At 51.7% G+C, this 63,518-nt stretch overlaps 3 protein-coding genes and 1 long non-coding RNA gene across 5 annotated transcripts; 1 reads left to right on the top strand and 3 right to left on the bottom strand.

The window, feature by feature from the left end:
* Positions 1–11,293: 11,293 nt before the first annotated feature.
* LOC121170756 lies at positions 11,294–13,229 on the bottom strand. The gene is made up of 3 exons (XR_005886049.1): positions 13,160–13,229; positions 12,149–12,203; positions 11,294–11,354 (listed from the first exon to the last, which is right to left on the bottom strand). It is a non-coding gene; the product is annotated as an uncharacterized LOC121170756 (long non-coding RNA).
* A 2,892-nt stretch (positions 13,230–16,121) lies between these two features.
* Positions 16,122–21,220, bottom strand: LOC121170713. Its single transcript, XM_041001953.1, has 6 exons — positions 21,121–21,220; positions 20,109–20,163; positions 19,130–19,311; positions 18,118–18,172; positions 17,141–17,322; positions 16,122–16,180 (listed from the first exon to the last, which is right to left on the bottom strand). Exons 1-6 carry the CDS (start codon positions 21,218–21,220, stop codon positions 16,122–16,124), a joined length of 633 nt encoding a protein of 210 aa, XP_040857887.1.
* An 18,090-nt stretch (positions 21,221–39,310) lies between these two features.
* On the bottom strand, positions 39,311–42,807 carry ZNF425 (zinc finger protein 425). The gene is given in 5 exon segments (XM_041001952.1): positions 39,311–39,367; positions 39,369–39,674; positions 39,676–40,568; positions 40,571–41,260; positions 42,801–42,807. Coding segments are annotated over 5 exon segments (1,953 nt in total).
* Positions 42,808–45,531: 2,724 nt separating this feature from the next.
* On the top strand, positions 45,532–62,670 carry ZNF398 (zinc finger protein 398). Of its 2 annotated transcripts, XM_041002450.1 has the most exons (6): positions 45,532–45,631; positions 49,741–50,136; positions 53,961–54,087; positions 54,557–54,670; positions 58,145–58,258; positions 59,802–62,670. In XM_041002450.1, the coding sequence occupies exons 1-6, from the start codon at positions 45,608–45,610 to the stop codon at positions 60,938–60,940; spliced, it is 1,914 nt and encodes a 637-aa protein (XP_040858384.1). In that variant the 5' UTR covers positions 45,532–45,607; the 3' UTR covers positions 60,941–62,670. The 2 variants fall into 2 exon arrangements, with proteins under 2 accessions (XP_040858384.1, XP_040858385.1); XM_041002451.1 differs by lacking the exon at positions 49,741–50,136.
* The last annotated feature ends 848 nt before the right edge of the window (positions 62,671–63,518 follow it).

Here is a 63,518-nt window from a genome sequence, read left to right as displayed (position 1 = left end):
TCTTCTGGGTCTGCCACGTGGTTGCAGGGTCCCAAGGCTTTGGGCTGTCCTCCACTGCTTTCCCAGGTCACAATCAGGGAGCTGGACGGAAAGTGGAACAGCAGGGACAGGAACCAGTTTCCACAGGGATGTTGGCAGTTGGAGGTGAAGGGGCATGAAGGCCTCTGAAAATGTTAATTTTGACAGCAGACTCCAGGTAAAAGCCTAAGGACCTCTGCTTCTAAAACTCTTTGTTGCTTAAAATGTAACTGAAAGGGCTTAAAAAAAAAAAGATTTATTTATTTTTATTGGAAAGTCAGATACACAGAGAGGAGGAGAGACAGAGAGAAAGATCTCCCGTCCAATGATTCACTCCCCAAGTGACTGCAACAGCCGGTGGTGCTGCGCCAATGCGAAGCCAGGGGCCAGGAACTTCCGCCAAGTCTCCCACACAGGTGCAGGGACCCAAGGCCTTAGGCCATCCTCAAATGCTTTCCCAGGCCACAAGCAGGGAGCTGGATGGGAAGTGGAGCTGCCGGGATTAGAATTGACACCAATATGGGATCACCAGGATGTTAGATTGGAAGTGGAGCAGCCAGGATTTGAACTGGTACCCATATGGGATGCCTGTGTCAGAGGCAGTGGCTTCACGTGCTACACCTCCATGCCTGCCCCCAAGTGCCTTCTTTTCCACATTCATTTATCTGACCACCAATATATGTATTTCACCTGGCAGGCATGTAAATGTACCTTTGGGAAACATGTGAAGTTAATTATCCTATTGATCACATATTCGTTGATACCATTCGTGAAGAAGCAGCTGTACCTAAGACTCTCATTTTTCTCCTATGCATTTTGTACCTTCAAAGATAAATTTTTTTTTTCTAAAAACTCTCTTATTAAAAAGCAAGCACAACAAGCCTGGGGTGTATTTGAATAACACAGAAAATAGTTGACACTTATATTTCAGATTGCTTAAAAAGCACTGACATTCGTATGATGGCAAAACTGCAAAGCTGTGGTAGCTCCTGGTTTCGTTATGACGCTCTGAGTAAATACCCTTAAAAGGTGGAAACTTTAGCATCCTTGTATCTGAACCATTAGACTACTGGGAATTCTATTTCTTGGAAAATCAATTAGCCCGTGGCCCTTATTGAAGGGAACTCAGCTTGGCAACAGATACCAAGTTGCCCCAGACCTTGTTTGATCTACTCTGTCCTAAAGAGGGGCAAGAGAGACCTCATTATTGGACGGAAGTGACACTTTTAAGGAGCTGGAAAAATCCGAGCTCAGGTGCAGCTTTATCCCTTCATACAATCATGGCTGCCCTGTTGAAGTCCAGAGATGTCCCTGCTGCAGCCCAGTGACACTGTTAGCGTCCTGGAAGCTCACACACATTAAAAACCTTCATCGCTGGGATGTTCATGCACACTGCCCCCCAGGAGCTGAGGCTGCCACACCTGTGCCCCAGCTGCTCTACTTCCTCTGGGAAAATCAGCAGAAGAGGACCTCAAGTGCTTGGGGCCCTGCCACCCACAGGGGAGCCCCCCGAAGAAGCTCCTGGCTCCCAGCTTTGGTCTGGCCCAGTCCTAGCCGTATTGGTCAGCTAGAGGGTGAATCAGCAGATGGACAATCACTCTCTCTTGAACTCTGCATTTCAAATAAAGTAAGTCCTTAAGAAAACAGCAAACACCACAACAAAACAGAGACCCACACAGTGCAGTTAACAGCCCCCTCACAGCAGACTTCAGAAAAAAATGGTTTATGTGGTGGATGGGAAAAATGCTGTTCAACTGGAAACTACAGGCAATACAGTAAGACCCAGTGTTTAGACAAATGCCTCCGTCACCCCGTGAAAGCTTGATATCATCCTATGAGAGCTGGACTCTGCATCTCCAGATATGACTTAAAAAAAAAAAAAGATTCATTCTGGCAAATGTCTTCAGGAGTTGAGCCATATGAACACAGGGTTCAGGCAGGAATGCCCAACATCTGATGGGATGCTGATGGATTGTGAATAAGGCTGAGAGATGCTGGTTAGGAGAGCAGGTGCACCTCCGGTTCCTACTCTAAGGCCTGGGCTCACGGAAAGCCCAGAGATCTGGGTTAGATGGGAACTGCTGTGCCTGTGGCTCATAGATGAAGGAACTCACAGCACCCAACACAGACACCCTACATGATGTGTATTCTTGCTGCCCTGGAAACTACAGCCTGGAATCTTCTCCAGTGTCTTCCTGCACCAGTGCTTGAAGACACGGAACCCAAAAATGTTGTGGAGAAGTCCTCGGCTACCACGATGTGACACCAAGCCAGCAGAAGTGTCTGTACGGGACACACGTGCAGGCCTGTGCTTAGTTCATGCTCAGCTGGAGATGTTCATTTCCATCAGACATTTATCAGAAGAATGACAGCATTCACCTCCCTATAGAAAGGAACACAGGTCAATCCCAATCTTAACTCCCCGCTGAGGCTGTGAGGAGGTGGGGTCATTGGTGGGTTGATCAGCTCGTAAGGACAGAGCCCTCAGGAGGACAGGCTTGGTGTCCTTAGAACGACAAGGCTCTGCTTGCTGCCCTGACCTTCCATCAAGGGAAGCAGCACACAGAAGAGACCATCGGCCCGTGAGGAATGGGGTGCTCACCAGACACCCCAGCTTCTGGCAGCTTCAGCATGGGCCTCCCAGCCCAAGGAATTGTGACAAATATGCATCTGACTTTTATGGGCTGAGCGGGGCTGTGGTTCGGTTACAGCAGCTGGAATGTGCTAGGAGAGGGACTTTAGATCTGGAAACTAGGCTCACACGTATACATCGGCTCACTTGGACACTTGGCAGCTTAAGTGTCTTACCAAAGAACATTTAAGGATTACACTAAAGTCTCACTGTTTTAAGCATAGATCACAATGGGGGGAGTGTATAATAGCCGGAAAATGGGGAAATGAGAATATTTCATTTTGTTTATATCTACATTCTGATGGTAATAATGAATTGATTGTAACACTGAATAAAACATATGAATAGCACAATAATAATAAAACACAATCTTTAATATATTTGAGAAGGAATATTCCTTTCTACAAGGGAATAATACCAGAGTTAAAAATACATAAGGAGAACTGAAAGCATAAATTTCCAAAGTACACAGATGAGTCTAAAAGTTTACCATAGATACATCAGGAGTGGATTGCAAAATTTGGAGCTCATGCCAGTGTAGGAAAATATGTTGGTTATAAGAATTAATTTTGGTAATGAAAATTGAGAAGTGCAAATTAGAGATTCAGGAGTTGGTATCAGAGGTAGTTACTCCAAAAGGAGTCAAAATTGCTGCTGCATAACCCCCATGTACAGCTTGTTGGGTAAGAAACGATAGAGTGGAGAGTGGGGTTAGAATTCAGTCTTCTGGAAAGACTCTTGAATCATTACAATAAAGACATTGAATTGAAACAGCTATTCAGAAGTTTTCATAGGAAGTATCTTGCTTCTCCTAACAGCTTACATTTAACCACCATAGTTCACCATGATTCTAGTGGCTCTTGGTATCTGGAAGAAGAAAGAGAAAGAAACCAAATGAGAATCGTGGTCACATCCTGATGATAAATGAGTCTATGGGGATGCTCAGAAGTGACAGGCCAGAGCCAGAGATCCTGTGGAGCTGCCCTGCTGAGGCACGGCGTCAGAGAGAGAATACAGAGAAGGCAGAAGCAGAAAGCAGAAAGTAGAAAAACCACAAAGGGTGGAGCCCCTCTTTGAGCTGAAGGTCTGCCCTGTGGTGCAAGATGTGGGCACTCTGCCCTCCCTAAACAGCAGCTGTGGTGTCACCATTCCCCTCCGCATCCCCCGCCCTTGGTCGTCAGAAAGTCAGTGTTTTCTCCCATTTTTGAGGGGTGAGTGTTCCTCACAGTAAATCATGCACATACATTCAGATTTCCCAATCAGTAGAGGGGCTCCATAAAGGGAGAGATACAAAATGGCAAGTAGAAATATATCTCCCTCTGTCACACTGTCCGTGGAACCCTGAAACATGAGTGCCCACACCATGTGAAGACTTACACAGGCTCAGCTGCATTAGAACATCACTGTAACCCGTAGAGGCCGGCAGGGAGCCTGCAAATCACATCACACAAGGGAAGGGCACCGTGAGAGCTAAGCACAGGGGGATCGCCCACAGGGGGGTCTACCTCTCTGGCTGAGCAAGGAGGAAACTCCTGGCTCGGGCCCATCTCATAGCCAGCAGGGCAAGGTCCAAGGACACTGATCAGGACTGTCCTTTCCCACGGGAGCCAGGGGAACCTCAGTAACCCACTAGGTCAGTGTCAGACACACATCGCCCAAATCCGGAAGCTGTGTGTCCCAACTTCAGGCCTCCTTTGCACCCCTACTCTCAGCACCAGACAAAACCCCAATCGCCTCCTTGAGAGACAAGGCTCTGAATTCCAGCTGTCTGCCATTCCATGGGAATGTGGCAGGGTTGAGCCTGCTCACACACACTGCGCTGAGGATAAGAGGAGCAGAGCTTTGGGGGCTCTTCGGTAACCCAGACCACATGAAGGTCTCGCATGTGCACGGACAGTGTGAGACAGAGGCCCCAGCTCCAAGGGCCGGCATTGGAACCCTGAGGCAGAACCTGGAAGAGCCTTCTGGACTGGCTGAATCCAGTCAACTCGTCTCACAAGGGAGGCTAGTTGGCTCACGAGAGACACACGAGCCCCACAGCTGGTTGCTGGACATGGATGCAAATGCTGAGGGCCTTGGGCACAGGGGGCTCTCACCAGCTCATCAGTGTCAGGGAGAGGATGGTGTGAGCCTAACAACATTGTGTGTCCACCCTGGATGGGTGCTGGCTGCAAAGACCTACGAGCTATAAGCACAGAGACCAATGTGTTGGATCCAGTGTCACAGGGAAGGTGCAGGGAGCATGGCATGAATGACCTAGCATGAGAGCCGGGGCTGAGCCTCAGCATGGCTGTTCCTGGGCCTCCACACTCTACATTCACAAAGGAATCACATTTGTGGCATCTGGGACTTTCCAGGGGAGCCTAGGCATAGCCCAATGGGGGGAAGTTATAAGAAACAACAAGTATTGCGAGACAGTGTGCCCACAAGCAGACTCACCATATGCACGCAGGAGCCGGGCCAGGGGACCGTCTTGCATGTGTCCATTCTTTTTCTCGAAATGCTCCTGTGCACTGACTTCTCCTCGGGGCTTCACTGATGCAGTACCCTGGTATTGGCAGGGTGTCCCAGGGCACATTTTGGGGCCGTCCAGACACGGTGGCTCATGCCGGGGGCTGTTGGGGTATGAGGCAGGGGATGGTCATGACTCTGGCTGACTCCTTCTACCATCCCATGTGGGCATCAGCCTCTGTGGCCACAGCAATAGGGCACAAGCAGCCGTTTCCCTCAGGGGCCAGAGGGTAGCTGCACTAGGCTCGGGGGAGCTAGACACAGACATAGATACGGAGGCGGAAAGGAGAGCAGGGGAGTGGGGCACAAGCCTGCCTCAGGCAACGGCGAAGTCAATCAAGGGCTCTGGTGACCTATGGGACTGCCCGCCCCAGGCTCCACTGGGAAGGCTCACTCCAGCTCCTGGGCACTCCTGAAAGCAAATGTCTGTCCCTTCAAGGCCGCATGCCGGGCCACAGCCAAGTGCACCTGCTGAGCAGCTTGAGCACACCACCTCTCGGGCTCCCCACCCCTGACCAGCACAGGCCCCAGGACATCTCTCCAGCCCCTGCTTGCTGGCTCAAGACTCTCCTCATGCCACCCACACAGGATCCTGACACAGGCAAGGGAAATCACCACAGGGCAGAGAGGGACAGGCCTCCCCTCACAGAGGCACAGGAGCCATAAGGGCTCAAGAATCACTTGCTAGGACCACAGGGACACAACCAACCCTGACAATGTCTCTAAAGCAAAGTGTAGGCCTGTCAGAGTTGGAACGCCCGGGATGGGTGGCAGTGCTGGTCTCAGACACAACAGAGCATGAGCCAGCATGGGTGCCATGGGACCCTGGGGCCCATCGGGTGTCTCCCTCTCCCACGACTGCACGTGGAACCCTGAAACGTGAGTGCCCACACCGTCTGGAGACTTACACGTCCTCGGGTGCAGTCGAGGCGTCATCCTCATCCACAGAGGCCCGCATTGAGGCTGCAAATCACATCACACAAGGGAAGGGCACCGTGAGTGGAGCTAAGCACAGGGGGATCACCCACAGGGGGGTCTACCTCTCTGGCTGAGCAAGGAGGAAACTCCTGGCTCGGGCCCATCTCATAGCCAGCAGGGCAAGGTCCAAGGACACTGATCAGGACTGTCCTTTCCCACGGGAGCCAGGGGAACCTCAGTAACCCACTAGGTCAGTGTCAGACACACATCGCCCAAATCCCGAAGCTGTGTGACCCAACTTCAGGCCTCCTTTGCACCCTGACTCTGAACACCACACAAAAACTGAATTGGCCTCTTGAGAGACATGGCTCTGAATTCCAGCTGTCTGCCATTCCATGGGAATGTGGCAGGGTTGAGCCTGCTCACACACTCTGCACTGAGGATAAGAGGAGCAGAGCTTTGGAGGCTCTTCGGTAACCCAGACCACATGAAGGTCTCGCATGTGCACGGACAGTGTGAGACAGAGGCCCCAGCTCCAAGGGCCGGCATTGGAACCCTGAGGCAGAACCTGGAAGAGCCTTCTGGACTGGCTGAATCCAGTCAACTCGTCTCACAAGGGAGAGGCTAGTTGGCTCACGAGAGACACACGAGCCCCACAGCTGGTTGCTGGACGTGGATGCAAATGCTGAGGGCCTTGGGCACCAGGGGCTGTCACCAGCCCATGAGTGTCAGGGAGAGGATGGTGTGAGCCTAACAACATTGTGTGTCCACCCTGGATGGGTGCTGGCTGCAAAGACCTACGAGCTATAAGCACAGAGGCCAATGTGTTGGATCCAGTGTCACAGGGAAGGTGCAGGGAGCATGGTGTGAATGACCTAGCATGAGAGCCGGGGCTGAGCCTCAGCATGGCTGCTCTTGGGCCTCCACACTCTACATTCACAAAGGAATCACATTTGTGGCATCTGGGACTTTCCAGGGGAGCCTAGGCATAGCCCAATGGGAGTAAGTTATAAAAAACAACAAGTATTGCGGGACAGTGTGCCCACAAGCAGACTCACCATATGCACGCAGGAGCCGGGCCAGGGGACCGTCTTGCATGTGTCCATTCTTTTTCTCGAAATGCTCCCGTGCACTGACTTCTCCTCGGGGCTTCACTGATGCAGTACCCTGGTATTTGCAGGGTGTCCCAGGGCACATTTTGGGGCCGTCCAGACACGGTGGCTCACGCCAGGGGCTGTTGGGGTATGAGGCAGGGGATGGTCATGACTCTGGCTGACTCCTTCTACCATCCCATGTGGGCATCAGCCTCTGTGGCCACAGCAATAGGGCACAAGCAGCCGTTTCCCTCAGGGGCCAGAGGGTAGCTGCACTAGGCTCCGGGGAGCTAGACACAGACTTAGATACGGAGGTGAAAGGATAGCAGGGGAGTGGTGCACAACCCTCGCAGCAGGGCAACCGGCCTGACAAGTCAATCAAGGGCTCTGGTGACCTATGGGACTGCCCTCCCCAGACCCCACAGCGAAGGTTCACTCTAGCTCCTGGGAACTCCTCAGAGCAAATGTCCATCCATTCAGGGCCGCATGCCGGGCCACAACCAAGTGCACCTGCTGAGCAGCTTGAGCACACCACCTCTCGGGCTCCCCACCCCTGACCAGCACAGGCCCCAGGACATCTCTCCAGCCCCTGCTTGCTGGCTCAAGACTCTCCTCATGCCACCCACACAGGATCCTGACACAGGCAAGGGAAATCACCACAGGGCAGAGAGGGACAGGCCTCCCCTCACAGAGGCACAGGAGCCATAAGGGCTCAAGAATCACCTGCAAGGACCACAGGGACACAACCAACCCTGACAATGTCTCTAAAGCAAAGTGTAGGCCTGTCAGAGTTGGAATGCTCGGGATGGGTGGCAGTGCTGGTCTCAGACACAACAGAGCATGAGCCAGCATGGGTGCCATGGGACCCTGGGGCCCATCGGGTGTCTCCCTCTCCCACGACTGCACGTGGAACCCTGAAACGTGAGTGCCCACACCGTCTGGAGACTTACACGTCCTCGGGTGCAGTCGAGGCGTCATCCTCATCCACAGAGGCCCGCATTGAGGCTGCAAATCACATCACACAAGGGAAGGGCACCGTGAGTGGAGCTAAGCACAGGGGGATCACCCACAGGGGGGTCTACCTCTCTGGCTGAGCAAGGAGCAAGCTCCTGGCTCGGGCCCATCTCATAGCCAGCAGGGCAAGGTCCAAGGACACTGATCAGGACTGTCCTTTCCCACGGGAGCCAGGGGAACCTCAGTAACCCACTAGGTCAGTGTCAGACACACATCACCCAAATCCGGAAGCTGTGTGACCCAACTTCAGGCCTCCTTTGCACCCCTACTCTCAGCACCAGACAAAACCCCAATCGCCTCCTTGAGAGACAAGGCTCTGAATTCCAGCTGTCTGCCATTCCATGGGAATGTGGCAGGGTTGTGCCTGCTCACACACTCTGCACTGAGGCATAAGAGGAGCAGAGCTTTGGAGGCTCTTCGGTAACCCAGACCACATGAAGGTCTCGCATGTGCACGGACAGTGTGAGACAGAGGCCCCAGCTCCAAGGGCCGGCATTGGAACCCTGAGGCAGAACCTGGAAGAGCCTTCTGGACTGGCTGAATCCAGTCAACTCGTCTCACAAGGGAGAGGCTAGTCGGCTCACGAGAGACACACGAGCCCCACAGCTGGTTGCTGGACATGGATGCAAATGCTGAGGGCCTTGGGCACCGGAGGCTCTCACCAGCTCATCAGTGTCGGGAGAGGATGGTGTGAGCCTAACAACATTGTGTGTCCACCCTGGATGGGTGCTGGCTGCAAAGATCTACGAGCTATAAGCACAGAGACCAATGTGTTGGAACTAGTGTCACAGGGAAGGTGCAGGGAACATGGCATGAATGACCTAGCATGAGAGCCGGGGCTGAGCCTCAGCATGGCTGCTCTTGTGCCTCCACACTCTACATTCACAAAGGAATCACATTTGTGGCATCTGGAACTTTCCAGGGGAGCCTAGGCATAGCCCAAAGGGGGGAAGTTATAAAAAACAACAAGTATTGCGGGACAGTGTGCCCACAAGCAGACTCACCATATGCACGCAGGAGCCGGGCCAGGGGACCGTCTTGCATGTGTCCATTCTTTTTCTCGAAATGCTCCTGTGCACTGACTTCTCCTCGGGGCTTCACTGATGCAGTACCCTGGTATTTGCAGGGTGTCCCAGGGCACATTTTGGGGCCGTCCAGACACGGTGGCTCACGCCAGGGGCTGTTGGGGTATGAGGCAGGGGATGGTCATGACTCTGGCTGACTCCTTCTACCATCCCATGTGGGCATCAGCCTCTGTGGCCACAGCAATAGGGCACAAGCAGCCGTTTCCCTCAGGGGCCAGAGGGTAGCTGCACTAGGCTCCGGGGAGCTAGACACAGACATAGATACGGAGGCGGAAGGAGAGCAGGGGAGAGGGGCACAAGCCTGCCTCACAACGGAATCAAGGGCTCTGGTGACCTATGGGACTGCCCGCCCCAGGCTCCACTGGGATGGCTCACTCCAGCTCCGGGGCACCCCTGAAAGCAAATGTCTGTCCCTTCAAGGCCGCATGCCGGGCCACAGCCAAGTGCACCTGCTGAGCAGCTTGAGCACACCACCTCTCGGGCTCCCCACCCCTGACCAGCACAGGCCCCAGGACATCTCTCCAGCCCCTGCTTGCTGGCTCAAGACTCTCCTCATGCCACCCACACAGGATCCTGACACAGGCAAGGGAAATCACCACAGGGCAGAGAGGGACAGGCCTCCCCTCACAGAGGCACAGGAGCCATAAGGGCTCAAGAATCACCTGCAAGGACCACAGGGACACAACCAACCCTGACAATGTCTCTAAAGCAAAGTGTAGGCCTGTCAGAGTTGGAACGCCCGGGATGGGTGGCAGTGCTGGTCTCAGACACAACAGAGCATGAGCCAGCATGGGTGCCATGGGACCCTGGGGCCCATCGGGTGTCTCCCTCTCCCACGACTGCACGTGGAACCCTGAAACGTGAGTGCCCACACTGTCTGGAGACTTACACGTCCTCGGGTGCAGTCGGGGCGTCATCCTCATCCACAGAGGCCCGCATTGAGGCTGCAAATCACATCACACAAGGGAAGGGCACCGTGAGTGGAGCTAAGCACAGGGGGATCACCCACAGGGGGGTCTACCTCTCTGGCTGAGCAAGGAACAAGCTCCTGGCTCGGGCCCATCTCATAGCCAGCAGGGCAAGGTCCAAGGACACTGATCAGGACTGTCCTTTCCCACGGGAGCCAGGGGAACCTCAGTAACCCACTAGGTCAGTGTCAGACACACATCGCCCAAATCCGGAAGCTGTGTGACCCAACTTCAGGCCTCCTTTGCACCCCTACTCTCAGCACCAGACAAAACCCCAATCGCCTCCTTGAGAGACAAGGCTCTGAATTCCAGCTGTCTGCCTTTCCTGGGAATGTGGCAGGGTTGTGTCTGCTCACACACACTGCGCTGAGGATAAGAGGAGCAGAGCTTTGGGGGCTCTTCGGTAACCCAGACCACATGAAGGTCTCGCATGTGCACGGACAGTGTGAGACAGAGGCCCCAGCTCCAAGGGCCGGCATTGGAACCCTGAGGCAGAACCTGGAAGAGCCTTCTGGACTGGCTGAATCCAATCAACTCGTCTCACAAGGGAGGCTAGTCGGCTCACGAGAGACACATGAGCCCCACAGCTGGTTGCTGGACGTGGATGCAAATGCTGAGGGCCTTGGGCACCAGGGGCTGTCACCAGCCCATGAGTGTCAGAGAGAGGATGGTGTGAGGCCAGAACGCCTGTGTCTGGGGGAACAGCGTCACTGGGGAGGTGCAGGGAGCCAGGCATGACCCAACACGAGGGGCTGGGCTGTGCTGGGCTTTAGCAGGGCTGTGCTTTTGGCCCTGACAGCCTGCACTCACCCAGGACTGACACATGCGCCATCTGGCACTCACACAGGGCAGCAGGAGGCAGCCCAGCCGGGTGGGCATTTGCTGAAGAGATGGCAAGTGTCAAGGGAGACTGTGTCCACGGGGAGACTCACCGTCAACGCTGAGGGCACGGGCCAGGCCACCCTCTCGCACGCGGTCACCACTGTTCTTCAAGCGCAGCTGCAGCAGCCACTCACGTGGCACTTCCGGCATTGTGGGCTCAGTCCCACGGGCTTCCCAGGGAGTCCCAGGGCACATTTTGGGGCCGTCCAGACACGGTGGCTCACGCCAGGGGCTGTTGGGGTATGAGGCAGGGGATGGTCATGACTCTGGCTGACTCCTTCTACCATCCCATGTGGGCATCAGCCTCTGTGGCCACAGCAATAGGGCACAAGCAGCCGTTTCCCTCAGGGGCCAGAGGGTAGCTGCACTAGGCTCCGGGGAGCTAGACACAGACATAGATACGGAGGCGGAAGGAGAGCAGGGGAGAGGGGCACAAGCCTGCCTCACAACGGAATCAAGGGCTCTGGTGACCTATGGGACTGCCCGCCCCAGGCTCCACTGGGATGGCTCACTCCAGCTCCGGGGCACCCCTGAAAGCAAATGTCTGTCCCTTCAAGGCCGCATGCCGGGCCACAGCCAAGTGCACCTGCTGAGCAGCTTGAGCACACCACCTCTCGGGCTCCCCACCCCTGACCAGCACAGGCCCCAGGACATCTCTCCAGCCCCTGCTTGCTGGCTCAAGACTCTCCTCATGCCACCCACACAGGATCCTGACACAGGCAAGGGAAATCACCACAGGGCAGAGAGGGACAGGCCTCCCCTCACAGAGGCACAGGAGCCATAAGGGCTCAAGAATCACCTGCAAGGACCACAGGGACACAACCAACCCTGACAATGTCTCTAAAGCAAAGTGTAGGCCTGTCAGAGTTGGAATGCCCAGGATGGATGGCAGTGCTGGTCTCAGACACAACAGAGCATGAGCCAGCATGGGTGCCATGGGACCCTGGGGCCCATCGGGTGTCTCCCTCTCCCACGACTGCACGTGGAACCCTGAAACGTGAGTGCCCACACTGTCTGGAGACTTACACGTCCTCGGGTGCAGTCGGGGCGTCATCCTCATCCACAGAGGCCCGCATTGAGGCTGCAAATCACATCACACAAGGGAAGGGCACCGTGAGTGGAGCTAAGCACAGGGGGATCACCCACAGGGGGGTCTACCTCTCTGGCTGAGCAAGGAACAAGCTCCTGGCTCGGGCCCATCTCATAGCCAGCAGGGCAAGGTCCAAGGACACTGATCAGGACTGTCCTTTCCCACGGGAGCCAGGGGAACCTCAGTAACCCACTAGGTCAGTGTCAGACACACATCGCCCAAATCCGGAAGCTGTGTGACCCAACTTCAGGCCTCCTTTGCACCCCTACTCTCAGCACCAGACAAAACCCCAATCGCCTCCTTGAGAGACAAGGCTCTGAATTCCAGCTGTCTGCCTTTCCTGGGAATGTGGCAGGGTTGTGTCTGCTCACACACACTGCGCTGAGGATAAGAGGAGCAGAGCTTTGGGGGCTCTTCGGTAACCCAGACCACATGAAGGTCTCGCATGTGCACGGACAGTGTGAGACAGAGGCCCCAGCTCCAAGGGCCGGCATTGGAACCCTGAGGCAGAACCTGGAAGAGCCTTCTGGACTGGCTGAATCCAATCAACTCGTCTCACAAGGGAGGCTAGTCGGCTCACGAGAGACACATGAGCCCCACAGCTGGTTGCTGGACGTGGATGCAAATGCTGAGGGCCTTGGGCACCAGGGGCTGTCACCAGCCCATGAGTGTCAGAGAGAGGATGGTGTTAGGCCAGAACGCCTGTGTCTGGGGGAACAGCGTCACTGGGGAGGTGCAGGGAGCCAGGCATGACCCAACACGAGGGGCTGGGCTGTGCTGGGCTTTAGCAGGGCTGTGCTTTTGGCCCTGACAGCCTGCACTCACCCAGGACTGACACATGCGCCATCTGGCACTCACACAGGGCAGCAGGAGGCAGCCCAGCCGGGTGGGCATTTGCTGAAGAGATGGCAAGTGTCAAGGGAGACTGTGTCCACGGGGAGACTCACCGTCAACGCTGAGGGCACGGGCCAGGCCACCCTCTCGCACGCAGTCACCACTGTTCTTCAAGCGCAGCTGCAGCAGCCACTCACGTGGCACTTCCGGCATTGTGGGCTCAGTCCCACGGGCTTCCCAGGGAGTCCCAGGGCACATTTTGGGGCCGTCCAGACACGGTGGCTCACGCCAGGGGCTGTTGGGGTATGAGGCAGGGGATGGTCATGACTCTGGCTGACTCCTTCTACCATCCCATGTGGGCATCAGCCTCTGTGGCCACAGCAATAGGGCACAAGCAGCCGTTTCCCTCAGGGGCCAGAGGGTAGCTGCACTAGGCTCCGGGGAGCTAGACACAGACATAGATACGGAGGCGGAAGGAGAGCAGGGGAGAGGGGCACAAGCCTGCCTCACAACGGAATCAAGGGCTCTGGTGACCTATGGGACTGCCTTCCCCCGGCCCCCACTGGGATGGCTCACTCCAGCTCCGGGGCACCCCTGAAAGCAAATGTCTGTCCCTTCAAGGCCGCATGCCGGGCCACAGCCAAGTGCACCTGCTGAGCAGCTTGAGCACACCACCTCTCGGGCTCCCCACCCCTGACCAGCACAGGCCCCAGGACATCTCTCCAGCCCCTGCTTGCTGGCTCAAGACTCTCCTCATGCCACCCACACAGGATCCTGACACAGGCAAGGGAAATCACCACAGGGCAGAGAGGGACAGGCCTCCCCTCACAGAGGCACAGGAGCCATAAGGGCTCAAGAATCACCTGCAAGGACCACAGGGACACAACCAACCCTGACAATGTCTCTAAAGCAAAGTGTAGGCCTGTCAGAGTTGGAATGCCCAGGATGGATGGCAGTGCTGGTCTCAGACACAACAGAGCATGAGCCAGCATGGGTGCCATGGGACCCTGGGGCCCATTGGGTGTCTCCCTCTCCCACGACTGCACGTGGAACCCTGAAACGTGAGTGCCCACACTGTCTGGAGACTTACACGTCCTCGGGTGCAGTCGGGGCGTCATCCTCATCCACAGAGGCCCGCATTGAGGCTGCAAATCACATCACACAAGGGAAGGGCACCGTGAGTGGAGCTAAGCACAGGGGGATCACCCACAGGGGGGTCTACCTCTCTGGCTGAGCAAGGAACAAGCTCCTGGCTCGGGCCCATCTCATAGCCAGCAGGGCAAGGTCCAAGGACACTGATCAGGACTGTCCTTTCCCACGGGAGCCAGGGGAACCTCAGTAACCCACTAGGTCAGTGTCAGACACACATCGCCCAAATCCGGAAGCTGTGTGACCCAACTTCAGGCCTCCTTTGCACCCCTACTCTCAGCACCAGACAAAACCCCAATCGCCTCCTTGAGAGACATGGCTCTGAATTCCAGCTGTCTGCCATTCCTGGGAATGTGGCAGGGTTGTGCCTGCTCACACACTGCGCTGTGGCATAAGAGGGGCAGAGCTTTGGGGGCTCTTCGGTAACCCAGACCACATGAAGATCTCGCATGTGCACGGACAGTGTGAGACAGAGGCCCCAGCTCCAAGGGCCGGCATTGGAACCCTGAGGCAGAACCTGGAAGAGCCTTCTGGACTGGCTGAATCCAGTCAACTCGTCTCACAAGGGAGAGGCTAGTCGGCTCACGAGAGACACATGAGCCCCACAGCTGGTTGCTGGACGTGGATGCAAATGCTGAGGGCCTTGGGCACCAGGGGCTGTCACCAGCCCATGAGTGTCAGAGAGAGGATGGTGTGAGGCCAGAACGCCTGTGTCTGGGGGAACAGCGTCACTGGGGAGGTGCAGGGAGCCAGGCATGACCCAACACGAGGGGCTGGGCTGTGCTGGGCTTTAGCAGGGCTGTGCTTTTGGCCCTGACAGCCTGCACTCACCCAGGACTGACACATGCGCCATCTGGCACTCACACAGGGCAGCAGGAGGCAGCCCAGCCGGGTGGGCATTTGCTGAAGAGATGGCAAGTGTCAAGGGAGACTGTGTCCACGGGGAGACTCACCGTCAACGCTGAGGGCACGGGCCAGGCCACCCTCTCGCACGCAGTCACCATTGTTCTTCAAGCGCAGCTGCAGCAGCCACTCACGTGGCACTTCCGGCATTGTGGGCTCAGTCCCACGGGCTTCCCAGGGAGTCCCAGGGCACATTTTGGGGCCGTCCAGACACGGTGGCTCACGCCAGGGGCTGTTGGGATATGAAGCAGGAGATGGTCATGACTCTGGCTGACTCCTTCTACCATCCCATGTGGGCATCAGCCTCTATGGCCACAGCAATAGGGCACAAGCAGCCGTTTCCCTCAGGGGCCAGAGGGTAGCTGCACTAGGCTCCGGGGAGCTAGACACAGACATAGATACGGAGGCGGAAGGAGAGCAGGGGAGAGGGGCACAAGCCTGCCTCACAACGGAATCAAGGGCTCTGGTGACCTATGGGACTGCCCGCCCCAGACCCCTACCGGGATGGCTCACTCCAGCTCCGGGGCACCCCTGAAAGCAAATGTCTGTCCCTTCAAGGCCGCATGCCGGGCCACAGCCAAGTGCACCTGCTGAGCAGCTTGAGCACACCACCTCTCGGGCTCCCCACCCCTGACCAGCACAGGCCCCAGGACATCTCTCCAGCCCCTGCTTGCTGGCTCAAGACTCTCCTCATGCCACCCACACAGGATCCTGACACAGGCAAGGGAAATCACCACAGGGCAGAGAGGGACAGGCCTCCCCTCACAGAGGCACAGGAGCCATAAGGGCTCAAGAATCACTTGCTAGGACCACAGGGACACAACCAACCCTGACAATGTCTCTAAAGCAAAGTGTAGGCCTGTCAGAGTTGGAATGCCCAGGATGGATGGCAGTGCTGGTCTCAGACACAACAGAGCATGAGCCAGCATGGGTGCCATGGGACCCTGGGGCCCATTGGGTGTCTCCCTCTCCCACGACTGCACGTGGAACCCTGAAACGTGAGTGCCCACACTGTCTGGAGACTTACACGTCCTCGGGTGCAGTCGGGGCGTCATCCTCATCCACAGAGGCCCGCATTGAGGCTGCAAATCACATCACACAAGGGAAGGGCACCGTGAGTGGAGCTAAGCACAGGGGGATCACCCACAGGGGGGTCTACCTCTCTGGCTGAGCAAGGAACAAGCTCCTGGCTCGGGCCCATCTCATAGCCAGCAGGGCAAGGTCCAAGGACACTGATCAGGACTGTCCTTTCCCACGGGAGCCAGGGGAACCTCAGTAACCCACTAGGTCAGTGTCAGACACACATCGCCCAAATCCAGAAGCTGTGTGACCCAACTTCAGGCCTCCTTTGCACCCCTACTCTCAGCACCAGACAAAACCCCAATCGCCTCCTTGAGAGACATGGCTCTGAATTCCAGCTGTCTGCCATTCCATGGGAATGTGGCAGGGTTGTGCCTGCTCACACACACTGCGCTGAGGCATAAGAGGAGCAGAGCTTTGGGGGCTCTTCGGTAACCCAGACCACATGAAGATCTCGCATGTGCACGGACAGTGTGAGACAGAGGCCCCAGCTCCAAGGGCCGGCATTGGAACCCTGAGGCAGAACCTGGAAGAGCCTTCTGGACTGGCTGAATCCAGTCAACTCGTCTCACAAGGGAGAGGCTAGTCGGCTCACGAGAGACACATGAGCCCCACAGCTGGTTGCTGGACGTGGATGCAAATGCTGAGGGCCTTGGGCACCAGGGGCTGTCACCAGCCCATGAGTGTCAGGGAGAGGATGGTGTTAGGCCAGAACGCCTGTGTCTGGGGGAACAGCGTCACTGGGGAGGTGCAGGGAGCCAGGCATGACCCAACACGAGGGGCTGGGCTGGGCTGGGCTTTAGCAGGGCTGTGCTTTTGGCCCTGACAGCCTGCACTCACCCAGGACTGACACATGCGCCATCTGGCACTCACACAGGGCAGCAGGAGGCAGCCCAGCCGGGTGGGCATTTGCTGAAGAGATGGCAAGTGTCAAGGGAGACTGTGTCCACGGGGAGACTCACCGTCAACGCTGAGGGCACGGGCCAGGCCACCCTCTCGCACGCAGTCACCATTGTTCTTCAAGCGCAGCTGCAGCAGCCACTCACGTGGCACTTCCGGCATTGTGGGCTCAGTCCCACAGGCTTCCCAGGGAGTCCCAGGGCACATTTTGGGGCCGTCCAGACACGGTGGCTCACGCCAGGGGCTGTTGGGGTATGAGGCAGGGGATGGTCATGACTCTGGCTGACTCCTTCTACCATCCCATGTGGGCATCAGCCTCTGTGGCCACAGCAATAGGGCACAAGCAGCCGTTTCCCTCAGGGGCCAGAGGGTAGCTGCACTAGGCTCCGGGGAGCTAGACACAGACATAGATACGGAGGCGGAAGGAGAGCAGGGGAGAGGGGCACAAGCCTGCCTCACAACGGAATCAAGGGCTCTGGTGACCTATGGGACTGCCCTCCCCAGACCCCTACCGGGATGGCTCACTCCAGCTCCGGGGCACCCCTGAAAGCAAATGTCTGTCCCTTCAAGGCCGCATGCCGGGCCACAGCCAAGTGCACCTGCTGAGCAGCTTGAGCACACCACCTCTCGGGCTCCCCACCCCTGACCAGCACAGGCCCCAGGACATCTCTCCAGCCCCTGCTTGCTGGCTCAAGACTCTCCTCATGCCACCCACACAGGATCCTGACACAGGCAAGGGAAATCACCACAGGGCAGAGAGGGACAGGCCTCCCCTCACAGAGGCACAGGAGCCATAAGGGCTCAAGAATCACTTGCTAGGACCACAGGGACACAACCAACCCTGACAATGTCTCTAAAGCAAAGTGTAGGCCTGTCAGAGTTGGAATGCCCAGGATGGATGGCAGTGCTGGTCTCAGACACAACAGAGCATGAGCCAGCATGGGTGCCATGGGACCCTGGGGCCCATTGGGTGTCTCCCTCTCCCACGACTGCACGTGGAACCCTGAAACGTGAGTGCCCACACTGTCTGGAGACTTACACGTCCTCGGGTGCAGTCGGGGCGTCATCCTCATCCACAGAGGCCCGCATTGAGGCTGCAAATCACATCACACAAGGGAAGGGCACCGTGAGTGGAGCTAAGCACAGGGGGATCACCCACAGGGGGGTCTACCTCTCTGGCTGAGCAAGGAACAAGCTCCTGGCTCGGGCCCATCTCATAGCCAGCAGGGCAAGGTCCAAGGACACTGATCAGGACTGTCCTTTCCCACGGGAGCCAGGGGAACCTCAGTAACCCACTAGGTCAGTGTCAGACACACATCGCCCAAATCCGGAAGCTGTGTGACCCAACTTCAGGCCTCCTTTGCACCCCTACTCTCAGCACCAGACAAAACCCCAATCGCCTCCTTGAGAGACAAGGCTCTGAATTCCAGCTGTCTGCCTTTCCTGGGAATGTGGCAGGGTTGTGCCTGCTCACACACACTGCGCTGAGGCATAAGAGGAGCAGAGCTTTGGGGGCTCTTCGGTAACCCAGACCACATGAAGATCTCGCATGTGCACGGACAGTGTGAGACAGAGGCCCCAGCTCCAAGGGCCGGCATTGGAACCCTGAGGCAGAACCTGGAAGAGCCTTCTGGACTGGCTGAATCCAGTCAACTCGTCTCACAAGGGAGGCTAGTCGGCTCACGAGAGACACATGAGCCCCACAGCTGGTTGCTGGACGTGGATGCAAATGCTGAGGGCCTTGGGCACCAGGGGCTGTCACCAGCCCATGAGTGTCAGGGAGAGGATGGTGTGAGGCCAGAACGCCTGTGTCTGGGGGAACAGCGTCACTGGGGAGGTGCAGGGAGCCAGGCATGACCCAACACGAGGGGCTGGGCTGGGCTGGGCTTTAGCAGGGCTGTGCTTTTGGCCCTGACAGCCTGCACTCACCCAGGACTGACACATGCGCCATCTGGCACTCACACAGGGCAGCAGGAGGCAGCCCAGCCGGGTGGGCATTTGCTGAAGAGATGGCAAGTGTCAAGGGAGACTGTGTCCACGGGGAGACTCACCGTCAACGCTGAGGGCACGGGCCAGGCCACCCTCTCGCACGCAGTCACCATTGTTCTTCAAGCGCAGCTGCAGCAGCCACTCACGTGGCACTTCCGGCATTGTGGGCTCAGTCCCACGGGCTTCCCAGGGAGTCCCAGGGCACATTTTGGGGCCGTCCAGACACGGTGGCTCACGCCAGGGGCTGTTGGGGTATGAGGCAGGGGATGGTCATGACTCTGGCTGACTCCTTCTACCATCCCATGTGGGCATCAGCCTCTGTGGCCACAGCAATAGGGCACAAGCAGCCGTTTCCCTCAGGGGCCAGAGGGTAGCTGCACTAGGCTCCAGGGAGCTAGACACAGACATAGATACGGAGGCGGAAGGAGAGCAGGGGAGAGGGGCACAAGCCTGCCTCACAACGGAATCAAGGGCTCTGGTGACCTATGGGACTGCCCTCCCCAGACCCCTACCGGGATGGCTCACTCCAGCTCCGGGGCACCCCTGAAAGCAAATGTCTGTCCCTTCAAGGCCGCATGCCGGGCCACAGCCAAGTGCACCTGCTGAGCAGCTTGAGCACACCACCTCTCAGGCTCCCCACCCCTGACCAGCACAGGCCCCAGGACATCTCTCCAGCCCCTGCTTGCTGGCTCAAGACTCTCCTCATGCCACCCACACAGGATCCTGACACAGGCAAGGGAAATCACCACAGGGCAGAGAGGGACAGGCCTCCCCTCACAGAGGCACAGGAGCCATAAGGGCTCAAGAATCACTTGCAAGGACCACAGGGACACAACCAACCCTGACAATGTCTCTAAAGCAAAGTGTAGGCCTGTCAGAGTTGGAATGCCCAGGATGGGTGGCAGTGCTGGTCTCAGACACAACAGAGCATGAGCCAGCATGGGTGCCATGGGACCCTGGGGCCCATCCTGTGTGTCTCCCTCTCCCACGACTGCACGTGGAACCCTGAAACATGAGTGCCCACACCGTCTGGAGACTTACACGTCCTCGGGTGCAGTCGGGGCGTCATCCTCATCCACAGAGGCCCGCATTGAGGCTGCAAATCACATCACACAAGGGAAGGGCACCGTGAGTGGAGCTAAGCACAGGGGGATCACCCACAGGGGGGTCTACCTCTCTGGCTGAGCAAGGAGCAAGCTCCTGGCTCGGGCCCATCTCATAGCCAGCAGGGCAAGGTCCAAGGACACTGATCAGGACTGTCCTTTCCCACGGGAGCCAGGGGAACCTCAGTAACCCACTAGGTCAGTGTCAGACACACATCGCCCAAATCCGGAAGCTGTGTGACCCAACTTCAGGCCTCCTTTGCACCCCTACTCTCAGCACCAGACAAAACCCCAATCGTCCCCTTGAGAGACAAGGCTCTGAATTCCAGCTGTCTGCCTTTCCTGGGAATGTGGCAGGGTTGTGCCTGCTCACACACACTGCGCTGAGGCATAAGAGAAGCAGAGCTTTGGGGGCTCTTCGGTAACCCAGACCACATGAAGGTCTCGCATGTGCACGGACAGTGTGAGACAGAGGCCCCAGCTCCAAGGGCCGGCATTGGAACCCTGAGGCAGAACCTGGAAGAGCCTTCTGGACTGGCTGAATTCAGTCAACTCGTCTCACAAGGGAGGCTAGTCGGTTCACGAGAGACACATGAGCCCCACAGCTGGTTGCTGGACGTGGATGCAAATGCTGAGGGCCTTGGGCACCAGGGGCTGTCACCAGCCCATGAGTGTCAGAGAGAGGATGGTGTGAGGCCAGAACGCCTGTGTCTGGGGGAACAGCGTCACTGGGGAGGTGCAGGGAGCCAGGCATGACCCAACACGAGGGGCTGGGCTGGGCTGGGCTTTAGCAGGGCTGTGCTTTTGGCCCTGACAGCCTGCACTCACCCAGGACTGACACGTGCGCCATCTGGCACTCACACAGGGCAGCAGGAGGCAGCCCAGCCGGGTGGGCATTTGCTGAAGAGATGGCAAGTGTCAAGGGAGACTGTGTCCACGGGGAGACTCACCGTCAACGCTGAGGGCACGGGCCAGGCCACCCTCTCGCACGCAGTCACCATTGTTCTTCAAGCGCAGCTGCAGCGGCCACTCAAGTGGTTCTTCTAGCATCGTGGGCTCAGTCCCACGGGCTTCCCAGGGAGTCCCAGGGCACATTTTGGGGCCGTCCAGACACGGTGGCTCACGCCGGGGGCTGTTGGGATATGAAGCAGGAGATGGTCATGACTCTGGCTGACTCTTTCCTACCATCCCAAATGTGAAACATTCTCTTTGGCATTAGAGCAATAGGGCACAAGCAGCCGTTTCCCTCAGGGGCCAGAGGGCAGCTGTTCGAGGATCCTGGGAAGTAGAAAGAGACATAGAGACTGAGGTGGAGGGAGAGCAGGGAAGATGGAATAACATTGCAGGTCTGCCACCCGGCCAGCCCAACAAATGAATCAAGGGCTCCGGTGACCAATGGGACCACCTTCCCCAGGATCACAACCCAAGACCTCACTCCCACTGTGAGACACCACTGAGAGCAAATGATGTCCTGCACACCTAGCTGTAGCAACTGCACCTGCTGAATACCCTGAGCACCCCACCGCTCAGGCTCTCCACCCCTCACCACAACAGGCCCCGGGCCATCTCTCCAGCCCCTGCTTGCTGGCTCTCTCCTCATGCCACCCACTGAGCATCCTCACACACACACAGGAATGCATCATAGGGCAAAGAGGGACAGATCTTTCCGCACAAAGGCAGAAGCATCACCAAGGCCTCAAGTTTGCCTGTAAGGACTGCCCCTTGTATCTAACCCAAACAGTGTCTTTACTGCAGAAAATGCTGTTACCAGAACAGACCCTTTGGCAATGCACGGGCTGCTGGCATATTTGTCCTCAGGACATGCCAGGTCCGAGGCACCATGCATCCCATGGTGTCCGAGATTCTCCGTGCATCCCTGCCACTGAGTGGCCACATCATCTGGGTGCTTACCCGCCTTGGAACGAATCATACTGTGTGTCCATTGCCTCCACAGGTATCTCGGAAACTGCAAAGAACATTGGACAGTGATTTGGTGAGACCCTCCGTAAACCGCTTACAGACCACACAGGGACATCCTGACCATCTAGCTGATTCATCCATCTGGATGTGGGTGATGAGGTCTTTTTTGAAGACCATGGGTCCTATCATCTCCCAATGGATCCCTTAGGACCTTACACCATCCTTTTGGAGAGAACACCACATGCACCCTTCCTGGGGCTCCCGTCTTTAGAAACCAGTAGAGCATCTTGCATCCCAAGTATTACTACCAACACTGGCCAAGCTCAGGATTGCCAACACGCTGTAATCCAGCCCTTTCCCAGCCATCATCAAGGAGCAATGGAACAGTGTGCTGTGCTCAGGCATGCACAGGGATCTTGCCTCACATGATCCTCAGTGCGCCGCTGCCAGGCTTGAAAATGTGTGCTCTATATGAAGATGGGGCCCCAGACCTGATGCCCAAAAATGGAACACCGAGACCATGACAGAGCCTTCTAGAGGTCTGCTGAGCCCAGTGCATCCATTTCCTAGGACTTGGGAGGTGGTGGCACCTGACAGGCAGAAAACTCCCTTCTTCAAATGCCCAGAGATGCAATGTGAGGACAGCGAAGTGTTCAACGGGACAAATATGCTCAGTCAACTCAGCTCAGAAGCTGGAGGGCATGGGCCTTTCTGGAGGGAGTTGTGTGCCGCAGCTGAATAGTGCAGGTGGATAGGAGAGCTGAGGGGCTGTACCGTAAGGGAGTGTCCCGAGGCAATGAATGTCACACTGAGTTAGCCCATGGGCCTCCAGCATCACTTTTTCATTAGCCAGACAAGTCCTGGCTGGCACCTTACAGGTAGAAGGCACAGAGGATGAGTTGGGGTGCCACTTATCATGGGGAGAGCTTACGTAACCCCAGACATGACCCACCGCCTACAGCCTGAGAAAGCTGTAGTAGGTCCTCAATTCCTCAGCGTGTGCTTCAAAACCCACAGTCTGTGTTCTCACACCTTGGAGCCCTGAGCCAACTCACAATCCTCTAGAGCAGGGCAGGCAGGTTGGTCAGTATCTACCAGCACAGAGCCCACATCTGGAGGTGGCCATTGGTCCTGGCAGTACTCACTTGTCAGGCTGCTGGCCATGCAGTGGTGTTCATGTTGACCAATGACATAACCCTCGGTGGAAGCATGGTGGTAAGTGGCTGCCACGCTGGTGGCCGTAGTGCATGCCCAATAACTTCCTGAGGGCCCAAGTGCGGCATCACACTCATACAGCCAAGACCTGATGGGGTGTGAAGATATGGGAGTTTCACAATGGGGGGAACTGGACACCCAGGGACTTTTTCCTGCCCTTTGCGCCTGTCAGAGTGCACCTGGGGCCAAAGGACTAGGACACACGCAGCAGTCCTCTTCCTGCCAGAAGGGGGCTCTAGGAGTGCTGCTGCTGGAGACACAGCCTCAGACCCAGACAGAGAAGTCTGGAGAGAGCAGGGGTGAGGGCACAAGACTGCCTGCCCAGGCAAGGAGCTAAAAGCTCTGATGAGCAATAGCACTGCCTGCCTTGCTGACCCAACACGAGTCTGAGGGCTCTACTGTGGTGTGAGGCAAGGGATATCCATGAGTGGGGCACCATATTCTGGTTGACTCCATCCTGTCATCCCAAGTGGGCATCAGCCTCTGTGGCAATCAGAGCAACATGGCACAAGCAGCCGTTTCCCTCAGGGGTCAGAGGGCAGCTGCCCTAGGATCCTGGGAGGTAGAAAGAGACATAGAGACTGAGGTACAGGGAGAGCTGGGCAGAGAGGCACAAGCCTGCCGGCCTGCCAGCTGCCTTGCCTGCCTGGTAAGTGAGCCAAGGGCTCTGGTGACCAATGGGACCACCTTCCCCAGGATCACAACCCAAGACCTCACTCCCACTGTGAGACACCACTGAGAGCAAATGATGTCCTGCACACCTGGTTGTAGCAAATGCACCTGCTGAACATCCTGAGCACCCCACCGCTCAGGCTCTCCACCCCTCACCACAACAGGCCCCAGGCCATCTCTCCAGCCCCTGCTTGCTGGCTCAAGACTCTCCTCATGCCACCCACTGAGCATCCTCACACACACAGGAATGCATCATAGGGCAAAGAGGGACAGATCTTTCCGCACAAAGGCAGAAGCATCACCAAGGCCTCAAGTTTGCCTGTAAGGACTGCCCCTTGTATCTAACCCAAACAGTGTCTTTACTGCAGAAAATGCTGTTACCAGAACAGACCCTTTGGCAATGCACGGGCTGCTGGCATATTTGTCCTCAGGACATGCCAGGTCCGAGGCACCTTGTATCCCATGGTGTCTGAGATTCTCCGTGCATCCCTGCCTCTGAGTAGCCACATCATCTGGGTGCTTACCCGCCTTGGATCGAATCATACTGTGTGTCCATTGCCTCCACAGGTATCTCGGAAACTGCAAAGAACATTGGACAGTGATTTGGTGAGACCCTCCGTAAACCGCTTACAGACCACACAGGGACATCCTGACCATCTAGCTGATTCATCCATCTGGATGTGGGTGATGAAGCCTTTTTTGGACACCGTGGGTCCTGTCATCTCCCAATGGATCCCTTAGGACCTTACACCATCCTTTTGGAGAGAACACCACATGCACCCTTCCTGGGGCTCCCGTCTTTAGAAACCAGTAGAGCATCTTGCATCCCAAGTATTACTACCAACACTGGCCAAGCTCAGGATTGCCAACACGCTGTAATCCAGCCCTTTCCCAGCCATCATCAAGGAGCAATGGAACAGTGTGCTGTGCTCAGGCATGCACAGGGATCTTGCCTCACATGATCCTCGGTGCGCCGCTGCCAGCCTTGAAAATGTGTGCTCTATATGAAGATGAGGCCCCAGACCTGATGCCCAAAGGTGGAACACTGAGAGCATGACAGAGCCTTCTAGAGGTCTGCTGAGCCCAGTGCATCCATCTCCTAGGACTTGGGAGGTGGTGGCACCTGACAGGCAGAAAACTCCCTTCTTCAAATGCCCAGAGATGCAATGTGAGGACAGCGAAGTGTTCAACGGGACAAATATGCTCAGTCAACTCAGCTCAGAAGCTGGAGGGCATGGGTCTTTCTGGAGGGAGTTGCGTGCCCCAGCTGAATGGTGCAGGTGGACAGGAGAGCTGAGGGGCTGTACCGTAAGGGAGTGTCCCGAGGCAATGAATGTCACACTGAGTTAGCCCATGGGCCTCCAGCATCACTTTTTCATTAGCCAGACAAGTCCTGGCTGGCACCTTACAGGTAGAAGGCACAGAGGATGAGTTGGGGTGCCACTTATCATGGGGAGAGCTTACGTAACCCCAGACATGACCCACCGCCTACAGCCTGAGAAAGCTGTAGTAGGTCCTCAATTCCTCAGCGTGTGCTTCAGAACCCACAGTCTGTGTTCTCACACCTTGGAGCGCTGAGCTAACTCACAATCCTCTAGAGCAGGGCAGGCAGGTTGGTCAGTATCTACCAGCACAGAGCCCACATCTGGAGGTGGCCATTGGTCCTGGCAGTACTCACTTGTCAGGCTGCTGGCCATGCAGTGGTGTTCATGTTGACCAATGACATAACCTTCGGTGGAAGCATGGTGGTAAGTGGCTGCCACGCTGGTGGCCGTAGTGCATGCCCAATAACTTCCTGAGGGCCCAAGTGCGGCATCACACTCATACAGCCAAGACCTGATGGGGTGTGAAGATATGGGAGTTTCACAATGGGGGGAACTGGACACCCAGGGACTTTTTCCTGCCCTTTGCTCCTGTCAGAGTGCACCTGGGGCCAAAGGACTAGGACACACGCAGCAGTCCTCTTCCTGCCAGAAGGGGGCTCTAGGAGTGCTGCTGCTGGAGACACAGCCTCAGACCCAGACAGAGAAGTCTGGAGAGAGCAGGGGTGAGGGCACAAGACTGCCTGCCCAGGCAAGGAGCTAAAAGCTCTGATGAGCAATAGCACTGCCTGCCTTGCTGCCCCTCATGATTCCCACTGAATATCTGAGTTTTCCCTGAGATTGAACTAGTTTGGAAATCCAGAGATTTTCCCTCAGCATACCTTCCCTCTTACATTCTTTAACCACTCACTCTCCACTTATTTGCCCCTCTGCCCTTACAAGGACACTTTCTTGACCCCTTGTTTCTTGTTGAAGAAACACCTGGCCCTATTTCATAGCATCCCGCAATGAATGTCCAGACATGTTCAGGAAATAAGCAGAGTAAAGATTGGTCAGCCTCCCCTTCCCCAGGTAGTGCAGACATCACCTCAAGAAGTTTGTGTAAAGGCCAGTGACTCTGAGCCTTCTAGTGCCTCAAAGGCAAAAAATGGCAGTTAGCAAAGGGAAAACTTGTTTCGACTTCCATCAAAAATGGCTGCATTGTCCTAAGAGATATGTGGTCCAGGCCACATGAGTTGCATGTGTCCCTCTGGCCCATTCTCTGTCTCCCAGGACAGCAACTATGCATGGATACCTGCATTAAGCAGCCACATGGTCTGCAGACTTACCCAGGCTGTGGAGAATCAGGTCCGTCTGCAGCAGTTGACGTCTGGGCAGCTGTACCAAACAGGGAAAGGCACCATCAGCAGGTCACCCAGCCCTATGGGGATGGCCACAGGCATATCTACATCCTCCTGGCTGCCATCTCCTGGCTTGAGGACATCCCCAGATTAGGTGGGAGCATCTCCAAGGACTCGGACCCACCCTACCTGCTTTGATTGAGAGCCAGTGGGGTAGGAAACCAAGCACACCTCCTATGAAGTGAGTGTGTGCAATCATTAGAGCATCTTAACAGCCCTATTCTCACCAGCAGCCACAGTCTGGTTCTTGGTGCTAACACTGTAATACAGCCCTCTCCCATCCAATTTAAAAGGCAGCAAAACACTGCCCTGTGCCTTATGTGGCTACTGGGTGGAGGCATGGCATTTAACTGTGCCTCTGGTCTACCTGGAACCTGCAGCCTTCACGACACCTTCCACATCAGTGGCCCCTGACAGAGGAGACTTGGATATAATGAGTGTTAGTGCATGGCAGGTGCTTAGAAGTCTGGGCAGCTCAGTCAACTCATCTCTGAAATAATGGAGCACAAGGACTGTGGATGGCACTGTGTGCCAATTCCTGCAGGTGGACACAGAGGAAGATCCCGAGAGCTGAGACTGTTCTGAGTTTCATCTAGGCATGAATGTCACAAAGGATGTGGCTGTAGGCTACTGGCATCCATTCCTTACCAGTTGTATTGGTGCTGGCCAGCACTTCATGGGCAACAAGGCCCAAGGCTAGGTGATGGAGCATCACCTGGGTGTGACCCAATGACCAGGGGCTTGCCTGAGCTGCAGACTCTCCCTTTTCCAAGGTGTGTGTTCAAATCTAACCCCTGAAGCTCCACAGCATTGAACGTCTGTCCTTTTGTAGCCCCTGTAACTGCCTAGGGCCTGGTGACAGCAGGACGGACAGGTGGCTATCTACTGGGATAGTCGTTGTGTCACAGGGGAGTCCTTTGCCCTGTGAGCACTCACCACTGAAGCTGACCGACATGACGATGTGGTGTTCTTCCACATGGTAACCCCCGTTGGAATAGATTTGGCTGTACGAGGTCACCACGTGTGTGGTCACACTATACAAGTAAGTGGATTCCACTGCTGAGTCATTTGGGACATCAATCTGCTCCATCCTAGGTTGTTCAGGGCTGAGCCTGCTGGAGATGGAGGGAACAAGAAGTCCAAACATGGGGTTCCTGTCTCCTACCATCTCTGTCCTAACTTCCCTCGCAAAAGGAACCTATCTGTGTCCATAAGAACACAGGAAAAGCTGCAGCTCCCATCCCTGGCCACAGGGCAGCAGTCCTCCTGCCTGAGAAGGGAGCCGAGACCTCTTACGATCACCATGGCCACAACCCCCACCACAGACACGCACCATACTTCCTGCAGAAGCTGTGTCTCACCCACGTAAGTGAACATTGCCCCAATGCACTGAGGCTCTGCTGCAGCACCCTACACCTCTGGCACCTCTTGCCCACCTCAGGGCCAAAGGGGCATTGCTCAGCTTTTTATTGCTGGCTTGGAGCTTTGCTTCAGTCCCTGTTTGCACCTTCTGCACAAGGAATGTCCAGATTCCAGCTGAAATTAACAGCAGGCTAGACAATGTTCAGTCTCCTCTGAGGAAGCCCTGCAGACACTGCTGTCACAGAAGACTGTTCCACAGGCCACTGGAACTGAGCAAACCCAGTGGCAAAGGAAGGGAGGAGGCAGAGGTCATCTCTGGGCAGGCCAGTGAAAGGGGCAGTGTTGTCCTCAGAGACAGGAGGGCTGAGCTAACCTGGGTGGTGAGGGTCCCTGGGGACAAATATGTGTCTTCCAATATCTGAACCTCATGTACATTCCTATAACATGTGCGGCCATGTGATCTGGGACTGACCTGTGCTCAGAAACATTTGGAGTATTTTCATCATCTGAGGAGGTCAGCAGGTGAGCTGCAAAACACATTAAGCAGAGAAGAGCACTGTGAGTATACGTAACCACGTGGGGACGACCCACAGGATTTCTACATCTCTGGATGAAGCAGCAGGAAGCTTGTGGCCCTGGGACATCCCAGTAAAAAAGGATGAGGATCTAAGACATTGTCAGGACTGCCCATCTCAACGGGAGCCAGAGGAACACCATCTGTCCATTGGTTCAGAAAGCATACACATCATTAGATCACTGAGGGATGTGACCATCTAGGGCCACATCTGCACCCACACTCTCGCCACCAAGCCACAACCCATCTGGCCTCTGAGAGACAAGGCTCAGAAATCCATCCCTGTGCCACACAAACAAAGGCCCAGCACTGTGCCAAGTCAATGCATCTGGGTGGAGGCAAAATAAGTGAAGAGCGTCAAGGTAATCCTGGCACCCAGGACCTGTGTACAGAAGGCTTGCATTTAGCGTCTACTGAAGGAGAGAGGATTCAGCTCAATAGACTGGGGTGTGAATACTGAGAGTGAACATGGCATTGCCTTCTAGATTGGTTGAATCCACTCAACCCATCTCAAAATGCAGAGGTGAGTGGGCTTACAAGAAGGAATTGAGCCTCATGTCTGGTAGAAGGCTGTGGGTGCAAATGTTGAGGACCTTGGCGATCAGAAGTGTCACCAGCAGGCAGGTGTGGGCATGAGCCCACCATACCTGTGTCAACCAGCTGACTGTGTGCCAGCCACGAGCATCTGGGGCAGCAGGCACAGTGTCTGAAGTGCAGCAACCGTGTTATAGGGGAGGTAAAGGGAGCCAGGCATGACCCATCACGAGGGTATTTTCAGAGCTTTAGCATGGCTGTGCTTTGGCCTCAACAGTCTGCATTCGGTCAGGACTGACCCTGTGCCCTGCTGCCCTGACACAGGGCAGCAGGAGGCAACACAACCTGGCGGGCATGTCCTCAAGAGACCCTGATTGACAAAGAAGCCCAAGTCCCTGGGGAGACTCACCGCCCAGAGAGATAGCTTGGGCCAAGTGATCCTCTTGAGTGGGATCACCACTGCAATCCAAAGACTCCTGCGGTTCGGTGGCCACCTGGCAGGTCATGGGATACGATGCCCGGGCTTCCCCAGTGGTCTCAGGGCACACCTCGAGGCCTTCCAGGCAGGGTGATTCGCAACTGGACCTGTTGGGGTGTGAGGCAAGGGATGTTCATGAGTCGGGCACTGCACTCTGGCTGACATCTTCCTACCATCCCAAGTGGGCAGAGAGCCTCTGTGGCCAGAGCAGTAGGGCACAAGAAGCGGCCAAGAGGGCAGCTGCCCTAGGCTCCTGGAGTCAGGGACATAGATAGATACAGAAGTGGAGGGAGAACATGTGAGAGGGGGAGACTGCTGCCTGTCTGGTAACGGAGCCAAGGACTGCGATGGCCAATGGCACCGCCCTCTTCAGGGCTTTGCCACTATTCCTTCTCCAGATGTATGTTGCCCCTGAGAGCAAACATCCCTTTCTGGTCACATCTTGGGCTGCAACAACTGTACCTGCTGAACAGCTTGAGCACCCCACCTCTCAACCTTTCCACCCTTGGCCCAGTGCAGTTCCCTCGCCATTTCCTCTGTCCTTGCTTGCTGGCTCAAGGCTCTCTTTAGTCACATTTCAGGCCACCCATGGTGGATACCCACACATGCATGGGAAATAAACACAAAACAAAGAAGAATCTGTCTCCCCTCAACAGAGCCACCAAGGCCTCCGGTAGGGCACACACAGGCCACTGCATGCAAACCAACCCAGACAATGCCTCTGAGACAGAGTGGGAAGACGAGAGCGGTACGTGTGGGGACGTCCGGGGTGGTTAGCAATGTTGTCCTCAAAGATGGGAGGGGATTCATCAGTGTCAGTGCATGGGTTCCTGGTGTGCATCCTTCATCTCTTATGACACTTCATGTGGAATCCATAAACCCGAGTTCCACACATTCTGGAGTCTTACATGTCCTTCGACGCATCTAGGGCATTGTCACCATCCACGGAGTCCGACGGTGAAGCTGTAAATCACATCACAAAGGGAAGGACATTGTGAGTGTAGCCAACCACATGTCGATGACCCTCAGGGACGTCTACCCTTCTGGGTGAGCGAGCACCACAAGCTTCTTGTTCTGGGACATCCTGGGGCCAGAAGGGTGAGAATCTCCAGTACCTGATCCAATGCAATGGGTCAAGGGTCACATCCTACTTAAAAGGCACAAGTGACTTTCAGATTTGAGTGTTACATCTACCATGTAACACATTTTTAGCTACACTATAGAGAAGGAGACAGAAAAACAGGAAAGCACCTATGTGTGAAAATAGGCTGTGGGTAGAGCTGAGGCCTTCCATCACTCTAGTGCGGCTAACACACTGCCTCTGGCCACAGCATCTGTCCCGAGTTTTACAACCCAGAGGATGATGCCCCCGCTCCAGGGTCAATTATTCTCTGTCACCAGAACCCGGTCATCTTACCTGGGCTGAACTTCCCAACAAGATAATCTGTCAGCTCCAGCAGCTCAGCGAGTCTCAGTGATAAGTCTGGGCCGTGATTGTTACAAAAGTCCTGCTGGCTGAGAATGTCCTGGAGGTTTTGATGGATAAGGAGACAAAGAGTTCTCCACTCCTGTGACTGCGGCAGATCTTGAATTGGAACACAGCATTTGCTAAGGTAAGACAGCAGGGACAAGGCAAAGGTGGAAAGGGATCCTTAATATGTTCTCTGTGTGTCTACACACAGAGAATTGGTGAGAATGTACTCAGAACCCTCCAACCAGCAACGCAGCCTCTGTGTGGGAAAACACTCATGCCAGAGAGAAGGCAACAGTTGAGCTGGAGCTTCCTTAGATGGAGACCTTGTGAGACTCCCGGACCCTGGGCTCACAGGGCTCATCCCCAGCTCCTTCATCAAGACGAGCCTTCACTTCCACACTTGAACCATACACTTTTCCTTGTAAAATACAATGAGTGTGCTGTGCAGTGAATAGACACAAAGGCGTAAGATACATGCCAGGTTCAACTGTGTTCATCAGAAAGAATGACTGACTGCCAGGGTGACCCTAAGGCAGTGTCCACAGCAGTCAGGATGTGCGGGAGATGGAGTGATTGAGGTGGTGATCCTGCAACATTGTGTCCAAACGAAATGTTCCTAAGCTGATCAGCTTCTTTTGTTAAACTGTATATGTTACATTACAGTTAAGAAATTCTTTGTTGCTAACGGCAAAGAAGTTCTAAATAACCATTGCAGCCCATCATTTTTCTGCATGCTCCATGAATCTGAATGAGGCATGTGCCCACCATATAGGTCCCTGCCCCTCTCCTTGCCCCACCAGCTCTTGGCTCCCCAGTTGACCTGCTCCACATCAGGGGTGCACTCACCTTCACCCTCCCCCTCCCCCGCCTACTGTCAGGGGGCCCTCTTACTTTCTGTTCTCCGCAGATGTCAGATCTTCTGCCAGAAACGGAGGCTTCTCCCTCAGCAGGGATTCAATCAGATCTTTATACCCTTCACATCCTGAGAAAACACACACACAAACACACACATGCCTGCTCAGTGGACAGCTGGCCAAGCTGCCCAGGTCATCGTCTTTTAGGATGGGGAGCTCCACCAGGGTCAGTGATAATGCACTGATTGCCTTATGTGTATTTCTCTACCCTACCCTCCTCCTGAGAGATGACATTGGATAATCTGCATTTTGTTCATTTTTATTCAGGAATTATTCTCTAATTCGTTATCTTTCCTTTCAACTCAATATATTGGGTATTGCATGCTAAATAGTTTACTTTCAACCGACATACTTGCCAAAAACTCAATGGCTTTGCAAATGGTAGAATAAATAAAACATAAAAATCAAAGACAATGGAGAAAGACAAGTCCAGCCAGATAATCAGCAACAAGTATCAACAACAATCAGACGGCATGATGTTCAACTTCACTTGCATCAGCTTTAGTCATGAATCATGGAAATCATGGTAGCATTTATTCTTATCAACTAGTTTGGCAAAGATTGGAAAGAAAGCTTGCCAAAACACTGTATTTCCAGAAAATGAACAAAGGGCAGTTCAAATGCGGACAAAGCAACTTAACAGGTGACAGAGCTGGCACACGACAGGACCAGACTGCTATCCTCTGACCTCCCATTCTGAATCATGAACTCTGAATCCACGAAGTAGGGGCACAAATGAGTGATTCCCTAGGTCATTGCCAAGCTCCCAGCACTGGGGACAGTTCTCTGGTGTTGGAGATTTGAAATTGTCACGCTTGTGGGGTTTTGAAAGATATAAAAGATCACATCTGGATAGAAGTGTATCATTAATTCACAGGATACAAAGAACTTGAGCAAAGCACACCCATATGCTGACAACAAATAGTAGAATTACTAAGTGGCAAATGACATATGTTCCATGCAAAGCTTCATCCTAGGCCTGTGTGAAATATGTCTTATGGTTCATTGTAACCATCCAAAGGTAGAAGTAAGTAACATGACGGCAACAGATGAGCCATCCAGGATACACAGACAATGAGCCAGCTGCAGTGGAGCCCAGAGAAGTGCCAGAAGCCCTGCTCTGCCCTCTGCATTAAGCTGCCACATCACAGGCTCCAGTGCTTTCTGCCTCTTCAGGAAGAACCTGTACTCCAGGAACACACTTTCTCTCACCAGAGCAATCCCTGTTCTTGACGGGATTACTTAAAGATGCCAACTTTCAGGGCAGAGTGAATCCTCTACTGCCATAGGGCATCACTGTGCACTCTGACCCCACATCCCATAATGTCACCATCACAGTTTGTTTCAGTTCAAACTGAACAGAAACTTGGACTGAGTGGAGCTCATTCACCCTAGACTTGAACGCCCACTGATGTGACACATCCGCACCATCTGCTACAGGACACTGAGGAGACCAAGGAAAATTACCTGGCTTCCTCCAAACACAAGCAGCTACTTCCCTGATGGTAACAGGAATCCCTTGGTGGGATTCTACCTCACTCCCCACCCTATACCACAAAGAAAACATGGGAGATCTGCTGAAGTTGATATTTCATTCTCATGTGAAATACTAACTTCTCCTCTTCTCAGAAAATAAGAGCATGTAATGCACTGGATGGAGGGAATAAAGGAACCAAGGAAGACAGGCCGGTCATGTGGGAGACAAGTGAAATCAAATACTCTGCACATTTTTGGGTTACAGCCACAAAACTTACGATGTTCTTGAAGGTGTTTGGCCAGTAGATAGGCATTTGCCTCAGCCCGAAGAAGTCGCTTCTTCAAGCCTTTTAGCTCCCGCTGGCATTCCGCCGACTGGGAGCACGATTCCTCCTTGGTCTCTACCATGTTATTTTTTATTCCCTGATCGGATGGAGGATTCAGATTCAGTGCCATAGTGATGTTAAAGGTGACACAGGTAGAGCCAAGGACTAGAAAGAAGAGACATAAGCCAAGAATTAGTCAAACAAATCAAGTGAAACCACTTTCATTAAGACTGAGAGGTGACAGTAACTGTAGTTCCCAACTTACGGTTATGGAACCGCCCACAACTCTTAAAAGCTGTGAAATCTCAAATCAGTCGGTTGTCAGAGCAAAGAGCACAAGCTCCTGCCAGTCGCCCAACCTCTGAAAGAGTGAGAGTACCCTGCCAGGTAACTCGACAGTTACCTCCATGGAATCAGAACACGGGCGATGTCACAGAACCTCAGGAACCAATGCCCTCCAACTGCCTCAGCCTGGCCGACAAGGCTTCCTGATTTCTCTTAAAGGTCCCTGCAGACGAGGCCACCCAGTCTCCCACAGCCACAGGCTGTACCGCTGTGCTGATACTTTAGTCCTGCCATGTGTCCAGACCTCTAAACGTGTGTCACGTCACTGATGCCTCTGCGTCAGTGAAACTCTAAGGCAGACCTAGTTTCCTGACAACTTTGACTTGAAGGACTCTCAGAAAGTCCCTCCCTCCTTATCTTTAGGTCCAAACACATCACAAGACCTTCCCACCACTGAGGATGTGGAAGGAAAAATTGCCCCAATTTTGTTTTCAGATCTTCTGCTGTTTTTCCTATAGCCATTAATACGTTAGGACCAAAAGAAGAGCTGAACACTAAATGAAGGATTCATTTTAAAGCTGCTTAGGCCTGGCCTCCATAGACTTGCTGTGCTCAGGGGGCAGTGGGTTTCCACTGACAGGGGCGCCTCACAGGCATTTCATTCGACTGAGAACCAGTAAGATGCTCCTGTACTTCAGTCACTGAGGTGGTCTGGTCGCTTTTGCTGCACAGTTAACATCACCCAACATGAAATTTCATACTTGTCTTATGGGCTTCATTTGTGTACCCAAAGGGATGTTTTAGGATATCAAGAGATTCGTACGGCTGATTTATAACCGTTAAATATATAGTATGACAGTTTATCTGGGTAGACTTACAAAGCTGATGTGACTTTCTTCCTTCCTTCCTCTCTTTCTTCTTTAAAGATTTATTTATTTTTATCAGGGCCCAGCAGCGTGGCCTAGCAGCTAAAGTCCTCACCTTGAACACCCTGGGATCCCATATGGGCGCTGGTTCTAATCCCGGCAGCTCCACGTCCCATCCAGCTCCCTGCTTGTGGCCTGGGAAAGCAGAGGAAGACAGCCCAACCTTGGGACCCTGAACCCACATGGGAGACCCGGAAGAAGTCCCTGGCTCCTGGCTTCAGATCGGCATAGCACCGGCCATTGCGCTTACTTGGGGAGTGAATCATCGGACGGAAGATCTTCCTCTCTGTCTCTCCTCTCTGTATATCCGCCTTTCCAATACAAAAATAATAAAAATAAATCTTAAAAAAAAAAAAGAATGCATGGTGCAGGTGCATATAACCACAGGTTCTGGGCTGGGGGACATAAGATTCCTTCTACAGTTTCTATTATCACAGTGATCTGAGACTTCTTTAATAATTTTTAGAATAACATCTAAAGTATATGGAGATTTTATCTCTGTCAATGTTTTTAAAATATACCTAATAAAGCTAGTCAATATCAACCATTACACAGCAAATCCTATTCAGTTTAAGCATTTTTTTTTTCTGAAAGCCAAAATTACTAAGCGAACAAAACAATACAGAGAAATCTTCCATCTACTGATTCACTAACCAGGTGAACACATACCCTGAGCAAGTCCAGGAGCTTCATTCAGGAATCCTTTTGCAGCAAGTGTCTGGGTCTGTGAGTGCACTGAGGTGGACTTGGTCAGCCAACAGTCTGTGGCAAGATGGCAGCCCTGGAGCAACAAAGCCAGTGAGGTCTCAGAACTATCAAAGCCACTCAAGTAGCACTCTTGGAACATTCCTTACCACATCAGGGTCTCTAACACGTCATCAAATGTCTGTCCCCCATCTCTGGATGCTGATGTAGCTTGGCAGCAAGGAGCAGCCCTCTTCCTCTCCCCTCACCAACAGGAGAAAAAAACAAAGAACAAAGAACTGAACTGTCCCACCCACTTCCTCCATGCCTTGACCCTCCCGACTCTAACTGGAGGCACGCATATGCACACATCCCTCTCAACTACGTAAACAATATAAACATTAACATTTTTAAGAAAAGGAATCCCAACTAGTAGAAGAGGTCCAAACACTTATTCCATCCCCGCCTCCTTTCCGTGGGCCACCAGCAGGGGCTATTTCAGAAGTAGGACATCCAGGAATTGAGCTTACACATTCAGAGGATGCTGGCATCACGGCGATGGCTTATCTGTATACCACAAAGCCAGCATCGATGGTAAACTTAAATACCAACCAGTTCTTATTATATCAGACATTTGTAATCAGTGTCTGTAAGTAGAACCACATGTTACAGGTATAATTAGAAGTTATTTTTTACTTGAGCATTCACAATTATATTGCTTGCATAATTGTTGTATTGCTTTCTTTAATATAGCCAGTCACTACCTCATCATTCAACCTTCACTTTCAATTATTATTTTTTTCCTAGTACTCTTTAGCTCTCTCTTATTTTGGTACTCATGACATGATGGACAACTATATTACATAGTCAACTATATTAGATATATTTTTAAAGAAGCAACATTTTAGGTCCCAGCTCAGTGGCCTGGCAGCTGCAGTCCTCACCTTGTACGTGCCAGGATCCCATATGGGTGCAGGCTTTGATCCCGGCGGCTCTGCTTCCCATCCAGCTCCCTGTTTGTGGCCTGGGAAAGCAGTCAAGGACAGCCCAAGGCCTTGGGACCCTGCACCTGTGTGGGAGACCTGGAGAAGATTCCTGGCTCCTGGCTTCGGATTGGCTCAGCTCTAGCCATTGCGGTCACCTGGGCAATGCACTGTCAGAGGGAAGATCTTCTCTGTCTCTCTTCCTCTCTGTATATCTGAATTTGCAATAAAGAAAAATCTTTAAAAACAAAAAAGGAAAATTTTAGATATGTTTGTTGCAAAGAAACTTGTATCCATGGTAAATCTATTTCAAGAGTAAACTCTTAAATATTTCTTGACAATAGAATCATGGACCTGACATCACTGTCTATGTCTACAACGCTAGGATACACTTCAATACAAGGACGACCGCCCAGTGACTGTAGGTGAAGGACCATAAGCACTGTTATAACTGGGGGAGAGGAATGGGGAGGGATGAGGGAAATCCCTGAGTCTAAGAAACTATATCACGGGGGGAAAAGAGCAAACTGAACTGGTCTGTGAAAATCACAACTAGGACCCGAGTGAGTAAAGTTGCTTTAATATGTGGATTTGAAAGAATTATTTTTCACTGCAAATCACAAAGTTATCCCTGAATACACTGTTGAAGCAATAAGAGAGTAACATAAATAGCAAAATTCATCATATAAAGAAATCTTTCAAAAGATAATTTAAAACAAACACTTCAGAATATAAACACACACGAATACACATGGGCACAGCATCTCCCAAACGAATAATAAATCCATCCCGGAATGAAACTATTGTGTGGCCAAACGAACAGTATGTAGCTGCCGAACTGGATTAAACTTCTTAAACATAACATCCACCTTAGTGCTCCGGCATTCCACAGATGGCAGCATGCCACCTGACGGACGGAAAGGGCTGCCTGAACACAGCGTTAAGATTCTAACCAGCAAAGAACTCCACACCGAGCAAGTTTCACAGGGAAACAGAGATTTCTCATATTTGCTTTGTCAACGTCTTGCCAACCCAACATCATAAAAAAGGGGGAGGACACGTGTGGAATGTAGAAAAAGGAGAAATCAGCAAACGATGACTTATGTAAAAACAGGTACAAAAAAGTACATTCTGAGAAAGCATATAAAATACGATGAACACATTGATTACACATAATTCCTTTTTGTTGTTCTTGCTGCAAAGGCAGATATACAGAGAAGGGAAGCAACAGAGAGGAAGATCTTCTGTCCATGATTCAATCCCCAAGTAAGTGCAATGACCAGAACTGAGCCCATCCAAAGCCAGGAGGCAGGAACTTGCTCCAGGTCTCCCACGCGGGTGCAGGGTCCCAAGGCTTTGGGCCGTCCTCGACTGCTTTCCTGGGCCACAAGCAGGAAACTGGATGGGAGGTGGAGCTGCCAAGATTAGAACCGGCGCCCATACGGGATCCCGATGTGTTCAAGGTGAGCACTTCAGCTGCTAGGCCACAGCGCGGGGCCCATAAAAATTTATGTAGGCCTTGAAGATTTCCTCATGGAAGCTACTGTATAATTTTTAGGAACAGTGCTAAAGATCAACAGGCCCAGAGTCAGATGAACACTTGCTAGAACAGTATCAAAAATCATGATGCCATGGATGAACAACTTTCTTTTCTTAATTTACCTCACAGACCCTAAAGTTAAGGGAAGTATTTTTGAGAATGATGAAATATTGTGACTCACTATAGTGTTGTTTTAGGTGGTTTTAATAAAGTCTATGGGGAAATAACATGCAGGTAATCATTGTAACAAATAAATTCATGGGCCTGGCACCGTGGCCTGGCAGCTAAATGTCCTTGCCTTGAACGTGCTGGGATCCCATATGGGCGCCGGTTCTAATCCCAGCAGTCCTGCTTCCCATCCAGCTCCATGTTTGTGGCCTGGGAAAGCAGTCGAGGACGGCCCAAAGCCTTGGGACCCTGCACCCGATGGGAGACCCGGAAGAGCTCCTGTCTCTGGTTTCGGATCAGCACAGCACCGGCCGCTATGGTCACGTGGGGAGTGAATCATCGGATGGAAGATCTTCCTCTCTGTCTCTCCTCTATTTATATATATCTGACCTTGCAATAAAATAAATCTTTAGAAAATATATAGAGTGATGGACAATGCTTATTTTCAGCAACACAGAGAAATTCCTCCAAGAAGCAGACGCTCTCTCACCGCTGGAGAGGAAATGGGAATCTACTCCGAGAGCAAACTGAAGATTGCAATGCAAATTTCGACAAGGTGGCTTGGTAACAGAAAAGCTGGCTGAGGAGGGAGCTGAGGTCTGTAGCCCTTCATTCAGGCTGCAGCTCCCAGATTTAACGATGGGACTATCACACTCTCAAACGGTCATGAAAAACTTTATACTGCCCAACTGGTGTCAAATGTTTCTTCCATAACTGGCAGGACTTCTCCGACCTTGGATTATCTGCAACTTGTGTCAAGGAGCCACCAGCTCCTGATGACCGCATCTGGCCAGCACGCCCCCGGCCAGTGGGCTGTGAATTCAGAGCCCAGACGGCTGCTGGTTCCACCTAACAGCTGTCACTGTGTGACTGCCATGTAGCTTGACTCATAGACTGGGGGCCTTTGCCCTCGCATGGACTGCAACGTGGGTGTTGAGCGCCCCCCGTGTACGTCAAGCTTCTACCACACTCCTGACACGAGAAAGGCCTCTCCCTGCTGTGACGGTGCACATGGGTCTCCAGACTCCTCTTCTGCAGGAAGCCTTTGCCACACTGCAGACACCGGAAGGGCTTCTCGCCGCTGTGTGTGTGCAAATGGGCCTCCAGGCCTCCTCGTGTGCAGCAGCTCCTGTCACACTCCGGACACTGGAAGGGCTTCTCGCCGCTGTGGACTCGAATGTGTTCTGTGAGCCTGCACCGCTGCGTGAAACTTTTGTCACACTTCACACAAGAGAATGGCTTTTGGCCACTGGTGCTGGAGCGAGTGGCTTTTCAGATTTCCTTTGAGGTGGAAGCTTTGATCACATTCAGGACCCTGGTGGGGCTGCTCTCCACCGTGGACTCGCAGATGCTCAGCAAGCTGGGACGGCTGGGTGTAGGTCTTGCTGCACTCACTACACGCGAAGGGCTTCTCGTCCCTGTGCATCCGCTGGGGGGACTTGATGGAGGCCTTCCAGAAGAAGCTCTTGTCACACTCAGGACACTGCCAAGGCTCCTCCCCACCCGGAAGCCTCATGTGCTCGGTGAGATGCGAGCAACGGCAGAAACTGCACTCACCGCAGGAGAACGGCTTCCCCGAGCTGTGGCTCTTGAGGTGCTGGGTGAGCCTCAACTGCCGAGCAAAGCCCTTCTTGCACGCTCCACAGGGAAACTCCTTTGGCCGGCTGCGGAGCCTGGTGTGGCGCGTGAGCTTGGAGGGCCGGGTAAACCTCTTGCCACACTCCCCGCAGGAGAACGGCTTCTCCTCGCTGTGCAGATGCTCATGGGCCTTCATGGCGCTCCTCCAGGAGAAGCTCCTGCCACACTCCAGACACTGGAAGGGTTTCATCCCGTCATGCTGGAATCGATGGGCTTTGAGACTCCTCTTCTGGCGGAAACTTTCATTACACTCCGGACACGGCAAGGGCTTCTCGCCTGTGTGCACTCGGACATGCTCGGTGAGCTTCGTCCTGTAAATGAACTTCTTCCCACACTGCTCACACGGAAACGGCTTCTCTCCACTGTGTGTCCTCGGGTGAGTCTGCAAGGCTGCCTTTGGAGGAAAGCTTCGGTCGCACTCGGTGCAGTGGAAGGGCTTCTTCCCACTGTGCTGCCAGACGTGGACCTGCAGACTTCCCCTCCGGCGGGAGCTCCTGCCACACTCCAACACGGGAAGGGCTTCTCGCTGCTGTGCAGCCGGAGGTGCTCCTGGAGCTTGCACTGCTGCACGAAACCCTTGCCACACTCGGCACAGCGGAACGGCCGCTCCCCTTGGTGCAGGCACAGGTGTTTCTTCAAGTCGGCTTTGTACCGGAAGGTCTTGCCGCATTGCGGGCACGGGAAGGGCCGCTGCCCTGCGTGGACAACCTGGTGCGTGAGGAGACTGCGCTTCAGGTAGTAGCCCTCCTCACACTTACTGCACTGGAATCGCTTCTTCCCACACAGCAACACTGGGCTCCGACGGAGCTCACAATTCCCTCTGGATCTGTCTCTGTGCTTTGGATATTTTCAGGGCTGCCTCGTGGAGTGGCTCCTTTGGTGCTCTGCCAGGTCGCGCTGCACCGCAAAGACTTCCCTGCAGACACAGCAAGAATAACATCCCGACCCAGGCAGAGCTTCCAAGTGACCTGGAGCATCTGGAGGCTCGGGCCACGGAGCTTGCTTGGCCTGACTGGATACTGGGAGGCTCAGCTTTTGATTTAGAACCTCTAGTTCCTGCAGACCTGGAGAGTGTAAGGTGGTTCTTTGATCAGATGAATTCTTTTTTTCCTTTCCTGATAAGGTAGCACGCAAGTCTTGCTCTTGAAGACCACCGAAATGGCATCCCTCCTCCTCTGCCCTCAAAGTCCCTTGGTTATCTAAAGAGAAAAAAAGTATCGCTCTCATTAGCACTACGCCTTCCACACTGGGGTTCAAGGACTGTCTCGTGTCACTCCCAGAGAAGAAAAGGGAATCCCACTGATGGCAATGACTGCGATGTCTGCCTCTCATAACTCCTGCATTCCTTTCACCATGTGCGAAGAAACAGGCCAGTATGAAAATAAAAATTGTAGGGCCCAGTGTGGTTGCCTAGCAGCTAAAGTCCTTGCCTTACATGCCAGGATCCCATATGTGCACTGGTTCATGTCCTAGCGGCCTTGCTTCCCATCCAGCTGCCTGTTTGTGGTCTGGAAAAGCAGTTAAGAACAATCCAAGGCCTTAGGACCCTGTACCCATGTGGGAGACCTGGAAGAAGCTCCTGGCTCCTGGCTTTGGATTAGCTTAGCTCTGGCCACTGCAACCACTTGGAGAGAGAATTAGCAAACGCAAAATCTTTCCTCTCTATCTCTCCTCCTCTCTGTATATCTGACTTTCCAATAATAAAAAAAAGAAGAAAAAAAGAAAAACTGTAAGCAAACAAACATTGTGAAGCTAGGAATGACCCCTGAGAGGGTCAGCGGAAGTTGGAAATGATGAGTTCCTGAGCATCTGTATCATTACTGTATTTCCTTAAATCTGAAATAAACAATACAATATTTATACATGAAGGCTGGGGTCATATTGTTATCTTTCTTCTATACTGAGTTTCAGAAAAACGTCTCTAGAAGAAATGTTATTAAAAAGATATCTTTCTGGCACTGGTGTTGTGATGCAGTTAGCTTAGCGGCTGCCTATTATAATGGAATCCTGTATGAGTGCTGCTTTCTCTTCTGGCAGTTCCGTTTCCAATCCAGCTTCCGGCTGATGAGCTTGGGCGAGCAGTGGAGCATGCCCCGTGGAATGAGGCCCCTGCTGCCCAGAGGAAATACCTGGCTGGGATTCCAGCACCTGGCTTCAGCCCAGCCCAGCCCTGGGTATGTGGCCATTTGGGGAGTGAACAATAAGCAGATGGAAGACCTTTCTGTGTCCATCTGTCTGTGTAACTCTGCCTTTCAAATTAATAAATCTTAAACAATTATATTTTTTCTAGGAACCGTCAAACTGCAATTTATTGAATTTAGAATGAACACTTTAGAAAATATTCCCTTTCCCAAAGGACTTGGCATTGTAAAACGATCTCTTTCTCTCTCTGCAATTCCAACTTTCCAACTTTTTACTATACTACTACGCCAGCCTCGACCCTTGTGGTTTTAATTTGCATTTTCCTAATGAAAACTGATGCTAAGCATAATTTTTTAAATTTTGAAGATGTTCAACCTCCAACCAAAGGACTGCCACAAACAGGGAGCACAATCTCAGGAGACTCGTCTCACAGAAGCTCCCTGTGCTCCTCCACCCCATCTCCACCCACACCTTCCCACAAACAGTCTAGCCCAGGACACTAGAATCTATACTGGCCAAGAGAGGTTGGGAAAAGGGAGTGTCAAGAAAAACGTAAGGCAGCATCTGGAGCAGTAGCCTAGTGGCTAAAGTCCTCACCTTGCATGCACCGGGATTAATCCCCACTGATCCACTTTCCTTCCAGCTCCCTGCTTGTGGCCTGGGAAAGCAGCTGAGGACGGCCCAAAGCCTTGGGACCCTGCACCCATGTGGGATCGGCACAGCACTGGTCATTGCGCTCACTTGGGGAGTGAATCATCGGACGGAAGATCTTCCTCTCTGTCTCTCCTCCTCTCTGTATATCTGACTTTGTAATAAAAGTAAACAAACAAAAATAACCCCAAAAAACCTAACCTCCAGGATAGGGTGGCCTTGGGACTCTAATTTTTGTCTTGGGTATTGCACTGCCAGCGTAGCTTCCTGATACTGTTATGGGAATAGCAGCGGAAGACGGCTGAAGCACTTGGGACCCTGCCACTGGTGTCAAACCCTGATGCAGTTCCGGATTCCCGGCTGCTGTGGCCATCTGCAGCAAGGACCAGAGAATCTGTCTCTCCTTTCTCTGTAACTCTGACTTTCAAATAAATAAATCACTTTTAAAAAAAATCTTCAATAGAGGCTAAATTAACAGATATATTTTATTACAGTATGAGGCTTTGGAGCTGTGGACGGACATACATTTTTCTAGCCTTAGTTTCCCTCAGATATCTAGTTATCGTAATGAGAAGTTGGTGAGTGTAGACACGCAGCAGGGATGCACAGCTGTTTGACTTTGGGACCAATACTGGCCACGTCACACTTGGCAGAAGAGTTGGTGCTGACTCAGCATTATCTGTGGCATCCTGATGCCCGAACGTGAATAATTACCAGGCGATTATATAATCATTATCACATCAGATCAGTGACATCATCTTCAAATACAATAAACATGCATGTCATTTGGATTTATTAGTGGTATTTGAATATCTACTAAAGAACTATTTGAAAGGCGAAGAGAGGAAGTGGCATAGATACTCCATGTCCCGGCCTCACTCCTCCAGTGCCTGCAGCAGGCAGGGCTGAGGCAGTCCAACGCAGCAGCCAGGTTGCCATCTGTCATACCACGGGTCTGCATTCCAATGAAGTGAGACTGCACCTGCTGTTCTAGAGTGCCCATCAGCAGGAAGTTGGGACCAGAAGCAGAGCCAGGACTGAAAGGCAGGCACTCTGGGGCTGGCATGGTGGGGCAGCAGGCTAAGCTCCTGCCTATGACACCCACATCCCACATGAGCACATATGGCCGCCTCAAAATCCATGAAGAAAAAATAATCAAAAGTACAGCACGTTTATGATGAGTCATGTCTGACTGAGACAAGATTAAAAATATAAAAGTATTAAAAACGAGGGAGTTAGGCCCGGTAATGTAACCCAGCGGCTCAAGTCCTCCCCTTGAATGTACCGGGACCCCATATGGGCGCCAGTTCTAATCCCGACGGCCTCACTTCCCATCCAGCTCCCTGCTTGTGACCTGGGAAAGCAGTCGGGGATGGCCCAAAGCCTTGGGACCCTGCACCCGCGTGGGAGACACAGAAGAGGTTCCAGGCTCCTGCCTTTGGATCAGCGCAGTTCCAGATGTTGCACTCACTTGGGGAGTGAATCAACAGATGGAAGATCTTTCTGTCTCTCCTCCTCTCTGTATATCTCTGACTTTGTAATAAAAAAAATAAATAAAATTTTTAAAAAGAAAAAAGATTGTAGCAGAAAAGCAGGTTTGTCTGGTTACATTAAAGCTCACTGGGTTGACCTCAAAATAACGCAAAAGTAACCGCTTCACACTTCATCCTCGCCTTGTCAAAGAACAGATCTCCAGACTGGATTTCTCTAGAGAGGAAATCTAAAGGGGGTCGTAGACTAATTAGGAGAGTATTCTAGAAATTTGCAATAAAAACGGAAGCTTAGTGCAGAAAAAAATTTAAATCTATACAGCTTACTCCCCCCCATACTCATGAATTTTTTCAAGCGTCCCTCCTCCCCGTACTTGGTTTCACTAGGAGGCAAACGGCGATGCGCCTCCCCCAGGCACTCACATTTGTAGTTTCTGCGAATGACGAGTCTTCCTCGGCCTCCCGGCTGTGTGTGCTCCAACTAGATTCACACCTGACTCGCACTCTCGCCCGCTGCCGCCAGTGTGGCGGTCGTTCCATAGAAGCGTTCCCTTTCCGGCGCCGCCTGCCAGCTGGGACTTCCAGGGGAAAAATCACTTTCCAGAACGGGCCTTAAATGACAATCTGTGGAGCCTTCTTCGGGTAAGTTCGAGAAAAGAGAATTCACGTGAGCTCCACAGCAAAGCTCGCGCGCACGGGGCGGGCGGGGCGGGGCGTGAGGCCGGTCGGGGCGGGGCGTGGCGAGCGGGGCGGGGCCGGCCGGGCGGGCGGGTCGGGGCGGGGCGTGAGGCCTGTCGGGGCGGGGCGGGGCCGGGCCGGGCGGGGCGGGGCCGGGCCGGGCGGGGCGGGGCCGGGCCGGGCGGGGCGGGGCGTGAGGCCTGTCGGGGCGGGGCGGGGCGGGGCCGGCCGGGCGGCGCTGCCCGCGGGGGCCGGCAGGGGGCGCACTGGTCACTGCGGCCGGACGGCGCGAGCCTGCGGCGCGTCTCCCCACAAAGCGGCAGCTGAGGGGTCGCTGCGGCCGGAGCGTGGCCCGAGCTGCTCTGACGTCGCAGTCCGACACTGCGGGTCGTCTGCCCGCCTGGGCTCTAGGTCACCTCCCTGCGCGCTCTGAGGCCGGCCAGCCGCGCACGACCCCCGCCCCCTGTCCGCGCGGGGAAGGCGGTGCGGGGCCGGAGAGGAGCAGGCAGCCCCGGGCCTGTGTGGGGGCCGCGCGCTGCGGCGGCGGAGGCGACCCCCGCAACCCCGGCCGGCAAGCGCACAGCCATGGCCGAGGCGGCCCCGGCTCCGGTAAGGGTGACCCGGCAGTCGGGAGGGTCTCTGGGACCTTGGGGGTCCCCGGGAAGGCGGGAGGGCCACCGGCAGCGGCGACGCACGGGCGCCACCGGCCACGTCGCCTGTCGCCCTGGGCTCCGCCGGCAGCCGGGGACCGGGAGGGGAGGACGGAGTGGCTGCGATGGGAGGACGCGGCACGGAACGCCGAGGGTGAGCGCTCGTCCGGTCCCCTTGGCCTCCAGGTGTGAGGCCGCGCAGGTGCAGGGCTGCAGCCGAGAGGGGCCCCCCACGCGACAGCTGCCGAAACGGGGCAGCGAGGTCGGGGCTGGAGTTGTCATCCGTCAGCCATTCCCGCGACTGTCACCAAACCTCTGGCCGGCGCGTGCAGGCGCCGCGGGGACCCTCGGACTCGCTTGCTGGGGGGTGGATGACCCGTGCAGGGCTGGCCTCTCTGTGTTACGGGCGCCCTGCGGTGACCGGGCGGCTACGCGGTCATTGCCAAGCAGCAGGAACGAAAGGACTTGGAAGTATCCCTGGGATTTGCCACCTCGGAGGACTCCTAGGCGACCTCAAGGGACTGCCATTTTAAAGGTCGGGAGCCCAAGGGCCCCCTGAGGTGTGAGGGGAGAGGCAAGAACAGAGTGGAGAAGGCCAGGCAGAAAAATGCCCTCTCCGTCCTTGGGCCTGTTTTGCATTTTTGTTTTTAAAAGATGCTAGGGATGCTTTTGTGTCTGTACCGGTCCTGTTCAACAGAAATAGAACGGAAGCTACACATAAATTAAAATTCTCCGGTAGTCACATTTAAAAACTTAAAAAAAAAAAAAAAGAAAGAAAGTGACCCAATGTATTGAAATATTTCAGCGTATAATCAATATTGCAAAATTGTTAATGAAATTTTGCATTTTTTTTTCCAAACCAAGTGTTCAAAGTCAGGTGTAAGTTTTATACTCACAGAGCATCTGAGTTGGACAGGAGCTCAGTGGTCTGGCACAGCTGGTGGCTGCTGTGTTGAGCAGTATAAGTGGATCTGACCAGAAAGAATCGCAAAAAAATGGACTCTAAAAATAACAGGAACAATGTACCCCCCCCCCCAAAAAAAAGGAAAAGGAATTGGCTTGAGGGCAGGTACAGAGATGAGCTTTAAGCAAAAGGCAACTTTTTCCCTTGGGGAAGAAGCAAAAGGCCTGGATTAAATTACTGGTAAATCCGATGTGGGAAGAAGTGTTTCGGCCTAATTGCTTTAATTTTCTTTTTAAAGTAGGAATTCATGAGGGGCTGCGGTGAGCAATCCTTTTTTAAAACTAGTTTTCCTTGGGCCCCATGTACTGGCCTAGTGGCTAAATCCTCACTTTGCAACCACCGGAATCCCATATGGGGCCTTGCTTTGTGTCCCAGCTGCTCCTCTTCCCATCCAGCTCCCTGCTGGTCTGGGAAAGTAGTAGAGGATGGCCCAAAGTTTTGGGACCCTGACCCTCATGGGAGACCTCGAAGAGACTCCTGGGTCCAGGCTGCAGATCAGCTCAGCTCTAGCCGTTGTGGGCACTTGGGTAGTAAACCAGTGGATGGAAGATCTTTCTGTCTCTCCTATCTGTAAATCTGCCTTTGCAATAATAAATAAATAAATCTTTTTAGAAAACTAATTTTACTTGTTTGAAAGGCACAAAGAGACACATCGTTTCATCTGCTGATTCATTACTGTAATGCCTGCAATAGCGAGGGCTGGATCAGGCCACAGGCAGGAACCCAGAACTCAACCCAAGTTTCCTGTATGGATAGCAGATTCCTGAGTAACTCACCTTTGCCTGATGCCCATCAGGGTTCGTGTTAGTGGGAAGCTGGAGTTGTAAGTAGTGCTGGAACTCGAACCGTGGTGTCAGATGTGTCTGTGGAGAATGGGCCACTGTGCCAAACACCTGCCGCTGGACATTCCTGACCACTCACTGTGTGCCCCCTAAATCAGCAGGGTCCGCTTCAGCTGGAGGCTGGTTCATGTAACATCTCAGTTTCCCTCCCAGAACTTCAGATTTGTATGTTAGCGAGATCACCAAATGATTCTTGTGCCTGTTGACTTGGGACTAAGTGTGCTGCAAGCTGAAGCCAGTGGGTAGTGAGTGCTTTGTGGAAGCATAGCAGGTGGCATGAGTTCCCTGGGCTGGAGGCCTTGGTGGTAGATGCTGAGAGTTGAGTTAGGTGGTTTCCTTACACCAGGTCAATCTAAGGCTGGATGGAAGTTAGCTGAGCAAACGGGCAAGGGTCAAGAAGAACCTGAGGGCCCAGCGCAGTGGCCTAGTGGCTAAAGTTCTTCCCTTGAACGCGCTGGGATCCCTTATGGGCACCAGTTCTAATCCCGGCGGCCTCACTTCCCATCCAGCTCCCTCTCTGCTTGTAGCCTGGAAAGGCAGTCGAGGACAGCCCAAGGCCTTGGGACCCTGCACTCGCATGGGAGACCTGGTGGAGGTTCCTGGATCCTGGCTTCAGATCAGCACAGCTCCGGCCATTGCGGCCACTTGGAGAGTGAATCATCAGACGGAAGATCTTCCTCTCTGTATCTCCTCTTCTCTATATATCTGACTTTGCAATAAAAGTAAATAAATCTTTAAAAAAAAGAAAAAGAACATGAATGAAGAGGAGTAACTGAAGTGATCAACCAGAAAAGAAGGCAAAACCAGGGTCAAATGGAGCTGTCCGGAATTACAGGCCACGTGGCATGAGCCTTGGGTGGGAGAGGAGGCCGCAGCCAGGGGATCACCTTTATCAAGTTCAGACGAACAGCTTTGTGGATGCTGCTTGGTGCCACCTCCTCCCTGTAGACATCCCTTCGCTCTAGACCAGTCTTTTGTTTCAAAGTAAATTCGTCGGTGACAGCCTGCAATTTCTTGGAAAGACCTAGTTCAGTAATTATTATGGGCCAAAGTTTGAATATTTCCATATGTTGGTTCTAGTTCTGCTCCCTTTTGGAGTAACACGTCTTAAGATTAAACAAGTCTGTTGTGCCTTCTGTTTTATAACCCTCACATATTTGAAAACATCTGTCGTATTTCCTCCAGACTCAACATTTTCAACGTATTTAGCTATTACTGCATGACATGGTTGTGGTTGAAAACAGGATAGTGGACAGGCCAGATTGCATCTCTAAGGGCTTTGTCACAGGGCACTGAATTGAGTAAAACCAGCGAGGACTCGAGCATTTTAGCTTTTTCCAAAGATAAAAGATGTGGCAACAGCCTGAGCCTTTGAGCCCAAATCGGGAATTGTGCCAGATTTTTTTTTTTTTACATATTTATTTTGTTTCTTTAAAAGATGAAGGTACAGGGCCCCGTGGCGTGGCCTAGCTGTTAAAGTCCTCGCCTTGAACGCACTGGAATCCCATATGGGCGCTGGTTCTAATCCCAGCTGCTCCACTTCCTATCCAGCTCCCTGCTTGTGGCCTGGGAAGGCAGTTGGGACCCTGCACCCGTGTGGGATACCCGAAAGAAGTTCCTGGCTCCTGGCTTCGTATTGGTGCAGCTCTGGCTGTTGCGCTCACTTGGGGAGTGAATCATTGGACGGAAGATTTCCTCTCTGTCTCTCCTCCTCTCTGTATATCTGACTTTCCAATAAATAATAAAAATAAAATCTTTAAAAAGATGAAGAGGGGGGGAGATACTTAGAGGGAGCATTCATTTGCTGGTTCACTCTCTGAAAGATTGTGAAGGCCAGGCCTTGAGCCAGGCCTCAACCAGGAGCCCCAGAGCTTCGTCTAGGTAGCCCATATCAGTGGCAGAGCCCTTTCAGGAGGGAGGGGTCTAGATTAGAAGTGGAGCAGCAGGGCATCCGAGAGGGCGTTGAGATTAGAAGTGGAGCAGCGGGAACTGGCCTTCTGGCATAGGTGATCGCAGGCAGTATAGTTCAGCCGGCTACAGCCCAGCACTGGCCCGTCAGGCTGCACTAACTGATCAAAGCTATCAAAGGAGTACTGTTTGCTTTTGATGGAAATAAACTCCAGAAAGGTGAAACTGAGGCAGGCAGTACCAAAGCTGTATTTGGGTTCCCCTTAGCGACAGTTCAGACTTTCTTATTTGCATTTAGTTTGGAGTGAGTGTGCCTTTTAACGCTCAGTGTCTTGTTCCGTCTCTGCTTCACAGACCTCTGAGTGGGACTCCGAGTGCCTTACGCCCCTGCAGCCCTTTTCTCTCCCTACACCCCCAGCAGCGAGTGAGGCGCACCTGCAGACAGCAGCCATCTCGCTGTGGACCGTGGTGGCGGCTGTTCAGGCCATAGAACGGAAGGTGGATGTCCACAGCCGGCGACTCCTGCACCTGGAAGGCCGGACGGGGACAGCAGAAAAGAAGCTAGCCAGCTGTGAGAAGATGGTGACAGAGCTTGGGAACCAGCTGGATGGCAAGTGGGCCATTCTGGGGACCCTGCTGCAAGAGTATGGGCTGCTGCAGAGACGACTGGAGAACTTGGAGAACCTGTTAAGAAACAGGAACTTCTGGATCCTGCGGCTGCCTCCAGGTATTAAAGGAGATATCCCAAAGGTAACAGCCTCGCTTCTACTGTGGACCGGTGCTACTGGGCCTTGCCTTCGTGCCAGGGGATGGCTCAGCCAGTTACATTCATTTCCTTTTCAGATTTCTCGAAGTGGCTTAGGCTGCTGGTCTTTCATGTTTTTCTATTTGGGAAGCCTTCTCTCTCCAGTGTGCATTTAGCAGAACATTCCTTCTGAGCCAGTGTTGGCCATGTGGTGGTCAGTTTGCTTCCCTTTTGCTTTTTCCTACCTGTTCCTGGAAACTTGTTAAGGAGACTGAGTTATCGCTTAAATCAGTTAACTTGAATTTGTCAATTTTGGTAAAGAAGTCAGGGGGAGAACAAACTAAATATATAGTCAAATGGTTAATTTGAGGTTTGGGATTACCCAGGGGTCTAGCACTCACAGATCCTGTACTTTAGCACCTTTGCAGAAGTATGCTAGGACCCCGTGCTCATAGAGGAAATAGTTAATAAAGAAAAGGAAGTAAACATTATTCTAAAGCTGTGGAAGCCAGCTTTGAAGGCAGCTAGTTTGCAGGTATGCCTGTGTTGCCATCTGGTGATTTATCTTTAATCGGATGTCAAGGGAAGTTCTTACAAAAGAGCTTCTATTAAGCCAAAGGTGAATGATGGGAAAAGCCCCAGCTGTGAGAAGATCTGAAGACGCTTTCCAGGCTGAATCCAGAGCCAGTGCCGAGACCCTAAGGCGCAAACAGGTTGGGAACAGTGTGGCAAGGAGACCAGCTCGTGGTGTGCCTTAGTGAGCAGAAGCACAACGAGCAGACTCGGGCGAGGGCCACATCATCCAGGCTAGTGTTCTTCAGTCCTGAATTGATGGATATCATACCTAGAGACTCTGAAATCCTAGGTTCAGGAGAGAGCTGAAGAATGAATAATTTTTTGGTAATGATTTTATTTTGACATTCTTTACATGATTAATTAGGGCACAAAGGGTCCAGGGCTACAGGCAAGTGGGTAAGACCTTTGTCTCCACGTTATTGCTTATAACAGTGTTGTGCCTGAATCTTAAAGTACAAATACAGATATATATATGTATATTTAATTAATTTATTTTTATTGAGAAGTCAGATTTACAGAGAGAAAGAGAGACAGAAAGATCTGCTATCCGCAACAGCTGGAGCTGAGCTGAGCTGAAGCCAGGAGCCAAAAACTTCTTCTGGGTCTCTCATTGTGTGCAGGGTCCCAAGGCTTTGGGCCATCCTCTAGTCCTTTCCCAGGCCACAAGCAGAGAACTGGATGGGAAGTGGAGCAGCTGGGACATGAAGTGGCACCCATATGGGCTTCTGGTGCATGCAAGGCGAGGATTTAGCCACTAGGCTACCGCTCTGGGCCCACACATGTATTCTTAACCACCTCACATCACTGAATCTTAAACTATATGATGGAAGAAGTACACAGATGGTGTTGGCAGTTTCCTTGAGGGGAAAGAACATGTTGGGGAGGTGAGGTTGTTGGCTAAATTAATTTGCAGTGTTTATTTGAGATACATTCAGGGAAGATGTTAAGTGGACTCTGAAGCACAAGAGAAAGATAAATGCTTGGGAGTTGTTGAGGTAGAGATGGTGTTCTAAGTTACAAACCGGAAGTGATTTACCCGGGGAGAGGAAGCGGAGAAGCAGAAGAGAGTCCAAGTTCCAAGTCAGCAGGAGACTAGGAAGGAGCGTCCTACAGGATAGAGAAAAACAACCAAGTATGTGATAGCACAGGGCCCGAGCGAGACCTGCGTCAGGGAGAGAGCTGTCCTGCGGGTGGCCGTGTTACTTCAAGGATGATTGGGTAGCACACATCGTTGGTGGTTTGATGAGAGTTGTTTGAGGTGTGGTAGGGAGAGAGGATCTAATGGAGTAGGGCAGAGAACGAGTGCGAAGAAATCAAAGGGAGGGTTTTTCTGCGAGGGGAGGAGCAGAGGATGAAGGAGGAGCTGGAAGGTGTGTTCGAGTTTGTTTCAGATGGAGAAACTTCCCTCAGTGTGTTTTCTTTGTGCACCTGGAGCCCCTTTATAAGATTTGGGATGATTTACATTTAGTGTTTGCTGAAAGAATGATAAAGGCGAATAAAATTATTATGGGCACCAGTTCCAGGCCATCTGCTCTTCATCTAGTCTGGCACCCTGGGAAAACAGAAGGTGCCCCAAGTCCCTGGTCTCCTGTTACCCACCTGCGAGACCCCAGTGGCGTTCCTGGCCTTTGGCCTGGCCTGGCCCAGAGCTGGCCCTTGTGGCCAGTAGGGGGGATGAACCAGCGGAGGGAAAATCTTGCTCTGTTTCTCCCTGTATCTCTGTGTAGCTGCCTTTTAATCTGGTAAAATGTATGCCATAAAATGTAATATTTTAGCCTCTTTTTTTAAAACAAAAAAACTTATTCAAAAAACAGTGACAGGAAGAGAATCCATTTTTTGCCTTTTTACTCCTCACACCATGTGAAATCCTGAGGTGGGCCAGGCGGAATCAAGGCTCCAGGAACTCTGGCTGGGAAAGCAGTGGAGAATGACCCAGTCTTAAGACCTATATCCATGCAGGAAACCCATGTGGGTGCCCGTTCGTGTCCTGGCTTCTCCACTTCCTATCCAGCTTCCTGCTTGTGGCTTTGGAAAGCAGTGAGGAGTAGCCCAAAGCCGTGAAGAAGCTCCTGGCTTCAGATCAGCGCAGCATCAGCTGTTGCAGCCATTTAGCACATGAACCAACAGGTAGAAGATCTCTCTGTCTCCTTCTCTCTGTATATGTGCCTTTCAAATAAAAATAAGCAAATCCTTTTAAAAAAAATTGGCAAAAGGTTTCATTTAATATATACATAACAAGGCTTCCAGAAAAATGAACATATATACAAAGATAAAATGAATTTTAAAATTTAGTTAAAGTTCCTAACAAGCCTCCAACATCGATCCTATCAGCTTTCAGTCATCAATCATGGATCTCTTCCTCCATACATAGAGGAGGATTAGCCCCAAAGGGAACTCTGTACTTGGCAAAACTACTTGAAGAAGCAGAAATAAGACAAAGCAATTCCTGAGATTTCCGGGAGAATGATATTGTTAGAGAAAAGACAGTTCATAAGAGTACATACGTATTTTATTAATGTAGCTACAAGACTTGAATGTGCCTCAAGGAATGGTACCGTTTTCCGTGGTGCCTGCCCCTGCTTCCGGGACGAATCACGGGGCTGTGGCTCCTGCCTCGTCCGTGGCTGTCTTCCCACTGGGCGCTGCTGTGAGCCTTCTCAGGGGGTTCCTGCCCCCGCAGTCCACCAAGGGCCTGAGGCACCAGCAGCCGGACACCAAGGCCACCTGAATAGAAAGGGCCTGGGCACTGGCACCCTCTACATTGGCGAGAGCCACTTGTTTTGGGTGGATGGCTCTGGATTAGGATTCTCACTGGAGCACATGCGGTGTCCAGGGCCCCCATGCCTGTCCCCAGGAGCATTTGTATGTTATGGTAATCTCTTAGGTTTTGTTCTATTCCCAATGTCTAGGTTAGTTTTCTATAATAGAACAAGTGAAAGTGGGATAAAACCTCAAAGTCCTTCAACTGATAATTGTTTTGTCTTTATAATAGCTTTAAAAAAAAAATCTAGGTTTTGTATTAGAAAAAAAGAAAAAAAGAAATTGTACCAGCTGTAGGCTGAATTGCATGAGTGTCCGGATTGAGGATTGTATGAATGGCAAATGGGAATCAAGTCATTTCAGAGAGATTTAGAACATTTGTTACCGCCTCTTTTATAAGATAAAGTGCTGAAAGAGATGAGGGCAGGGGAAGGTTTACTGCCTGGCCAGATCGCAGCAGGCAAGGCTCATCTGTGTGTGATTGTAATTGTAGGTGCCTGTGACGTTTGACGATGTCTCCATCTACTTCTCCACTCCAGAGTGGGAAAAACTGGAAGAATGGCAAAAGGAGCTTTATAAGAATATCATGAAGGGCAACTACGAATCTCTCATCTCCATGGGTGAGGCTGAGTTGGCACCCTTTGAGGTGACGACAACTCCCAGGGTCTCCAAGCAATATCTATTCTTCTTTCTTGTCCCCACACACTACTTAACTCTGGTGCAAGCTGAAGCTGACCCAGTCACAGCTGCTACATAGGAAATAGGGATTTCTCCTTTCGCCAGATGCCAGGACATAGAATAAAGTTCTGGGTGTGACACGTAGTTTCCCTGGATTATCCTTCACTGAAACAGAATTTGGATGCTTCCTCTTGAGGCACACTGCATTTCCCGAGAAGCAAACGTGCAGTGGTAATAGAACGTGTGCTTTTTCACTCACTGACTCTCTTACCTCCTTTCCTTAGTTGGGGAGGTAGATGGGGTGAAATGGCATGGAATCACAAAGTCCCTGGCACTCTGGATCTCAGACTGAGCTCAGGCTTGGCATGCGTATTTCTTTGTCAACCCCGCTCTCCCTCTGGTTTCTCCTAGACTATGCCATGAATCAGCCTGATGTCTTAACACAGATTCAGCCACAAGGAGAGCATAATACAGAGAATCAGGCAAGGCCAGAGGAAAGTGAGATTCCTGCAGTCCCCAGCGAGGGTAAGTAGAAAATGAATCCACCCCTTCTCCCCCTTTTGTGGAGGAAAAAGTGGTCTAAGATAAACGGGACTCAGGGGCTTCTAGAAACATTTGGGTCTAAAGTAGATTCTGAGTGGATCATAAGCATTTGTTTAAATATAAGGGGGCCAATGCAGTGGCTCACCAGGCTAATCCTCTGCCTGTAAGCACTGTCATCCCATATGGGCGCAGGCTTGTATCCCGGCTGCTCTACTTCCCAGCAAGCTCTCTGCTTATGGCCTGGGAAAGCAGTAGAGGGTGGCTCAAGATCTTGTGCCCCTGCCTCCCACGTGGTAAACCTGGAAGAAGCCCTGGCTCTTGGCTTTGGATCAGCTCAGCTCCAGCCATTGCCGCCATTTAAGCTACCAACAGGTGGAACATTCCACTCTGCATCTCTGTCTCTCCTCTCTGTAAATCTGACTTTCAAATATAAATAACTGTGAAAAATGTTTAGTGTAACAACAGTTAGGAATTGGCTTGCCAAATGCTGTCACTACCCCGGTAGCTCACATCTAAGGCTGAAGGGGCAAGCATTGTGGGATGGCCACATCCCCTACTGCGTTGAAAGTTGAAGTCCTGGCTCCTCTGCTGAGACCCTCCTCACGTGACTGGGAAGGCAGTGGATCATGGTACGGATGCTGGGGTTCCTACCACGCACTGGCAGACCCAGAGTGAGTTCCTACCTCTTGGCTTCAGCTTGGCCCAGCCCTGCTTTTTGGAGGTATTGAAGGAGTAACCTGGCAGATGGAGAATCTGCCTCTAAATTTCCCTACTCTTCAAATAAGTCATATGGAAAAGGTTATTAGTTATATTCTGGCAGAAGCATTAGCTATTTGGTAAGATAAATCATTTTTTTAAGATGTATATATTTTTTATTTGAAAAGCAGTTAGAGGAGACACAGAGAGAAGTTTCCATCCACTGGTTCAATCCCCAAATGGCTGCAATGACCAGAGCTGAGCCAATCCAAAGCCAAGAATCAGAAGTTTCTTCTGGGTCTCCCATGTGGATACAAAGGCCCAAGGACTTCAGCTAACCTCTGCTGTTTTTCCAAGCCATAAGCAGGGACCTGCATCAGAAGTGTAGCAGCTGAGATATAAACCAGCACCCATATGGGCTGCCTCATTTGAGGTGGAGGATTAGCCACGTGAGCCATTGAGCTGACCCCACAAAAAATAATTCTATAAAAATAAAATTGGGACCAATGTTACAGGGTGGTCTGTGATGTTGGCATCTCAGATGGGCACTAGTTCACGTCCCTGCTGTGCCACTTCTAAGCCATTTCCATGTTGATGTGCCTGGGAAAGTAGCAGAAGATGGCCCAAGTCCTTAGGCCTGGTCCAGCCCCTACCATTGCAGTCACTTGGGGAGTGAATCAGCGCATGGAAGATTCATTCATATTCTTTCTCTATCTCTCTCTATAATTCTACTTTTCAAATAAATAAAACCAGAATCTTAAAAAAAAAAGTAAAAACAAGATTTACACACTAGAATTGTAAATGTGAATCAAATGCTAATATGTATTCATAACACTTTTTTTCTTCAGAGATATTATGTTTTAGCTTTATGCAATGAAAGTACTAGAAGCAGGGATAACTGATGAACAGTTTTCAGCCATATAATTTATTATAGATTCCACTGTTTAAAGAGATCACTGAATGTCAGCCTGAGGCAGGAAATGTGAGACAAGCCTGGGATGGGTTGTCCCTGGAAGTGAAGGAAATGAGACATCTGAGGTTTGTGAAAAGGACATGGTATTGCTCCCACTGGCCAAAGAGGGGGTCATTAGAAAGAGGAATCATGGGGACAGTGCTTCGGCACAGCAGGTTAAAGCACTGCTTACGACTTCAGCATCCCACACTGGAGTGCCAGCTGCAGTCCCAGCTGCTCTGTTCCCATCCACATGAGAGACATGGGAGATGAGGATGAGTTCATGGCTTCAGCTGCTCCAGCCCCAGCTGTTGTAACCATTTGAACAATAAACCAGATGGATAATCTCTCTTTCCCCCCTTCCTTCTCTCTCTCTCCCCCCCTTCTCTCTCCCTCTCTCTCTCCGTATTTCTCTTTGTCATTCAAATGAATCTTAAAAAAGAAAAAGAAAGGGTCTGGTGTACTAGCCTAATTACTAAATTCTTGCCCTGCAACTGCTGGGATCCCATATGTGCACTGGTTTTTGTCCTGGCTGCTCCACTTCCATCCAGCTCCCTGCTTGTGGCCAGGGAAAGCAGTTGAGGACGGCCCAAGGCCTTGGGGGACCCTGCACCTGCATGGGAGACCCAGAAAAAGCTCCTGGCTTCTGACTTCTGGCAATTGCGACCACTTGGAGAGTGAACTAGTGAATGAAAGATCTTTCTCTCTGTCTCTCCTCCCCTCTGTATATCTGCATTTCCAGTAAGAACAAATAAATCTTTAAAAATAAAAATACAAATGATAACTGCAATAGATTGCAACTAATTAAATATATAAGATTCGGAATTTGTAATGTTACACCAACAAAAAGTCAAAACCACTTGAAATCTCATTTGGAGATTTCTAGAGCAGTAGCTCATTCAGAAAATTATTGAAAGGAAGTATACTATATTTTATAAGTCAGTTTTGATCACTGAAAGGTTCATATTTTGAATGTCTGTTAGGAAATCCTGTCAGAGGGACTGGCATCGTGGCCTAACTGCCTTCGACGCCACCGTGTCACGTGTGTCAGTTCATGTCCTGGCTGCTCTACTTCCAGTCCAGCTCTCAGCTAATGGCCTGGTAAAAGCAGCAGGAGGCGCCCAGTGTTTGAGCCCCTGCTACCGTGTGGTGAACCTGCATAACTCTCCTATGAGAGAAAAGGGTGAAAATATTTTCAATATTAAGAGGACTGGTGAGGTGGAAGATGTTATGGTGCTGGAGTTAAGGCTGCTGATAATACCACCAGCTTCCCGTATTCCAGCTTAGCTTCTTTGCTTCCAATCCAGCTCCCTGCTAATGTACCTGGGAAAGCAGCAGAATAGGACCCAAGTGCCTGGGCCCCTGCTACCCATGAGACCCAGATGGAGTTCCTGACTCCTGGCTTCAGCCCAGCCCAGCCCTGGCCATTTGGGGAGTGAATCAGCAGGTGAAAGATCCGTCTCTCTCTCGCTCTCTTTCTCACTGTCACTCTGCTTTTCAAATAAATCATTACATCTTTACTAGAAAGTATTAATGAAATTAAAGGTATATTAATTGGAAATTTTAGGTTGTCATCTCTGAAATAAAAATGACTTGTTTTTAAGTGGAAGTAGAGTAGAACAAGTAAAATGTGTAAATATAGTTTTCAACTAGTTCTGTGAAGTTTATATACATCTTTTAAAGGTTGGTTCATTTCGAGAATTAAAATTGAATATGTGTGAATATCTTAGTGTTTTACAAACCAACATGATTATCTCACCTTCAGATTCAAGTCCTTGAAGGCCATTCTCCTTTTTCCTCACAAATAGAGCCTGGTATTTCAACATCAGATATTCTGTCTTGGATTAAACAAGAGGAAGAGCCTCAGGTTGGGGCCCCACAGGAGTCCAAGGAGAGTGACCTATACAAAAACACCTTTGCTGGTGAGTGGTCAGTTAAAGACATGTTCACATGCAGATCTGGGCCATGCTAGCAGTGACTGCAGTAGCAGGTGAAATACGTGGGCTTGCAGAAGAAAAAAAATAGTGAGAAAATAGTCAGGAAGAAACAAAACCAAAAACAGCCACATATGCTCAAATCAGAAATAATACTAAGGGCCTGGCACGATGGCTCAGTGGCTAATTCCTCACCTTGCAAGCATCAGGATCCTATATGAGCACCAGTTTGTATCCTGGCTGCTTCACTTCCCACCCAGCTCCCTGGTTTTTGCGTAGGTTAGCAGTAGAGGATGGCCTAAAGCCTTGGGACCCTGCACCCACATAGGAGACCCAGAAGAAGCTCCTGACTGCTGGCTCTGGCTCAGCTTAGCTCCAGCCATTGCAGTCACTTGGGGGAGTGAGCCAGTGGATGGAAGATCTTTCCATCTCCTTCTCTCTCTCTCTGTACATCTGCTTTTCCCATAAAAATAATCTTTAAAAAAATGACAATGTTGCTAATACAAATTTTAAATCCAGAGTCAAATTAAAATTGTCAGAGAAAGACAAGCAAGTACATACAGGTGAACTGAAAGTATGAGAATAGGGCAAGGCAGAAGAACATTTTAAGATCACGTAGAAAGAATGGACAAAAATGAATGGGATGAAGGGAGACAAGCAATAAAGACAAAAATGGCACTAGGGGGGGCACGATGTTAATTAAAAGCCCCCCTTTAATGAAAGGTAAAACAAAGGGAGAAGAACCGAAAATACCTGCCAAGATATTTAGCACTATCTATATTTTGTCAATTGAGTTACAGCAGAAAATCTCAAGGCCAGAAAGCACTTGATCATTTATCACTTACTCAACCCATGCAACCTTTTCATGCCTTTTGCGCCCTGAATTCTTCCAGCCTCTTGGAAATAAGGTGGTTTTTGCCCTTCGAGAAGTTTACATGGAGGACATACATAACAATACTAGGCATGCCTGTTGTTCCGTGTCAAGGGTGAATGAGATGGCTGACATGTTGGAGATTCAGATGAGGCCTTAGGAAGAGTGTTAATCCAGAATTAGAGCTCAGGTTGGGCTAATGTGGCCAGGTATAATCTGGGAAGATGGGGAAAGAGGGGAAGCATCTTACCAGAGGGAGGGCAGAATGGACAGAGTCGCAGAAGCAGAATCCTGTGCAGCATTTACAGGGAAAACAGCTGGTTCTAGAGAGGGTAAGAATAAGTTGGAGTGGAGAAATACGTGATTGGAAGCCTTGTCACAACAGCAGCACGAAATTCGTGAGCAGAGGTGAAACATAATGAAAATATTGTGGGAAGATTGATGCCAAGATTTTTCTTTTTCTAAACCAAGAGCCTCAGAGAGGTACAGTGTTAACAACAGGACTTGGCACAGAGAGGGCAGATGCCTTGTTTATGTCACAACCGCTTCTTATCTGAACCAGATTAAGAGTTTAGAGCAGTCAGAGGTGGGTAGGGCACAAGAGCTGCTAGTGAGACAAGTAAGTGTTGTTAGGTGTAACTCTCGGGTCCTTTCTTTCAGACGAAGAGCTTGTCATCAAAGCAGAAGGCCTCGCTTTGTGCCCTGAGGTTCCAGTCACCTTCTCGTCACCACTGCCACCACCAGCAGCAGCAAAGGATGCTTTTACAGATGTGGCTTTCAAAAACCAACAGTCTGCGTCTATGACACCTTTTGGACATCCAGCCACTGACCTGCCTGAAGCCTCTGAGGGACAAGTGACTTTTACTCAGTTGGGTAGCTACCCTCTTCCACCTCCAGTTGGGGAACAGGTGTTTTCGTGCCACCACTGTGGCAAGAGTCTCAGCCAAGACATGCTGCTCACCCACCAGTGTAGCCACGCTGGTGAGCACCCCTCAGCCTGTGCCCAGTGTCCCAGGGCCAGCCTTAGCAATAGCTCTCAAGACCGTGCCAGGGAGACGCCCCCCACATGCCCCCACTGTGCTAGGACTTTCACTCACCCATCCAGACTCACCTACCACCTGCGGGTCCATAATAGCACTGAGCGTCCCTTTCCTTGCCCTGATTGCCCCAAACGCTTTGCTGACCAGGCCCGCCTCACCAGCCACCGCCGTGCTCATGCAAGCGAGAGGCCCTTCCGCTGCACCCAGTGTGGCAGAAGCTTCAGTCTGAAGATCAGCCTCCTGCTCCATCAGCGTGGCCACGCACAGGAGCGCCCTTTCTCCTGCCCTCAGTGTGGCATCGACTTCAATGGCCACTCGGCCTTGATCCGCCACCAGATGATCCACACAGGTGAGCGCCCTTATCCATGCACTGACTGCAGTAAGAGCTTCATGCGCAAGGAGCACTTGCTGAACCACCGGCGGCTGCACACTGGTGAGCGGCCCTTCAGCTGTGCTCACTGTGGCAAGAGCTTTATCCGCAAGCACCACCTCATGAAACACCAGCGCATCCACACAGGTGAACGACCCTACCCCTGCTCCTACTGTGGCAGGAGCTTCCGCTATAAACAGACACTCAAGGACCACCTTCGTTCAGGCCACAGTGGAAGCTGTGGAGGTGACAGTGACCCATCTGGGCAACCACCTGACCCTCCTGGTCCCATTTTAACTGGCCTGGAAACCTCTGACCTGGGCATTAACACAGAGGGTCTAGAGACCAACCAGTGGTATGGGGAAGGAAGTGGAGGGGGAGTGTTGTAACCTCTGTGGCTTCATGGTTATCTATGCTCAAGGCAGCACAGAAATCCCAAGAGAAGGCTCTGTCGCCCATGCTATTGAGCACATCCAGAAATTTGGGGCACTCTACGTTTAACTAAAAACATTGGATTTGGAACTTAATATCAGAATACTATATTTTGAAACCCCAGAGAGATTGGAAAGGAGCCCAGGATCCTCATCTTATCAAAAATGCTATAAAAGCAGAAGTTAGAATATTGCAGAGAGCTTGGGAAGCAAGCTTTAGTCTCTGGCTGTCCTGCTGTCCTGTTACCACTGAGTAACAGATTAATAATATATCACATCTCTTGGTAAAGGCAGGCACAGAGGAAGCTCCTCTGAAACTTAAGACCCATCATGAGGCATGAGGCATGAAGCATTGAACTAAAACCTCATTAATTCCTTGATCAGTAAGATGGTTAAGGGGAGAAAATGCTTAAGCCACTGTTCGTGTCATTGTCTTCTGTCTCAGAACTAGCTGAGGGCCGTGCACACAGCCATGTAGCTGCCTTCGCTGAAATATAATAACTCAAGACTACCTTCCTAGGTTTCCTAAATTCTTCTAATACATTTGGTTTAATATTGGGTGAAAGACAAGTTTGATTTTAAAGCAAGGAGATCAATTCTTGTATTGGCTTTAAGTGCAACTTGTCGTTTGTTTTATTTGCATTCAGACTGCTAGTCGCCTTTCCCAAGGTCCTGGTTAAAAATTAGGAGAAATGATCTCAGCCCTGTCTTGAAAAGCTGAAGATCTCAGAGAAATTGTTGGTATGGCAGTGACAGGACAGTCTAAACTTTGTGCTTGAACCTCAGACTCATGTATATCAAGTTTTCCCTCATCTTTTCCAAGCCTGTGAACTTGCTTTTCCATTTTTGGTTCTTGATATTTTTGACAATCATCAGCAACAATATCACACCATTTTCCAAAAGCATTACGAAGTTTCAGAAAATGCCAGTAGACTCTCAGCTTCCTCTGCAGTGAGGTCATAATGGTGTTGACATGCAGCTTGCCTGAGCTAACGGGGTGTGTGATCTCGCCCTCTGGCTCTTGCCCATTGATGGTAGATTGAGGAACTTTGTAGATCATTGAGAACTTTGCACCATGCATACATCACGACTGGCTGTTCCTGCTTTTTTTTTGCTTTTAGGAATCTTGGCCACCATGTGTTCTGTTCCTGGGGGTCATTCAGTCACCTGGGAGCATCCGGGCCTTGTTTTGTTCCTAAGTGACTTTGCACCTGGGCTTGAGTCCCTTTCCCTTTACAGCTTTACAAATCTCAACTTTTTATTTGCAAAATGAGGCTGTTGAAAGCAAAGAAGTGAACCTTTAAAAACTTGGGGGGAAAAAAAAAAACTTGCGATACATTCCTTCTGCCAAAATTCTGTCTGTATCTTTGGCTTCCATCCATACAAAGCCAAATAAAACAGCAAAAAATCAAAGCAGAGGGTTTCTTGTTGAAACTTGACTGAAATCAATTTGATTTGTTGTTTTGCTTATAGCCTGAAGTAGAAAGACTGTGTGGAGAAACCATGTGTTGGGCAGCTAAAGTCATTTAACCCTGTACTCTCTTATTTCCCCTGAATCATCCCAAGATGGTTAGAATAAGAACTCTGAATACTTAGGACACTTTTTGATGAAGTGATAAGGAAGGGATCTATTTTTTTCTCCCTTATCACTTAGCTCAACTTCCATCCTCCTCGACAAGGAAAAGGTGTTAGCCCAGCTAGCTTTGCTCCTGGGAAGGCTCTGCCTGGACATGCTGCTCGTTAGGACAGTCACATCTATAAAATATCTGCTCTGTGACTTCGTAGTATCAGGAGCCATAAGCAAGGTGGGCGAGACCTGGTTTGCTGCCATGACTTCACAGCTCGTAAGCAATGATAAGGCCAAAGGCGGCAAAACAAGGCAGGGCAGGCACCGCCCCAGATGTTGAGATTAGGAGCTTTGCACTCGGGATCTAGGTTTACATTATAGAAAAACTTGGGAGATCTGGAAACCGCAAAGCCAGAGTTCTGGCTTAATTTATTACCTTGTATTAACTTGACATTCAACTTTACACCTCTGTTTCCTGACAAAAAGGCCGTAGAGTTGGTTAGTAATGTTTTGAGATGCTGATCTCCGTTTTCTGAATGGATCCAAGTATTTGCTACGATGTTCTGGAGAGTGGATTCCTATACTTAGGTGTGATGAAGGTGCTAAGTCACATCTAAACATGTTTTACTTAAAGATTTGCTGAAGACACAGAGGTTACTAAAGAAAAAGACCTGTGGAATAAAATATTGCAGATGGAGTCCATGATTCCTTCTGTAAGGAACTGTAGCCAGCTGGGACGTGAACTTCAGCCGAAGATGAACACAGTTCCCATGCCAATAAGGCAAAAACTCATAAAGCTGAATAAAAACAATGTACAGGGCAATTCCAGGATGATGGAAAATGGAACCCTAATCTTCAGCCCTGGCATACAGTACAAAGGACAGCTATTGTACATTCTGTTCTTTCCCTTCATCGGTTCCATACCAGATAAAATTCCAGGTCAGCCCTACAGGGAATCTGTTTGCTAAG

Source organism: Ochotona curzoniae, unplaced genomic scaffold (genome assembly GCF_017591425.1).
Source record: "Ochotona curzoniae isolate NIBS_2020 unplaced genomic scaffold, NIBS_Ocur_1.0 scaffold_2476, whole genome shotgun sequence".
Lineage (NCBI taxonomy): Eukaryota > Metazoa > Chordata > Mammalia > Lagomorpha > Ochotonidae > Ochotona > Ochotona curzoniae.
The sequence above is the reverse complement of the archived record's forward strand: the minus strand, read 5'-3'. Positions and strand labels throughout refer to the sequence as shown.

Excerpts from the sequence above, each read along its gene's own strand:
- LOC121170713 (XM_041001953.1), bottom strand. The coding sequence starts at position 21,220 with ATGCTAGAAGAACCACTTGAGTGGCCGCTGCAGCTGCGCTTGAAGAAC. Across the intron at positions 18,173-19,129 it reads CCGTGCCCTCAGCGTTGACG|CCTCAATGCGGGCCTCTGTG; the intron begins GTGAGTCTCCCC and ends TGTGATTTGCAG. Across the intron at positions 17,323-18,117 it reads CCGACTGCACCCGAGGACGT|CCCCTGGCGTGAGCCACCGT; the intron begins GTAAGTCTCCAG and ends ATACCCCAACAG.
- ZNF398 (XM_041002450.1), top strand. The coding sequence starts at position 45,608 with ATGGCCGAGGCGGCCCCGGCTCCG. Across the intron at positions 45,632-49,740 it reads CCGAGGCGGCCCCGGCTCCG|ACCTCTGAGTGGGACTCCGA; the intron begins GTAAGGGTGACC and ends TCTGCTTCACAG. Across the intron at positions 54,088-54,556 it reads CGAATCTCTCATCTCCATGG|ACTATGCCATGAATCAGCCT; the intron begins GTGAGGCTGAGT and ends GGTTTCTCCTAG.